General features: G+C 34.1%; 2 protein-coding genes and 1 non-coding gene across 3 annotated transcripts in view; 1 reads left to right on the top strand and 2 right to left on the bottom strand.

Moving 5' to 3' along the window:
- Positions 1–9473: 9473 nt before the first annotated feature.
- Positions 9474–9580, top strand: LOC114757707 (small nucleolar RNA R71). The gene has a single exon (XR_003741597.1). It is a non-coding gene; the product is annotated as a small nucleolar RNA R71 (small nucleolar RNA).
- Positions 9581–12733: 3153 nt separating this feature from the next.
- LOC114757510 (molybdenum cofactor sulfurase) lies at positions 12734–37480 on the bottom strand. Its single transcript, XM_028946586.1, has 22 exons — positions 37276–37480; positions 36639–36737; positions 35293–35351; positions 34737–34897; positions 33919–34070; positions 33709–33835; positions 32799–32907; positions 32669–32714; positions 32460–32498; positions 32229–32385; positions 31197–31299; positions 23809–23925; positions 23577–23654; positions 23372–23473; positions 23016–23088; positions 22651–22752; positions 22032–22096; positions 20720–20871; positions 19517–19749; positions 14088–14224; positions 13211–13321; positions 12734–12861 (listed from the first exon to the last, which is right to left on the bottom strand). The coding sequence occupies exons 1-22, from the start codon at positions 37385–37387 to the stop codon at positions 12751–12753; spliced, it is 2445 nt and encodes an 814-aa protein (XP_028802419.1). The 5' UTR covers positions 37388–37480; the 3' UTR covers positions 12734–12750.
- Positions 37481–48662: 11182 nt separating this feature from the next.
- The window catches only part of LOC114757611 (endoglucanase 9-like), a 12087-nt gene continuing 2737 nt past the window's right edge, over positions 48663–58012 (bottom strand). The window contains exons 4-6 of the mRNA XM_028946696.1: positions 50619–50641; positions 48838–48977; positions 48663–48744 (exon numbers count right to left, since the gene is read on the bottom strand). Coding sequence (XP_028802529.1) covers positions 48663–48744; positions 48838–48977; positions 50619–50641 — 245 coding nt within the window. The remainder of the gene's footprint in view (positions 48745–48837; positions 48978–50618; positions 50642–58012) is intronic.

Here is a 58012-nt window from a genome sequence, read left to right as displayed (position 1 = left end):
AGAAAATTGATTGATTTTTTAAGAAAATAAATTGAGAAAAAATAAAAAGAAAATAACAGTAAGTAAAAGAAAGAAAAAAGAATGAAGACTTTACTCGAATGATGCACTTCCAAGGACGTTGATAAGTGGCTATCACTATTCAAAAGGATGAGGAGTTTGTATAAAAATAATTACTAAGTCAAAAGAAAAAATCCTAGATAACATCTAAGTTGTGATTAATTAATTAATAATTATACCTACAGAACTAGCATATAATCACCTTTCAATTAATTATTTAAAAACCACTTAGCTTGTGAATTCAATTAAACAATTATATCTTGTTCTTTAAAAAGAGTAATCTATCGAAAACCCTAGAGTATGAACTATTTATGCAAATCAAAATAAAGATTTATAAAAATAAACACTCATAGAATCATGAGGAAACTGAAAATATATTTATTGAACTCTTCAAAACATAATTGTTCAACTAAAACACAAATCAAATATCAGTCCACAAAAGAAATAAAAATCCTAACCTAGAAAATTCATAAACACAACATACTAGTGGATTGAAATAAGAAAACTATCAAACTTCCTAATATAAACAGAAACTCAAGCCATGTCATCTTGTCTTCAAGAACAAAGAGGACTAGCCACACATATGGCTAGATGACACCATAATGATAAAAAGAAAATAATGAAAAGAAGACAATGAAACAACTAGACACAACAGGAAACCAAGTATATGCGTGTGCTTGTGTAGTGTAGATGACTTCGTTGCTTCTTCAAGGCTTCCTTGATCTCTTTTTATAGCTTTTGAAACTCTCTTAGTTGGATGAGGAAACCCTTGAATCTTCTAACTAGATCTTTTATCTTCTTTTATCTTGTAATCTTGATAGAACTTTGAATTTGAATTCTCTTGATTGGGTGTGATCTTTATGGCAACCAAAGTAAAAGAGCTTTTGAATTTAAATGATATTGGATAAAGAGATAATATCTCAAATTTGAATAAAGATATAGTGGTAGAATGAATTAGGGTTAGGGTTTAGAAAGAGGATAAAAATGATAACTTGGATATTTAGAAAATTAAATGGATAATGAAATATGAATAAAATATTTATTCAAATGCAAAATATAATAAGGGAATTATCCACAAAAGAAATTAATTATTCAAACTCTTTAATATATGGTGGAAGATAAGAGATATTTTGACTAGATATTTTTGGATAATTTCCAATTAGATAATTAGAAAATCCTCGTGTAATGTCATGTGGCTGCCACAAATGTAGTTTTCCAAGGGGTCCATGTTTTGCTTGATAGAATATTCCCTGAAATCAAAGCAGAGATACCTTTCAAAAGGGAAATTATAAAAATATAATAAAAATGCATTTTTAAGCAATTTAATTCATATAATTTCCTTAAATCAAAATATGATTATCTATTGCATTTTAAACCTTTCAAACATTATAAAATCCCTTAATTATATGTAAAAATATATTATAAAATAGGGATACATCAAATTCCCTCACACTTAAACCTTTACACTCCTAAGCAAAGCAATAAAATATGAAATCATTCAAATCAACTAAGCAGGCAGAAAGTCAAACAATATTCAAGCATAAAAGTAATAATCTGATTGATTATATCCCTTAGATTAGTAAGAGTCATAGGATAAATTAATACAAATAGATTAAATTGATATTCAGTTAAATTAATGGGAATAAGCATGAGAGAACACTCAAGATATATCTGGATCACTCATCTTTCTTATATAGGGTATTTATTTCACTCAGTTCACTTATTTAGTCACTCTATCATAAGCTTGTAATAATTCTAATTTACTGCCGCCAGTTACATGTGCATTCAGAAATCAAGAGGTTTTTATGGCTTATAATGTTGGAACTATGTTATATGGAATGAAAGATGATAAACAATAAGTAATATGCAGGCAAAAGAAAATAGAGGACATCTTTATTTTATATGTATAGTGCATAAAAAATGAATATGTTGTTAAGTATAAGAAATGAAGGAGTATTTCCTTCTTCTCTTTTTTTTTTCTTTCTTTTTTTCTGCTATTTTTTTTTTGAGCATTATATTTTTCTTTTTCTTTTTTTTTTTGCTCTTTCTCTCTCTTTTTTTTTTTCTTTTTCCCCCCCTTTTTTTTGCACCCCACAATATATAAGAGTAATAGCAACAGGCTTTTCCCCCCTAAAAGTGCACTTTAATGACTTGCAGAAAAAGATGTCACAAGAACGAGTTATATACACACATATAGACTTACTATAAGATGGAATTTAATAAAAGTGTTGGGCTCAAAAAGGGATAACTATGGATAAAATATAAATTTAGTTTATGTTTGAGATAAAAGGGCTTAGAATATGAATTCTTCAATTATTTTAAAGAATTGCACATGAATTGGGTAGCTATAAAAAGAATTAAGACAAGTTCTGAAGAATAAACTAAAACAAGTGAAAACGCACAAGAAAGAAAACAATTAGGCTCAAAATACCTTTCAACAAGGGTTTATCTCTCATGAAGTAATTCGCATTAATAAACTGAATAGCATATTAATTACAAAACATTAATTCACCTATTTCAATCACTGACCTTAAGAATAATAATTAAACAAATTATTATAGTTAACAATGAATATGTAGGATTTCTTAGTTGCATAAAGTATAATTTGAAATATCTATTTTCTTTTATTTATGAAAACAAGTAGTGCATTAGCTTAATTATAAGGTAATTGAAAAAAAAATCAGGGCATATTTTTAGAAAATCCAGATTTAACTCATTAATCCCTCCCCTATACGTAAATCGGGTATTATCCTCAATGCAAAGCTAAAATATGGCAAGAAAAATTTAGTAGCTAAAGGATGTGCGCACGCGCGTGTGTGTTAGGGAGTCTATGAAACCAAAAAAAAAAAAAACTAAGCAAAACTAGTTAATATTGCTGAAACTAATTCCTAATTAATAATGAAAAGCTAAATTATTGACTAATTAAACACTAAATACTACTATTTTTTTCTACTGAAATTGTCTCTTCCCCCACACTTATCCTAAGCAATAAAGCTCAAAATATATCAAAACTAGGTAAGGAAAGGAAAGAGACAACCTGGTGCATTTATGCCTCTTGAGTGTCTTGAAGTTGAAATTCTCATCTATGAGGAAACATGCTTTTTCTCAAGTAGATCTTCTCTTTATAACCCTCTCTAGTGGTTTGGGGTGGTGGCTTAGGGTCAATTTGTGGAGGTACCAAAATGTAGGATATGGAGTAAGCACCATAAAAGTCTCCCAAGTGAGGTCCCTATAAAAAATTTAACAAATCCAAAGCAATACCTTTTCCAACACCAAGTATAGGGCTAGAATCAAAATACTTAAACCCATGAAAAAAAATTTAAGCATTCTACGTTACTTATCAAAGTTAAAGATGTGAGATGTTTATGATAAGCAAAGATAATTTTCACATCCAAGCTTCGATTAGAAGATGACAGCTCTGTAGAATTATGTCCTCACCCAAGAAGCCTGGTGACAAGAGTTCTTTGATCCTTTGATGTCGGCTTTGGCTACACAGTTTAGGATTCCTCTACCTCCCAGGTTTGAGGGAGCATTTAGCAGTCACTTTCCTGCTTATAGAGGGCCTTTCAAACTATTTGCTGGACCCTCTAGCTCCCAACTGTTGAACATGGATCCACCTACAGAGGAGAGGAGGGAGAACGATGAGGACTAGAGATTTCTTTTGCCCCTGCTTGTTTCCCATATGCTGTGTTTTCTTTCTGCTTGCTGATGATGTTGGATGTTAACTGGATTTTGTGATGATGTTGAACTTAAAATCAATAAGACTCCCTTCAATAAGAGCCTTGGCTTCCAAAGATGTAATTATATTAAAACCAATAACAAGCATGCTTATATCCGATGGCAAATCATAGGAAAGAATTTGCTAGAAAGATTCATTAGCATCTGGAAATTGATCCCAAAAAAATTGTAGAATCTTCCCTTCTTTTGTCACTAGGGTCAAGTAATTTCATAGAATAAGTAGGAGTATGGTCTTCAGGGCTATGAGTATTCTCATCTTTATTATCAATATTAGCATTCAAGCAAGGCTCAATCTTCTCAACATAATCATGCTTATAACTAACAACATTACTAGTGCAAGAGGATGCATCTTGATCAAGAGTGTAAGTATCTTCTTTATCAAATTCACATGTGAAAATAGTTTCTTTAACTTCACCATTATTATCATTTGTAGCACTGGAAAAAGAAGCATAGTGGACGTTTGGATAGTCACACAGGGATATGGAGGTAACATGTTCACCACTAGAAGCAATAGGTATAGCGTTTTCAAACATATGAGGTAACTCAACAATTATTTCCTCATCAACCTCATCTTCACATGGTTCATTAATCAAAGTAGTAATTAAAGAAGGATCAACTTCTTCAAGGATAGGGGATACATTATCGAAAGGAGAAGGAGATTCTATTGGAATTTAAAGGGGATTCACTTGCAATTAGATTATCTACCCACTCCTTCAAATCTGTAAAATTCAAAACAAAATCTTCCTCGAAATCATGACTTGTAAAAGGAAATGAAAGAGACAAAAATATAGATGAATCACATGAGGAAAGAAAATTATCAATTTCTAAACAAGCAGCACATATAATCTCATCATCACAAGAACAAGAAATAGATGAAGATAGTGGGGAACAAATTTCCAGCCATTTATTCAAATTAGAATCATATTTATCAACTGCTTCATTAGTAGATAAATCAATTGCATTTACTCTTAATAGTGAATAATCCTCATAAGGGTGTTTTATAGCCTCATACATGTTAAAACTGATTTTGTTATCTCCCATTTCCATGGTGATTGACCCACCTTTCATATTAATCATAGTACATGCAATGCATAAGAAAGGTCTATCAAGTATTAATGTGCCATCATGTGATGTTTCTCTAGACATATCTAACATATAAAAATCAGCAGGAAATACCAAACCCTTAACTTGTACAAGAATATCTTCTAAAATGTCATCAGGATGCCTAATAGTTCTATCAGCAAGTTGTAACACCACACTAGTTGATTTTATATTCTTAATTCCAAGTGATGTCCATATAGATTTAGGCATAACGTTGATTGCAGGCCCTAAATCTAACAAAGCCTAGTTAATATTTATTTTACCAATAGTACAAGGTATAGTGAAAGATCTGGGTTCTTGGCATTTAACAGGTAGCTGAAGTTTAAATAGTGCAGAAACATTAGAGCTAATTTGTACTCTTTCAGCAGGCTTAAATTTTTCTTTATGCATACATAAATCCTTAAAGAATTTAGCATATTTAGGCATAATTTGAATTAACTCTAATAAGGAAATATTAACCTCAGCCTTTTTAAACAATTCAAACACCTCCTTTTCTTGCTCTTTTTCAGAAATCCTTTTATGTGAAAGGTAAGAATTAGGAAAAAGGATGTTTTGAATACTTACCTCATTAGGTGTAGTAGAGGGGGTTTGTTTCATGAGCACCTTTTCCTTCAAGCTTTCAGATTGCACAGCAAAAGTAGTAGTGACTTCCTCAGTGGTGTCATTTCTCAACTCAATCATATCATTAGTGGCATCAATTTGGAAACCTTCAGTAGTGTCCTTTTTGTCATCTCCTTCATCAAAGTGTACTTGCTTTTCACTCCTCAATGTGATAGCATTTAAAGGCTTGGGATTAATGACAGTATTAGAGGGAATAGATCCTCCTTCCCTTGCTTGCTACTCATTCTGACTATTAGACAACTTTGTCACAAATTCACTAATATTGCCAACCTTCGTTTCTAGAGCAATTTGGTTTTTAGTAAGATCTTGCACAACCTTCAAGAGAACAGTAAGTTGATCATCTGTCTTGAGAGCTTGTTCACGAAGAATTTGATGAAAGTTCCCATATGGTTGTGTTTGTCTCAGAGGAGGTTGATGTAAGAATGGCTGATCACCCAAGAGGGGGGTGAATTGGGTGTTAATTAAAATTAAAAACCTTTTCACAATGTAATAAAATTCATAAGAAATTCTCAGTATAAAAACAATGAATCGACTTAAGCATAATCACAATAGTAAAATAGTTTAGCTGGAAATATAAGAAGTAAGGGAAGAGAAGATGCAAACTGTGATTTATCTTGGTTCGGTCCTCACCGACCTACGTCCAGTCCCTAGGCTCCCCTTGAGATTTTCAATCCACTGTCTCCCTCAAGTTTAACATGGGTACTTGAGAACCACTACAACCACAAGTTTGATCCGGACACTTGTGTCACCACTTACAATTCTTAGACTAACCAGTCTAATTCAACAACAACCTCTCACTGAGGTAATACTCCCCCTTACACACCGTAAGGATACAATCTAATAATGATAACGAAGATTGAATATTTCTTCTCTCAAAGAAGTGATAGATGAATCTTAAGCACGTCTGGGAAACTCTCCTCTCTATCTTACGAATACATAAGTTTTAATCTATGAAGTACAGAGACAGGGAGTTTTCTTTCGGAGCTCTAAATGAGAATATGTTGATACGGCATTTTAGCATTTGATGTTGTAAGCTCAGACTCTTCCTTTTTTTTGTTTTGAATGCTCTTCTATTTATAGATGATATTGGGTACTTGACCATTAAGCATTTTCTTCCCGTTTGACTTGAAGAATATGACCATTGAAACTAGCCGTTGGAAGCTTCTGACAAAAGTTGATTCTTTACATCATAAATTCGTTGTGGCTCTTTACCTGAAATAATCTTCCTCAGATCAAGTGATAAGTATCTGATAATCTTAGAAACAATAAGTTGGAAAACATGGAATCAATCATCAGATATTCAGATATTCAGAGAGTAAGATGAACTTACTTAATCGATGCCTTGATCGATAATCCTTTGATCGATCATATTATCGATTAATTACATGAAAAAAAGATATAGCAGATATATGCAATTATCGAATAGATTATGGATCATATGATGATCAAACAAATGATCGATAAATGATGAAACATGTATGCAGCGAGCTTTAAATGGATTATGCAAGGATAATCTTTTTCAAGTTATGTTTGCCTTCGTATTCTTTCAATAGAGAGTTATGTGTAAAAAGAAGGTTGAGAAAAGCTTAAAGATAAAAAGATAAAATATTTCGAAATCATTGTGAAATGCTGTTATGAAATGAACTTGTACAATGATCGAACAAGTGATCGAACACTTGTTGATCGATCAGGTTATCGATAAACAAAGTGTGGTATTACAGAATTTAAAGCAATAATTTTCGAACACATTATCGATAAATAGATGATGGATAATCTTATCGATAAACAATAAGAAAAAGTATATTCAGTGAAAACACAGGCTATGTAGGTTAATCGAATAGGTGATCGATTAAATAATGATCGATCAAGTAATCGATAAAGAGGTTTAATCCTGTATAGTCAAAGAACTGATTTATCGATCACGTTATGTGAAAACAAGGTAAACATGAAGCGCGGTGATTGATCATATTATCGATAATGAGATTATCGATCCCGTGATCTAAGAATCATGGTTTAAAAGTGATGTGCTAATTATCAATCATGTAATCGATAATTTGCTGATCGATCAGGTGATCGATAAGCTACTGAAATAATTACCTGCATGCAGAGTTATGAAGCAATGTTTCGATCATATTATCGATAAATGACTGATCGATAAGGTGATCGATAAATGGAGACTAAAGCAAAATATAGAATGAGTAGAACGCATTACCATTTATCTGTCTTCTCATATGATCTATTTATCGATAAATGCCTATTTATCCATAACGTTAACCTTATTTATCGATCAAGTGATCGATAAATACATTTATCCATAACGTTATCCGAAAACCATTTATCCAACAAGTTATTGATAAAACCTTAATAATGCATGTGAAGATAAAAGAGAAGAATTGAAGAGATAGTACTAGGAACTCAATAAAGTGATCGAGTATGTAGTTGCTTGATTAGGCTCGAGTAACATCTGATAATGGCTTTTCATTTCCTCAATTCTTCTAGTGCTTTTACTCAATAACATGTTTGAGTAGCATGTTGCTCAAGAGCTTAATCAATCAATGTAGAACTTCTGGTCTTTGCCTCAATAAATTCGAATTCTGATTCAAGTAGAACGAAGGTCAACTTTGAGTGATCATAACTCTTCCAATTCAACTCCAAATTTTTCAAATGACCTATCTCCAGAAAGATCTTTGAGTCTACTTTCTAATGCAATAAGAATCACCCCAAAATTCGTTGTGTTTGCAAAGTTATCTTCATCACAGTGACTGAAGGTCGGAATCAAGGCGTTAATCCTTACTGCAATGTTTCGAACAACATATCTCCCTCATATGAAACTCTTTGAGGCTGATTTTGGTGTCCATGAACCGTGTTCTAAGTCTAGTTTCATATGAATCAAGTTTTACTTCAAACTGATTTTTGGTTTAAGAGATATTAGAGAAATACCGAACCTATATCAGAGCTGAACAAAGAACAGAGCATAACAGAGTATGTATTTTATCGATAACTTGATCGATAAGTGGATGATCGATCAAGTGATCGATAAATGCCCATGAAAATCACCTCTGAAGCTTATTTTCCATGTTTATATGAAGGGTGACTCAATATATGATTATATAACTTCCGGTTTGTACATTTTAGCTTCCGATTGAGCCATTCAAACTTTTGATTGAGCATAGCAACCTTTAACATCAAATCTATGAACTTAAATCTTGATATTTCCATTTGGTCTTGCAAGTTCTTCTTTTCTCAATCTCTCTTCTTCTTCTTCCTCTTGATCATTCTTCACAACTCAAAGTTCAACATAATAACTCCTTTCTTTTCTTGAGGAAACTACACAGGATATCAAGTATGATAGTTAGTCAAAATATGAGGTAAATAATTTATGCAAATTTTTTGCTCTATTATTTGATATGATCAAAACTAATCATATCTAACAGTTGATACTTTTCATGATATTTCTATTGTCTCCTCCACCATACCTAAGGTTTGGGTTCATCTTCCGCCCCTCATTGTAACTATTAGAAAAGAGGTCTCATTTTTTATTAGGTCTCCCTTGGTACATAACAGAAACCTCTTGAACATTACAGGGGCATGTGGTAGTAACATGTGTAAAAGAGTTGCATATTTCACAGCTAATAGGCACAAGTTCACGTGTTGTAGCATGAGAAGGGGAGACCATATTAGCTTTAATACCATTTACTGTTGTGGTTAAAACAGCCAATTGCGCAGCTACATTTTTCATCTCATGATTAGATGTAAAAGAAGCAAGTTGACTTGTTGTTCGAGTACTTCGGTCTCTAGTACCATATTGTTGACTGTTTATTGCTCTTTTCTTAAGCATCTCCCATGCATCTTGTACTATAACATCTAATAAAGATCCTCTCGAGGTAGCATCAATAGTAGCTTACTCATGCCCTAATAATACCTCATAAAAGTATTGAATAAGGTGTTTTTTGGGGATTTGATGATGAGGGCACTTGCTTAGTAGCTCTTGAAAGCGGCTCTAAAACTCATAGAATGTCTCTTATGGGTCTTGTTTGACTGAATAAATTTCTTTTCTCAAGCTGGCCATGTGTGATGTGGGAAAGAATCTCTCTAGGAAGGCTTTCTTCAAGTTATTCCATGAATTGAATGTACTAGCAAGGTGTTTTTGTAGCCTAAGATACCATTCTCTTGCTCTTCCTTCTAAGGTTAAGTGGAACACTCTCCATTAAATCTCATCAATATTGGCCCTAGTAGGTTTCGTGGTTACACAATTCATTTGTAGGCTCATCAAGTGTTCATGTGGATCCTCACCTGCAAGACCATGAAATTTGGACAAGTTAGCTAGTACATGACCTTTGATTTCAAAATTAGAATTAAAAGTAGGATAGGCAGCATGTCTAGAATTATAATTAGCAACTGAAGATGTTAATTCTCTTGTGGTCCTAGTAGGCCTATCCTTAGAATCACGTTCACCATCCATGAGGTTATTATAAATAATTTTATAATTTTGCACAGAGCCAACAGATTCAAAATCAAAGTTACTAGGTGAACTAAACTCACTAGTTTTTTTTTTTTTTTAACTAGAAGTATTAACTTGGTTGATTTTATGCAAAATTTATTTTCTACGCAACCTAAATATTCTTTTAGGCTCAGAATCACAAAGGACTAAAGTAGTATCCCTAGGCATGCACAGAAATTCGTAGCACAGTAAAATCACGTTTAAAAAATAAAAAATGAGTCAAAATAAATTTGGCTCCACGGCAACGGTGCCAAAATTTGATTGCCTTATCGTGTAAGCTCTCAAATTACTTAACTAAATTAATCCTATATAGTATAAAGGTCAACTTAGATCGTCTCTCTTTATACAGAGCTTTGTTAAAATTTTGAAAACCTTTTTAATTAAGAAAAACATGATGTAGAGAAGGAAAGAGTAGGAAAGAAAATTGATTGATTTTTTAAGAAAATAAATTGAGAAAAATAAAAAGAAAATAACAATAAGTAAAAGAAAGAAAAAGGAACAAAGACTTTACCAGAATGATGCACTTTCCAAGGACGTTGATGAGTGGCTATCACGGTTCAAAAGGATGAGAAGTTTGTATAAAAACAATCACTAAGTCAAAAGGAAAAACCCTAAATAACATCTAAGTTGTGATTAATTAATAATTATAACTATAGAACTAGCATATAATCACCTTTGAATTAATCATTTAAAAACTAATTAGCTTATGAATTCAATTAAACAATTATATCTTGTTCCTTAAAAAGAATAATCTATCGAAAACCCTAGAGCATGAACTACTTATGCAAATCAAAATAGAAATCTATAAAGATAAACACTCATAGAATCATGAGGAAACTGAAAATATATTTATTGAAAACTTCAAAACATAATTGTTCAACTAAAACACAAATCAAATATCAGTCCAAAAAAGAAATAAAAATCCTAACCTAGGAAATTTATAAACGCAACATACTAGTGGATTGAAATAAGAAAACTATCAAACTCCATAATATAAACAGGAACTCAAGCCACGTTATCTTGTCCTCAGGAAAAAAGAGGACTAGCCGCACATATGATTAGATGACACCATAATGATAAAAAGAAAATAATGATAAGAAGACAATGAAATAACTAGATACAAGAGGAAGCCAAGTGTATGCTTGTGCTTGTGTAGTGTAGATGGCTTCATTGCTTCTTCAAGGCCCTCTTGATCTCTTTTTATAGCTTTTGAATCTGTTCTAGTTGGATGAAGAAACCCTTGAGTCTTCTAACTTGATCTTTTATCTTCTTTTATCTTGTAATCTTGATAGAACTTTGAATTTGAATTCTCTTGATTTGGTGTGATCTTCATGGCAATCAAAGTAAAAGAGCTTTTGGATTTAAATGATATTGGATAAAGGGATAATATCTCAAATTTGAATAAAAATATGGTGGTAGGATGAATTAGGGTTAGGGTTTAGAAAGAAGATAAAAATGATAATGTGGATATTTGGAAAATTAAATGGATAAAGAAATATGAATAAAATATTTATTCAAATTCAAAATATGATAATAGAATTATCCACAAAAGAAATTAATTATTCAAGCTCTTTAGTATATGATGGAAAATAAGAGATATTCTGACTAGATATTTTGGATAATTTCCAATTAGATAATTAGAAAATCCTTTTGTAATACCACGTGATTGCCACAAATGTAGTTTTCTAGGGGTCCATGTTTTGCTTGATAGAATATTTCCTGGAATCAAAACAGAGATACCTCTCAGAAGGGAAATTATAAAAATATAATAAAAAATGCACTTTTAAGCAATTAATTCATATAGTTTTGTTAAATCAAAATATGAGTATCTATTGCATTTTAAACCCTTCAAACATTATAAAATCCCTTAATTATACATAAAAACATATTATAAAATAGGGACCCATCAGGATCATTCTTCTAATAGCTCTCAGAATCAATTCATAAAGATGAAGAGCCAGAGACCAACTCTGCGCCTTTGGAACGAATTGGGAGCAATTAGCAAAGAGTCAAACGGTGATCTAGGCCTTTGAAACAAGTTTTAACTAAGTAGCTGGATGCTAGCTATGAGCTTTTGGAGCAAGTTGCAAGTGAAGAGCCCATGACCATTTCTCCAATGGCTCCCAAAATCAATTCTCTAAAGATTAATGGACGGAGGGCAAACCCCGTGCCTTTAGATAAGAGTCGAATCCGCATGCAAAGCTAAGAATATACTCCGGCTTGATGCAGCAACTCTTCCCATCTCCTTTTCACAATGATTTGTAATGACACAATTTAACTTAATTGTGATAAATAAGGCATCATGGTTGGTGGATAAAGGGGAAAAAAACGCCGTAGGACTTACAATTATGAATAATTTATTTGTCGCACAAGCATAAATACTAATTAAATTTAAAACACGTAAACAAAAAATATTTTTAAAATGAAAATTACAAGTAATATTTGAAGCCAAACCGACATCATGAACAGCTTCTTCTGATTTCTATATATAGTAATAATTGAAATAGTCTCCTACAGTGGAAAGGATCCGTGTTTATAGTCTCCTACATTGGAAAGGATCCGTGTTTATATACTCGTACCCTTATTGTCAATAATATACAACACAGAGTACCCCAGCCACTGGGATCTTCCAGTCACTTTTCTCTCATGGTGTTGTTATTGGATTATTGTGTGTATAGGCTTCATACTCAAATATTTCCTTCTTTTGATCAAAAGTCAAAACTGCTGACCAACTAAACAGGATCTGGATAAACATGCTGTCCCACATGAAGCCATGGATCACATTGTTGTTCCCCTTCATCAATAGGTTCATATCTAAGCAAAATTCCAAACAAGATCTTCCCCTGTTTCATTGTGTAAAATCAGAATTAGAGTGAAGCCATATAAGGGAAGGGGAACCGGACCAAATGCTCCGTTTGTCCAAGTTAATAGGCTCATTACAATGCAAAGGAGGTTCAGTAAAAACAAAAAATTGCACATCAGAGGTTTGAGCATTCCTACTCTAGTGTGTTTAATTTCACGTTAAAGCCCACCAAAAACATAATTTTGGTGAAAGCAGGTAGTTACCTGCTTCTATCAAAACAATAGTTCCTATAGTTTCCAATGGAAAACCAAACATGCTTAACCATTGAGTATAGAATTGAAATAAAGTTGCAAGATAGTAAGCAATATATTATGATATCATTGGCTAACCTTTGCTCTCCTGTATGATGCTAAGGTTGCTAAGGGATCGTTTGACTTGTGAACTTGTCCATCTATCTGTGAAAAATTGATCATCTGGCAACGGTTGCATCCCCCTAATGACTGGAGAGCGGAGGAAGAAAATATCAGAACCAGAGAAAGCAGTCACGTCCTTATTAAGCATTCACAATGCAAGCGAATCCAAAAGAATACCGAAGAAAATAAAATGGAAAAAGTGATTTTAAGGAGGGAAATATTCTTCGCGTCTTTGAATAGAATAATAATAATAAAAAGGTAAATGTAAAGTGATGATATGCAGAATACAGTCAGGATTACATATCTCGTCTCCTGTATAAAGGATAGAGAATCTCTGAGTATGATGGATCCCAAGAGGCCAAGTAAAATGTTTTGTAAAAAAGAAGTCCAGACAAAAATGTATACTAGTTTTTTTATAGCAATGTTATCAGATTCTCCAATCATAACATGACCCAAAAAGGGTTATCTTGTAATCATTATGATTCTTCACGACCGGTTGCGTAAGATCCTTGTTATATGTAATTACAGTACCTCATACCAAAGATGTTAAGTTGTATTTAAATCCTAACAGTTATCATTCTTTATAGCCTGTAGTTAGGACAGTTTTCATACAATATGATGACTGATAATCTTCTGCAAAAGATAAAATTAAAATAAATTTGGAACGGAATGGAACCAGGGCACACAAAAATAGCTCAAAAATCAACTCAATGATAATGTAAAACCCTACTATCATTTTAAGTTCATCATATCATTGGAAATAACTCATACGGAAGTTTTTCCAATGTGCACCAAGAGTTTCAAATGGCACTGCAAACAAGTCTTAAAAGGAATTCAAGGTTAGAGAACTTACTCTGAAATAATGGTTCCCAATTCTAAGGCTTCTCCATCCATCTTCATCATATGGCCTGCCCCCAGATACCACAAGGTTTGGTCGAAATCCACTTCGAGTGACTTGCATGTCTTCTCCACATGGGCTCTTCTGTACATCTAGTGACATCAATTATAATTGGTCCAGATTCTATATTGAAAAATAGTGGAAATTTTGAAACGGAAAGTTGTTGTATCCGAAAGGATTTCATCACAATTGACCAAGCCATTGTTTGATACATGAAATCCCCTTTGCAACCCAATAAATAGCTTAATCAATGATCAAATAAGCCATTACTTGTCATGAACTAGTTTATGATCTCCCTTCATATAATGGACACAGAATATTTAAGGTTCCCTAGAAAGAGTGGAAGTAACTATTGCATATTTAGAAGTGTGGGAAAAAATACTGTATGCTTCTATTTTATTTATACTTCGAATACTAAGCTGTACAGAGATTTATAGGAGCTGTGGGCGACTATCCTAGGAAAGGAATTAAAGGATAATAAAGTATAATAAAAACCTATAAGTCTATGATTACAACGGTAAAAGAATCAATTAAATAAGGAATGAAATAATAGCAAGTAATATCTGTTTATTTGCATCCCATAATCTCCGGGATTTCCACACTCCCTCTCAAGTTGGATCATAGATGTCAATCATGTCCAACTTGCGAACTAATTCTTCAAATACTTCTTTATATAGCCCCTTTGTAAATATATCTGCATTTTGATTCCAAGTGGGCACGTGTATGAGTTTGACTAGCCCTTCATCAATCTTTTCTCTAATGAAGTGTCTGTCAACTTCGACATGCTTAGTCCTGTCATGTTGGACTGGGTTGTGAGACAGGTTGATGGCTGCCATGTTGTCTGTGTATAGCTTCATTGGGAGTTCTATTTCAACTTTTAAATCTTTCAAGACTCTCTTCACCCAAATTAGCTCACATATACCTTGAGCTACTGCTCTATACTCTGATTCTGTACTACTTCTTGATACCACATTCTGTTTCTTGCTTCTCCATGTTACTAGGTTTCCAAATACGTATGTGCAATAGCCGGAAGTAGATCTCCTATCCCCATAATCACCGGCATAGTCTGCATCAGTAAAGATTTCTATGTTTTTCTTCTGGGATTTTCTATACAGGATACCTTTGCCTGGAGTGCCTTTCAGGTATTTTAGGATTTTATATACTGCCTTGAGGTGTTTCTCTTTTGGAGCTTGCGAATGCGGACTAGCTACACTTACTGCGAATGCAATATCAGGTCTAGTATGAGAAAGGTAGATGAGTTTCCCGACTAGTCTTTGATATCTGCCTTGGTCAACATCCTCACCTTCATTTTCCTCTTCTTCTTCTTCCTCTTCTTCTTCGCTTTCTTCTTCATCCTTCCCCTTGCTTTCATTCTTCTTCTTCTTTCTCCTCTTTGTTACTTCAATTGGGGTTGAGCTCGATTTACAGCCCAACATTCCTGTTTCCTTCAAGAGATCAAGTACATATTTTCTCTGAGAGATGTAGATTCCTTTCTTGGATCGGGCTACTTCCATTCCTAGGAAGTACTTCATCTCCCCTAGGTCTTTTACTTGGAATTCCTTGGTCATTGCAAATTTTATTCTCTCCATTTCTTCATGGTCATCTCTTGTGAGGACTATGTCGTCTACATAGACACTTAAGATGGTTTTCCTAGTTTCTCGATGTTTGAAGAACAATGTGTGGTCACTTTGCCCCTGAGTGTAGCCCTCAATCTTGAGGACCTGTGTGAATCGTTCAAACCATGCACGCGGTGACTGTTTTAGGCCATAAAGGGATTTCTTTAATTTACATACCATGTTTGGTTTCCTAGTTGCGAATCCGGGAGGTGGCACCATGTAAACTTCTTCTTTTAGGTCTCCGTTTAAGAATGCATTCTTTACATCGAGTTGGTAGATAGGCTAGTCTAGATTTGCTGCCAAGGACATCAAGATCCTCACCGTATTAAGTTTGGCCACTGGAGCAAAGGTTTCTGTATAATCCGTGCCATATATCTGAGAGAATCCTTTTGCCACCAGTCTCGCTTTGAATTTATCCACCGTTCCATCAGCTTTGTATTTCACCGTGGACACCCATTTACACCCTACTGCCGTCTTTCCTTGTGGTAAGGTTACTTCTTCCCAAGTTCCATTTTTGTTGAGTGCATCCATTTCTTCCATAACAACCTTTTTCCAGTTTGGAGACTCAAGAGCTTCCTCAATTCGAGTTGGCGTCTTTATGCTGTCTAGGTTACTGGTGAATGCTAGATGCCGAGGGGAGAGAGCTTTATAGGATATGTGTTTCTTGATTGGGTGTTGTGTGCAGCTTCGCGTTTTTTTCCTTTGTGCTATTGGGAGATCCAGGTCGGATATTGTTTCACCTGTAGGGTCAGCATCACCTGTTTGCTCATCAACAATAGTAGTGTTAAGTTCATCAGTTTCAGGAACTGTTACCTGTTCGTATTCATGGTGTGCTACAGGAGTTACTGGCCTATTTGTGCTTCTCTGCCTTCTTGTGTATACCTTTTTATAGCCCTTTTTAGTTTGTTTCTCCCCCTCACTAAGATGTTTGTCGAGGGTAAGAGTGAATGGGGGTTCATATTCCATAAAGAGTTCAGGCGACATTTCGTTTTGAGTGTTTGTAGAGTTTTCTAAAGTTTTCAATTCATCCCAACTCTCCCCTTGAATTGAAGACTGGGGGTAGAAAGGTTCAGATTCATGAAAGGTGACATCACAACTAATATAAAGGCGTTTGGTACAAGGGTTATAACATTTGTACCCTTTGTAAGAGGCAGAATATCCTAGAAAAACACATTTAACAGCACGCGGATCAAGCTTTCCTTGGTTATGTAGGTGAACAAAAACAGAACATCCAAAAATCTTTAAAGGAAGATTGTTGTGAAGGTAAGGTACATGGTGAGTTGAGTGAAGAACCTCTAGAGGGGTTTTAAAGGAGAGAATTCTGCTTGGCATTCTGTTGATGAGAAAAGTGGTAGTGAGAATTGCATCACCCCAATAAAACTTTGGCACATTATGAGTAAGGAGAAGGGCACGAGTGACTTCTAAAATGTGTCGGTTTTTTCGTTCTGCAATCCCATTTTGTTGGGGGCTGTGAGGGCAAGAGCTTTTATGAATGATGCCATTTTCTTGGAAAAATTTTGAAAAAGTGTTATTAATGTACTCGGTGCCATTATCTGTATGGAAAATCTTGATGGAGGTATTAAATTGATTTTTGATCATTTGATAGAAATTTGTAAAAACAGAATAAACTTCAGATTTTTCTTTCAGTAGATAAGTCCAACAAACTCGAGTATGATCATCGATAAAAGTAATAAACCATTTGTGTTGAGTTCGGTTTGCAATCCAACTAGGGCCCCATAAATCACTATGAATGGTAGTAAAAGGAGATGAGAGTTGATAAATATTTCTAGAAAAAGTAGTACGATGATGCTTTGCAAGTTCACACACATCACAAGAGAGTTCTAAAACATTTTTATTAGAAAAACTTGAAGGAAACATTTGAGTTAAATATTGAAAGTTAGGATGCCCAAGGCGTTTATGCCAAAGAAATATATCATTGTCCCTAGGTAGAGAAGTTTTATTGCAAACACTAGTGTTTGTGATAGAGGCGTCATCAAAGTAATACAGGCCATCAAATTCCTTAGCACTCCCAATCATCTTCCCTGTTGACAGGTCCTGGAATAAACAGTGAGTGTCATAAAAATCAGCATGACATTTGTCAGTCTTTGTAAGTTTGTGCACAGATATTAAGTTGCACTTTAATTTGGGAACATGCAGAACAGCGTGAAGGGTGATGTGTTCAGAAATTCGAATATCCCCAATCCCAGCTACAATAAATAAAGAGGCATCAGCAATTTTTACTTTAAGAGAGCCATCACAAGGAGTATAAGAAATGAATAAGTTACGATTATCAGTCATGTGATCTGATGCACCAGAGTCAATTATCCAACACCTACCTATGCATAGGCTTTGAATTGTGGTCAAAGCATGCAAGAAATTACCTTTGTGCACCACAGTAGCTGTTGGTTGTGTACGAGATGACTGACCAGGAGCTTGTAGGTTGCTAAGCAATTCTACTAATTTGGTAAGTTGTTCGTTGATACCAGCAGAGGATGTGGTAGATGTATCTGCACTACGTTCTGTGCCAGCAATATAGCCACGCCCTCTGCCTTTCTTTGGTTTCCAATCAGCGGGTTTACCATGTATATCCCAACACGTTTCTTTTGTATGTCCAGTCTTTTTGCAGTGCTCACATATGAGTTTAGGTCTCAGGCCTTTATTGTCTGAGTTGCGAGAAAGCAGGGCAGAGGATTCTGTATTGGTGACAGGGCCAGGGATAGGCATCATTATTCTGCGGCGAGAATCCTCCCTCCGTACCTCTGCAAAGGCTTCTCGGACTGTTGGTAAGGGAACCCGACTTAAGAGGCGTCCTCGAACAGCATCAAGGTCAGGGTTCACACCTGCAAGAAATTCAAAAAGGCGCTCTTTGTCGACTTTCTTTTTGTATAGTGCAGCGTCTTCTGAGCATTTCCAAGTGTCTTCGCTATGGAGATCAAGTTCCTGCCATAGAGCCGACATGGTCAAATAATAATCATTCAAGTTTCCTGTACCTTGCTTTAATTGCCACAGTTTCGTTTTGATTTCGAAGACTTGGGAGACATTTTCATCATCAGAGTAGGCCTCCCGTACTGCTTCCCATATCTCACGTGCTGTGGGAAGGAACATGAAACTCCGCTTGATGGCCGGTATCATGGCGTTAATAAGCCAGGAAGAAACCATCGAGTTTTCAGTCTTCCACTGTCGCATGGCTTGCTGATCAGACGCAGACGGATAGGAGGTGTCACCGGTGAGGTAGCCCAATTTACCTCGTCCTTCAATTGCGAGCCGAACAGACTGGGCCCACTCACGGTAGTTATCTCCTGTGAGTTTTTCTGGGACGATCAGAACAGCAGCCCCTTCAAAGACCGGTGTCGCACCTTGGCGGGAAGAACTGGAGCCATCGTGCTCCAGAGTTGACTTGGTCGACTCACTCTTTTGAGGAGACGATGTCATTGGAAGTGATCAGCAGCGGAGAATGACCCACAAAAGCTCTAATACCATGTGGGGAAAAATACTGTATGCTTCTATTTTATTTATACTTCGAATGCTAAGCTGTACAGAGATTTATAGGAGCTGTGGGCGACTATCCTAGGAAAGGAATTAAAGTATAATAAAAACCTATAAGTCTATGATTACAACGGTAAAAGAATCAATTAAATAAGGAATGAAATAATAGCAAGTAATATCTGTTTATTTGCATCCCATAATCTCCGGGATTTCCACAAGAAGAAATTAACTATTCCCGTAGAAGGAATTGCATATCATGAGAAAATGAATACAAGGGCATACAGGGACTCAATCTGTTGTTGAGGTCAAGTACACTTTCCTCCGACACAAGCAAGAACTGTGGTTCATTGGCGAAGTTGAGCTTGCTCTTTGCATCTCTACATGTAACTGCGTCTTTGGACTCGTTCAATATTAAATCGTGGTCAGAACTGGAATTGCGTAACAGAACACATGATCTACCAATGGCTTTGCTAAACCAAGCATTGACGTCTTCATCGTAACTATGGACTATGTACCTGACGGACACAACAATTATTCCAGGCGTGAAGTAAAAAAATAAAAGGGCATGTCTACTGCTTACTAATTAGCGCATTTGCGATTTAATTTTGAATGATTCGTTTACACAAAAGTAAAATCTCATATAGTGACAAGCCAGAAAGGAAAAAAATTTAATTCAGAAGAAACAATAATAACTGAACCATAATAATTAAACAGAATAACGAATTAAGGAGAAAGGTCAATTTCACATGTAAGATAATTCCATGTGTTAGGGACAGACCGAGAGATTCAATTAAACTCCATGCATCGCAAGAGGAATTTTTGGTTCTACCAACAGGAAAGTTATTCATAAAAAGGAGCTTTTTTTTTTTTGGTTTTTTTTGGGGGGGGGGGGGGGGCTCTGATCAATTATCACTCAAATAATGTGACTGGTTTACATGATTCCATGGTGCTCCAATATTTATAAAGCATTTAGTTGGCCAACCGAAATAGAATTCTGCTATACTTGCTCAAAAAATAAAACTATCAGATCATTTTCTTTTTATATTCCAATGTAGAGGTGACCACATCAAAATACTAAGAAGGCGTATTGTAATATCATAATCACATTTTGTAAGAGATAGGAATAGAAATACATGTATCTACTGACGAAAACACCCTTACACATAACAAGAATACCCCAAAGCTCATGCTGCTAACAAAGATCCCCAAAAAAACAAAAAAGTGCAAAAAACAGAAAAGAAGAAAGGATTCCTGTGAATGCCCCTTGACAAGCGCAACAGAGCAACAAAATAGGATTCATTTCACAATGCTCTTTGTTTCAACCATCTGCCGACTCCATCCCTAAATGAAAGTTAGTCTACAATTTTCAGGTTTTCCCCATATAATTGCCAACTAAAATCACCCAATACCATCCACAAGAACTCGGTGTATATCAAGGAAACATAAAGATAAAATTACAGTGGACACAAATATGCAACCGTATACCTCTGACCATACAAACCAACATCTTCTCTGCCACCGATGTCCACATCAGAATCAAGCTTGATCTGTAGCCTTTCTTTGCAGTGTGGGGACTCCACAAACAAGATTCCTCGACTGAGGTCAACATAGGTGCTTATAAAGCACATTTGAGGAACCTACAAAATCAACACATAACAAATCAAAATCTCACTATAAAGTACCACGAACAAGATAGACAGATAGCTAGAATTGGCTAGCACCTGTGACAACATATGACTTGCGCAAACAACAATACTCAATCTTGCCTTAAAAGCCGAATCTAATCAATAGGAGATATGTACAATACAACATGGAATACAACTTTCTATAAAAAACAGGACAAGGATGCAGCAAAATATTGTAAACAGATTATTCAATTTACATTTTAAATAGACCAGAATTACTGACAAATATCGGGCATTAAAATGTATCATAATATATACTTACCCTTGACAATTCTAAAATATTTTGACAATTTTCAGATATTTCTTATTGTGTTTAATGCATTTTGTAACATTTCAATGCATTTCAAGAATATTTCTTCACATTCTTTTATGCATTTTAATTTTTCTCTTCTGAAGCATTTAGAGGCGGGTTAGAACTTGGAAAAAAAACATTCGTAAGAGGCATTATATCATTGCCTGGAACGATTCTGCCAGGAAACATCGGATCTTCTTAGAACACTGCTTATTACAAGAGTGAAAAGACAAGACCAGTCAAATTAGATACATATAAATAGAGACAAGAGCATTTAATGTGAAGCATCGTAGGTTTATTAGATTCTCTCTAGCTTTTCTCCAATCCATCTATTTTCTTGGCAGGGTATCAAGCCTCATCAACCACCACTGCCCTGGTTTTTTTTTTTTTTAAAAAAAGGACAACAGTTATATTTGGTCCCAGAAAAATTCCCTGCTTTCAGTTTTGTTGTCATTCCCTTTAATAGATAGGTGAAACATGGTTCAGTGGATCAGAAATTAAATTGCAAACTTATCAGAAATTAAAATGATCATATTGTGTATCATCTTGTGGGCTTGTCACGTAAACAATACAATCAACATCACAAGATAAAAACTGAAAAGGATGAAGAAATCCATAAAATAGGAGAGTTCACCGATGAGAATTCTTTTCATCACGTCGAAATGAGAAAGAAGAAAATGATAATTGTTTTACTAGGAAAAAAAAATTAATCAAAATCCACCACCGTAAGCAACAACAAAACCAAGTCCAATCTCTGAAATGGGCATCCATACATTAAATTACACACATTGAAGATTCAAGCATCAAATAATAGTTTTACCTTCTTCTGTGTAAGAATTTCACCACTAAGGCTTTTAAGAATCCACTCCCGATCATATTTCAGGCCTGCTCAAAATTTTCAGAAATGAGTATCTAACTTTCTTCAGATCAGGCAATAAATACCTGTAATTATAATAATTGCAGGTGAGAATGTACACTGATGACATTTTTTAGTTTAAAGGATAAATCTTGATTGATTATTTGTGATAAATTAGAATATTCGAAGTAGAAAGTGAGAAATTTTATAGAATAAAGAAGACCACAGAAATGGAGAAGCGGGAAATATGAGAAAATTCCCATCTAAACAGAAACAGAATTGTGACCGATGATATGATAAAAAGAACAAATCCTTCCCAAAGGATAAGTTATTATATAACCAGGCTTCAAATCCATAACGATGAACTCACCACATGGTAGGGAAAAGATCAGAAGAAAGTTTGGTACAATAAAGTGAACTTTCCCAATGAGAGATAAGTTTTCCACTCGTGTTTCTGGTTGAGCTAAAAGCAGGAATTGCAACCCACTGTTTTCCCTGTTCTTAAACCTTATTATAAAAGTTGACAATAACTAGATATGACTCAAACTAATAAGACGATAATGTGTGAAAAGCAAATGATTACCATTGTTGCAACTTCCCGAGCTGAAACCACCACAGGATTTTATTGGATATATAGTAATAGATTGAAGAGAAAAACCAGAAGACAAGGAACACTGGTCAAAGCCTGCATGAAGTAAATGTTTGTGCATAAGTTCAAATCACTGGCTGAAAAATCTATCTTGGTTGGCATATGCAAGCCTACAAATTAGCTTCATATATGTGTGCACTTTTATTTTGCATCTAATGCAAGTTTATTCCTGTCTTTTAGGGCCAAAGCATATGAGCAGCAATTCGAGAGGGAAAAAAAAAAAATTTAAAACCCTAAGCCCTCTAGATGGAAGGATGTCTATAATTTAACTTAAAATTCATTGATTAAAGAGCACAGACCTTTCAATTGTTTTGTATGGCCAAAGTGACTTTCAGGTGAAATAAACGAACCTGCTACAAAATCAATAAATTTCTGAAAAAAAGGAACACAAGAATTAGATTACAAAGAATGGTGACCTAAAATTGTTGGAAATGCATTCAAGAATAATCAAATATTGACACATGAACCAAGAAGCCAAGCCAAACTACAAGTTCATGAAAATGAGATTTCTCTCACTTCATTTTAACTTGTCATGAGCATGACATGGTTAGTAAATGTTAGCTATCCTAACAAGACTCGATTAACTCAGAATCCTGAATCAAAGGATCCTCTTCGTACGCTGAATAAAAGATAAGATGACAAGAAGAGTTCAAACCTTGGCATCTTCATATGTTGACATGTAACCAAAGGATACTCTTACAGCTCCAGTAGGCTTTCCATTAATTATATCATGATCGTCCCAGCAAACATGGCCTGCCTGTATTTGTAAGTCTAACCATCATTCCAGGGATATAAACAAATGAAACTTAGACAAACCAATCATGTCAGTAGCTGAAAAATAACGATTAACAAGCAGCAACCTCAGTATTAGAAAGTAGATCCAAGTGAGACAACCCAAGATATTTTGCACAAGCACCTGGGTTGCAGAAGCATCCTGTCTAAACAGATAGCAGATACAGATATACAATCAGCATTGTAGCAATATGCTAGATCAGGAAGCGAATAGAAAAAGCTTGGTCTTATCATGATAGATGGAAAAGATGATCTTTGAAAAAGACAGGTTAGCAACATGAAGAAAATCCTCATTTGTACCCGTAGCTGAATTCCTGATAGAGATGCCAGCTTTTCCACTTCTCGATATCCATACCAAGAACCATCAGGTCTCTTCAAGTTGAATGAGACAATTGGACCCACTTCATCACACAATTCCTGGATTAGAAAAAAATAACGGGATCAAGCTAGCTCCACTTATAGAGAAAAACCAACAATGATGACGACACCAACAACAATAATAACAAAAGGAATACAAGATCTTGTACAGCTTTCCACAGCACTGATTCTAACAGTACTAATTTCAAGAAAATTAAGATAAATAAAAGTAACAAGATAGGAGAATTCTGCATGCGGCCTGTTTATTTTCTTTTGTCATAGTAAGAAAATCAATCATTGCCTATTGTTTGAAAAGCTTTACAACTTAAAGTTACAGGAAATTATGATCTAAATCTAAAGCCAATCAGCTACATAAGTTATGGTTTCTACCCGCTAAAATGACAATCAAGTGCACAGATAACACTTATTAATGGATCAAAAGGAACTATGAGGGAACAGCTGCTTATATTGTGAGATACAGAACCAAAAAGAGAAAAACAACCTTGATAAATTTCTTGGCGAATTATCCAGCTTCTATGTTGAAAGTATAAAAATTAATACAGGTACAGGAAACACCAATCTTTGAAAATATAAGGCATGGGAACTGCAAAATATTTATATGAAGCAATAAATATATAGAGTATAATATTTTTATAATTAATAAAAATTAATATTTTATAATACATTACCAACACATATAATAAGTGAAACTCACTAAAACAATTTTAATGTTTACTTATTTCAAAAGAATACAAGTCAACATATTAATTTTTTAGTTCCAACTTACAAGACTTTATTTTTAGAATAAACTAAATATAATGATAATCAAGAAAACAAAAAACAACTCACCAACTTCGCCATCATGGCAATAATAACTATTAATAAAGAAAACATTATAAAATTCAAATAACAAAGAGGCAGGAACACAAGCATCAAGTGCCATTTTTATGCTTATCCAGACCAACTTTTGAGAAGTCAAGATGCCATCTTGCCAAAGGTCAAAGACACAAAGCCCAATGAGCAGACTTTAAGGAGAAAGGGAGCAGTGAAACCATTGAAACAAGCTGTCTTTTTTATGTTTGTTTACTATGCTGGTCCCGTACATTCACAAAAATAGATACATATAATGCTTTTGGTCGAAGATAGAACAAAAAGTGATCATGGATGTAAAAAAGGGAGGTGCACCTTGAACATAGTAACATTCTTAGCGGCCCTTCCCCCCCCCCCCCCACAAAAAAAAAAATGAAATTCATAAATATAGAGGATCCAACCTGTATCCTTACATCCATTATCCATTCTCTTTATCTCTTTTTATATGCATTCACTCCCATGACTGTAGAAGACCTAGAATGATGGTCAGAAGGGTAACAACAACCTAGGAAATAATCAAAGGTTTTGCTTGGGGGGAAAACAGAAGAGAAGAAAAACTGTAGAAGCATTAGCATTTGAATAGTCCGATATATTATTCTTGTGCGTACTGTACAGTATATATAGCATTTTGGGTATACAAATCATAAATGGTTATGATTGTGGAGATATTCACTCCATATTATTCTCTTCTAATCTACCCGAGATATGCGCCCCAATATATGCTTCTGAATCAATCTCAATATACAATATTTATTTTGCATAATTACCACACTCCCCCTCAAGTTGGATCATAGATATTAATCATGTCCAACTTGCTCATGAATTTCTCAAAGGCATCTTCCGACAGTCCTTTGGTGAAAATGTCTACCAATTGTTGTTTAGTTGGAACATAGGACAAGCACACAATGCCTTCTTCCACTTTTTCTGGGATAAAATGTCTATCAACTTCAATATGTTTGGTTCTGCTATGCTGTACTGGATTCGATGCCATGCTCAGTGCTGCCTTGTTGTCGCAGTAAAACTTTAGTGGTAATTCAATCTTCACTTGGACTTCCTCTGTTACTCTTTGAAGCCATAGTCCTTCCATAATCCCCTGAGCCAATGCTCGTAGTTCAGATTCTGCACTGCTCTTAGCTAAAACTCTCTGTTTTTGGCTTTGCCAAGTTACCAGATTTCCCCATACAAAAGTACAGTACCTTGAAGTCGATTGACTATCTTCTTGTACACTTGCCCAATCAGCATCAGTGTATATTTCTATTGTTCTAAGACCAGTTTTTTTGAAAAACAGTCCTCTGCCTAGCGTACCCTTTAGGTATCTGAGAATTTTGTATGCTGCATCCATATGCTTCTTTTTCGGAGCATGCATATGCTGACTTGCTACACTCACGGCAAACACAATATCTGGTCTTGTGTGTGATAGGTAGATTAGTTTACCAACCAGCCTCTGGTACTGTCCTTTGTCTACTGCCACTTCCTCTTTGTCTTGTTTCTTTCTTCTTGCAGCCTCTTTTTCTGTTTTAGCTGGTTTGGTACTCTTCCTAACTTCCTTCTTAATGTTGGTGGGCACTTTGCTAGGCCTGCACCCTAGCATGCCGGTCTCTTTGAGAAGGTCAAGGATGTATTTTCGTTGAGAAATGTATATTCCATCTTTTTCCATCTTTGGACCTAGCTACCTCTATTCCCAAAAAATATTTTAGCTTTCCAAGATCCTTGACTTCAAATTCTTTGTTTAAAGCTGCCTTAATTCGGTCCATTTCCTGTACATCGTTCCCAGTGAGTATTATATCATCCACGTAAACAATAAGAATAGTGGTCATAGTGTCCCGTTTCAGTATGAACATAGTGTGATCAGATAGACTTTGCTTGTAACCCTTAGATTTGAGAACTTTGGAGAATCTGTCAAACCACGCTCGAGGTGATTGTTTTAGACCATACAAAGATTTTTTAAGTCTACAAACCTGGTTGCTGCTGCCTTTATCAAAACCGGGAGGAAGAGTCATGTAGACTTCCTCTCTTAGTTCTCCATTAAGAAATGCATTCTTAATATCCAACTGCTGTAGTGGCCAGTCTAGATTTGCTGCAATAGAAAGAAGGACTCTGATGGTATTGAGTTTGACCACAGGAGCAAACGTCTCGTTGTAGTCAAGGCCATAGGTTTGAGTAAACCCTTTTGCAACCAACCGAGCTTTAAATTTGTTGAGAGTTCCATCAGCATTATATTTAGGTGTGAATACCGATTTACACTCTACTGGTTTCTTACCTTTGGGTAATTCAACAACGTCCCAAGTATTCTTCTTCTCTAAAGCCTTTATTTCATCAAGTACGACACTCTTCCATTCAGGAGTCTCAAGTGCTTCATACACATTACTCTGAATTTTGACCTTGTCAAGGTTGGTGACAAAATTGTAATGGTTCTGTGAAAGGGTAGTATAGGATACATACTTCTGAATGGGATGCATGGTGCAAGAGCGCGTTTCCTTCCTCACGACAATGGGCAGGTCTAACTCATTGATCATCTCATTTCCATGTTGATTCAAACCAGAATCTGTCATCGATTCAGGAACTAGCATCTCTTCAGATATGATAGGCTCTAAAGTCTGTTTGTTTCTTCGTGAATAAACCTTGTGCTATTTCTTATTAAGTTCGTCTCCCCCTGCGTCTGGCAACTTGGAAGTTGATGGTTCATCCTGGACACTTGGAGGGTGTGTTGGTGGTATTGGCGATGGTATATCCCCTAAAGGCTGGAATTCACTCACTCTCTCCCCCTGAATGAAAGACTTGGGGTAGAAGGGTTCATTTGCGACAAAGGTGACATCACGACTCACAAAAAGGTGTTTAGAGGCAGGGTCAAAGCACTTGTAACCTTTTTAGGAGTTGGAGTAACCAAGAAAGATACATTTTATAGCACGCGTGTCAAACTTAGAAGGAGGGTGGTGAAGGTGAATGAACACTGAACAACCGAAGACCCGAAGTGGGAGGGAATAATCAAGATGGCTAACAAAATGTGACTCACGGAATTTGTTGAGAGGTGAGGTAAATGAGAGTGTACGACTGGGCATACGATTAATGAGGTGGGTGGCTGTGAGAATGGCATCACCCCAGAAAAACTTGGAAACATGACAGGTGTACATGAGAGCACGGGCAACTTCAAGGAGGTGACGATTTTTACGTTCCGCAATACCATTTTGTTGGGGACTATTAGGGCAGGAACTTTTATGCACAATACCATGAGATTTGAGAAGAGTCCAGAGAATTATTGAAATATTCAGTCCCGTTATTAGAAAAAGGAACTTGGATGGTGGTGTGGAATTGGGTCTGGATATAGTGAAAGAATTCAATAAATACTGAGGACACATCAGATTTCTGTTTTAACAAATAGGCCCAGCTCATACGTGTGTGGTCGTCAATGAATGTGACAAAATAATGTGTGCGGGTGCGAATTGGTATGCGGGAAGGACCCCAGACATCGCAATGTATAATTGAAAACGGCCGAGAGGATTTATAAATAGAAGAAGAAAAAGTAGTACAGTGGTGTTTAGCAAGCTCACAAACATCACAATGAAAAATGGAATCTTTATTCGATGAAAATTGGGGAAACAACTTTTGCAAATATGAAAAACTAAGATGACCCAGCCTTTTATGCCATAAAGAAATACTAGTGTCTTCAGGGACTAAGACCAAACCACTTATTCTTGAGCACAACACACGCACGGTAGAAACATCTAGATAGTAAAGGCCATCACATTCCTCAGCTGTGCCAATCATCTTCCCCGATGAGAGATCTTGAAAAATACAGTGAATGGAGAAGAAATGAACAGAGCAATTAGTCTACTTAGTCAGCTTGCTGATGGAGAGAAGATTACAAGCTAGATGAGGAACATGTAAGACAGAGTCAAGAAGTAATGATTTAGATAACCTCATAGAGCCAGTGCCAGTGATAGTGGCAGAAGAACCAGTGGCAGTCTTAATCTTTTCATTCCCCGCAGAGGGAAGGTAAGAAATAAACATTTGAGCTTCCGAGGTCATATGGTCAGATGCACCAGTATCAACAATCCACTTGGAAGGCAGAAAAGTGGTATGTAAAGCTATAGACTGATTACCTTTGTGAGCAACAGAAGCACTGGCAGCAGGTTTCTACGAGAGTTGTAAGACTTTGAGGGCATCAATCAATTGAGCCATTTGTTCCTGGCTTACTGAGAGGGGAACATCAGCCGGGGAAGAAGAGGGGACCTCCTGAGACACTTGGTAGCCACGAGGTTTATTCTTACGATTCTTCCAATCAGCTGGTTTACCATGAAGATCCCAGCGACGATCACGGGAGTGTCCTGTTTTTTTGCAGTGGTCACAGGTGACTCTATTCTTGTAGGCAAATGATGAATCAGGAGCCTTACTAACAAAGGCAGAAGAGTCAGCCGAAGCAGAGATGGGTGCGGGTAACATCACATGTCGACGCGATTCTTCATGGCAGACCTCAGGGAATACTTCACGGGTGGAGGGCAGAGAGGTGCGACTAAGGATGCGACTGTGGAGATCATCAAACTCACCATTTAAACCAGCAAGAAATTGCAAGACACGTTCAGCCTCAACGTTCTGTTTATGACGCGCAGCATCAATCGCAGAGGTTCATTCCTCGTCAGTCAACAAATCAAACTCCTGCAGAAGGGCAACAAGCTCAAGCCAATACTCATTAACACCACGTGAGCCTTGCTTGGCCCTCCAAATACGACACATGAGGTCATACAAGCGAGATAAGTCCTTCCCATTAGAATAGGAGTCTCGAACAGCGTCCCAAATATCCCGTGCAGTAGGGAGGTACATGAAGCTACGTTTGAGTTGAGGACTCATCACGTTGATCAACCATGAGGAGACCAACGAATTATCAATTAACCATCGCTACATGGCAGGAAAGGCAGAGTCGGTAGGAGCCCTGTCTTCACCGATAAGGATCCCCAGTTTGCCACGACCACCCACAGCAAGGCAGACAGCTTGAGCCCATTCAACTTTCCTGAGATGATGGACACAGGAGACCCTTCAATGCTAGAGCTCGACCCACAGGGAGCTCCAGCCTTCAACGGGTCAAACGTTGAGGACCCATCGTGGGAAGACCCCATCAGGAGATGGTCGTCCTGAGGGTGCGACTCGGTTGAGATAGTAGTGGACTGAGGTGAGGATGCTGGTTCAGAGTCGCCGTGCTCTGATACCATGTAGAAGCATTAGCATTTGAATAGTCCGATATATTATTCTTGTGCGTATTGTACAGTATATATAGTGTTTTGGGTATACAAATCATAAATGGTTATGATTATGGAGATATTCACTCCAAATTATTCTCTTCTAATCTACCCGAGACATGCGCCCCAATATATGCTTCTAAATCAATCTCAATATACAATATTTATTTTGCATAATTACCACAAAAACCTTAGGAAGATGTCAACATTGGAAAGTCAAATGGAAAAGTAAGGAGCCGTGTAGGTACAAAAAATAGAAAGTTGAATGAAAAAGGTAATTTCAAGTACAGAAAATGACTCATGCGCTATTTAAAGGAAGTAAGAAAAAAGGGGATAGATAATATTGAGTAATGATTACAAGGAATAACAGACATTGGACTAAAAGGATGAAGATGCCCAGGGAGAAATGACAGCTGAAACATGGTTATGAATTAATTTTGAAATCATGCTTTTACCCTCAAAGCTATGGATCCTCTACATTGCACTTTATGCCCGTTTGGCGCATGGGTAATGGGAAGGGTGGAAATGGAACTCAGGATCAAAGTAAAAACCAAAAAAAAAAAAGGAAAAAAAAAAAAAGACGCTTGTCTAGTGTGCTGCAAGTCAACTTCCAAGGAACCAGACTTCCATCAAAATTCATTAAACTTGGTTCCATCCCATACCCCATGGAAGTCTCCTAACTTCCGTGGAAGCCAAACCTTAGATCATTTTACCCTTGGCAGATCAGCAGAGAGTGAGGGAGGTATAGAGGGCAGCAAGGACAATGGCGAGGCAGAGGTGAAGACAGAACATGCTAATGGGGATGTATTTAAGAAGCAATGGACAATTCCAACGAAGCAACCATAAGTAAATCACATTGATAAAAAGAAATGCAACGACGGGTTTTCCAACACTGGTTGAATACGGGAGTGTAGCTTCACCATCAGCTATGCATGGCAATTTATTATTCAAAGCCAAAGTTGTTAAAGTACTCCAAAAATTGAATTAGATTCATAATGTTGTACAATGTTTACAGAAATGCACTGGGAGGTTGCAACCACCTAAACAGATGCATTGAGAGGTTGGTAACTTCCAACTGTGAAATTCACAACCTCCATAAGTCACAAGACTTTCAAACCACCAAAAGAAGAAACTAAAAACATATCAAGTCACAGAACTTTCAAACCACAAGAAAAAAACTATCATATAAAACCATGCATTGGGCAACAACCAAATTGTATAGTAACATACCCTCGATTTATGGGATCCATAGACCATGCACACTCTGGATCCATTCCCATGCCTGAGGGCCAAAAGCTTTTTCCTTGTATACAAGGCCAGAGACATTGTATGCCTACAAGGCAAAAAGGCTTCGTATTACTCAGAACGTACACATATTTTTTTTTGGGTAACAGAACATACAGAATTTTAATCATGCAGATGGGTCGTGGGCCTTCACCTAGCACCTTAAGCTTTTTACTTGAAATAGTATTTGGCATGAAATGAATGCCTCTAGATCCAAAAAGGTCAGGTGTTTAACACTCGGTACCCCTTACTTTCTTAATCAAAATAGAGTTTCAGCACATGGTGTAAAAAGCCTTCACTTTTTCCAAAATTCATGCCATAGAGCTTTCATGTGAAGGCCATGTTCTGGAGGTATGTTAGATATTATAATCAAATTATTCATGTAACTTTTACTTAACAGCTTAAAATTTGGAGTGGAATGATCTTTGGCAATAACCTTCAGCCAATTTGGCTAGCAGAGTATTTTGGATCACCTTTGCTATTTCCTATCTTAACAGTCAATCAGGCTTCACAACAAAAATTTCTGCGCGAACAGAGGTGTAGTTTGGTATTGCAGAATGCTGTCTCTAAAGTTAGTATTAGAAGTTGAAGCAAGTAAATGATTCAATGGCATTTCATTGTATTTTGTTTGAATTTTCAATATTGTCTTATGTGTTTGAACATTAAAAATTACAAGCATGTTATATACTAATTGTGCTTGTCTTTCAAACAGAAGAAACGATGCATAAACACCTTCACAAAGCTACAAATGTCATCAGCATAATTCCTTCTTGTAACTTCTATTAATACTTTAAAAAAGCAGATTTTGCAAATTATAAGCAATACCAAACTGAGAAAAAATGCCGAAAAAATTCAAATAGACAGAGATAAGACACCAGAAGACAATATCATATCTGTGCTTCTAAGAGTTAAGTAGGAACATAGGCTTGTTTATATCTTTATACACACACATGTATGTATGCATGCTCTTCTGCATACCGTGATATTGCTGATACTGTTAGAGAACTCAGGATCTTGAAGCCATGGTGAATAGATGCTATGCCCAAGAACGAAACAGTGCCATCCTCAAACAGATCCTCAATAGCTTCCCTTCTCTTAACAAAATCAATGTCGGCAATTGATGCAGCAACTGTACCTACAATGGGGACAGGATAAATGACTGATTTGAGCATTAACCACAGATAGACATCAAGCCACCATGCCACAAACCTCCACTGAAGTAAGATTTCTTCAGTAACTTGGCCGCATCTGTGATTAAAAACGGAATAATGAAGACAATCATTACAAGACAAACATTCGTAAAATTAGTCTAATATAGCAAGTATGAAATTTCCATCAATATCATGACTAATTTAGCATCTTGTTTAATTTAAACCAAAATTAAAGTATATAATTTTTTTTTTATTTAAGTTTCTTACCATTCTGAACAATGAGAGCTCCAAGCCCAGTGGGACAGCCAAACATCTTAATAAAAATCCACAAGGTAAAACGTCAATTTTTCGTAGTCATTGATGATCAATCAAAATGAGTTCAACTTTCACAAACTACCTTGTAAAAGGAGATAACAACAAAATCTGCAGGATACTTGGATAAATCAGGAGGTCTAGTAGAACATCCTTTTGCAGCATCAATCAAGACAATCCCCTGGCCACCATTTCTACAAAAACAATATACAAACAAATGTCTACCATCAATGCTCTGAAGATGTCACACAGAATAACGTAGCCGCCAATGATGTAAGACCAGTAGGACTAGAGAAAAAGAGAGAACAGCAAAATAGGATGATCTCATCCAATGTAAAATTAACGTGTCTGTCTATATGGAATCTTTTCATAGGCAAACAAAATGTTCAAAACCAGCAGCAATTCCCTAAAGATAAATCAAATATATCAGCTTTACTTCCACCAAAGCCAAGATATTTCTATTCCTTGCAGGAATCACCCATTGCATTACAAGCCAAATAAAATATTGCAAGAAAGCAAAAGCAAATACAATAAACAATAAATAAAACAAAAGGCAAAAACAAAGATAAGTGTAAAGGACTCTTTGGTGATATATCCCGGTAATCCAGATAAAAGTAATATCAAAATCCTAAAAGATGATCAATACATATATAACAGGCAAGTGTTCTGGATACAAGAATCCAAAAACAAGTCAAGCTTCTAAATAAGAGAATAAACCATGGATTGACATAGGAAAAGTTTCCTTGGTCTCTTTTTATCATACATTTCATTTAAACATGAAGAAAAAACTCAGTTAGGACACCAGAAGCAAGAGGAAACTTGCATAACAACATGAATTTGACAATCAGTTTTATTGTCCTAATACGTTCTACATGATGGACACTGTAGCACAAAATATAAACAGCACCATGTCATTTTACATGTTATTTAAATGACAGATGTAAAGCAATACATAGACATAAGGAGTGAATAAGACAAACAATGTAGCATATTACTTGCAAGCTGAAGAACCTCCCAGAATCCTTCTTGAATCTTCCTTGATAATCTTAACCAAGTCAAGGCTATATCTCAACCCTGAGAAATTGCACTCTGAGGGGAAGGCAAACAAATTATACACATCACCTGCATTGGGGGGAAAAATGAATAACCAGATATCATAAAGAAAGTTCAAAACCCCAAGAATAACATATGACTTCAAAAGTTACCATTAGGCTTTTGATCTTGCAATCCCGCTGCTTTTCTCCTTTGTACTTGGCGTGGTGATATCCTTATGGAAATTGTCTCTCCAGATATACATGGATGCATGTCCTCTTCAATATCAACTGCAGTGGCTACAGCTCCTTGATTCAGAGCATATCTAACACTAGTTAAGTGCATGGGATGTTGATAATCATCATCAAAATAAAAACAAAAAAATTGCAGCATCAATATGGTTCATTAGATGTTGATAAAGTCAAATTAACCTACAACTACCTTAAGAGGAAAACAAAAAATCTCCGATGACATTTAATCACTAGATACCAAGTCTTATACATTATGCAATCTAAAATGCTACACATAACATACTTCTTTTTCTTTTTTTTTTTCCTCCTTTTCATGATTCCATTTCTTTCCCTTACAACATAGTGTGAGTCAACATTACATGCTCGAGTACCAAGTGTGTGTCCTTGTGTTAAAGACAATTCAATTTAAGGTACAATAAGCCAACAATCTCCTCTTCAAAGCAGGAAAGAAATGAGAACAACAAAGAATTAATGCTGAATAAATATTTGACCAGATCTCACAAGATCTGTTCTCGGATCCACAACTCATAAAGGAGTAAGTACGAACAGGATTAACTATATATGACCTAATTGGTCATTTAACAACTGATTAACTGGTATTAAACATGGTTAATTGCAAATAGATATAATTACAGTAAAAATGGCATCAATACCATATGAAGTGCCAATGTGTTATAGTTTGGTATTCATAATGTCACCATATCTGTAGTCTTGAATAATTTACTTATCAGAAAGGATACTCTCTTATTCCAAGAACACTATTGTGATTCTCCATTGTATACATGAAATGGCCCTTACAACTCCACGGAAAAGCCTCACCAACCAGCTTCAACGCTGCTGTGGCCCCAGAGGTAAATATACATTTATAGTCTTTTGGAGATGCTTTGCAGTAGTCAAGGACCTGTATGGCACACAGTACAATAATAATTCAAGCCGAATATAAATTTTTTAGATATGCTGATTCTCTCTACAAATAATGAAAAAATGAAAAACATTAATAGTAATAGCCTGGTTAGCAACTAGTGGTAACATGGCCCACCCTACAAGGTTTGTTAACAAAGGCAAAAGGACAAGGCCATCCACAGTAGCATGTTGCTCATGAAAAATGAAGAAAATCCAGTCATCCATCAGACAATCTAACTTAGTATTTCATTCACCATCTCCTAGATAGGCAGGACTGAATTTAAGATATAATATTCACTGATCCTAAAGACCTCTTAGCACAAAAGCTGTTTTTAAATTAAGCTTATTGACTTTTACAACAGGTAGCTCATGTGTCAAGACAACTCAATCTACCTGCTGACGACCTTCTTTCACAATCTCCAATGTAGCAGAACTGGAGTCACTTTGGCTATCTAGTGTGGAGATTAAGGAATTTTACTTAATAAAGAAGACGCAAACTACCAATAAAATAAGTAACTCCCACAGGTAAGAATACAATTTATATGAAGAGGAATTCTTTTCAGGTAGAAGATTTACTGAATTGAATACAAAAAGAAAAGGAAAATAACGAGGATGATTACTCAAAAGACATTAATCTAAAACACCAAGTATTATACTAATGCCCCAAAAAAAAAAAAAAAGAACTCCAATTTAATCTGAATATATATCAAGAAAAACCCTTTGAGTCCCAAAAGCAATATTCCTTGATGAAAGCATAAATGAGATAGCATCACATGAAATGAGGATTTAGGACGTGGTACTTAGACATTGTTTCATTCCTCTTCAGTTTCTACTACCACCTCAGTTACAACAAACACCGGATAGATGCAATTTGCTCATCATACGCAAGACCCTAATACGAGTGATCATCAGAAAATTGGCAGGAGTTCCTACTTTAGTTCTTCCACAAGCCAGATGCAATTACCTTAATTGCTAAAATAGTCGCTACAGACAGAATAGTGCTTGCAGCATCCGGAGGAACAAGTTATGCTTTTAAATTCAAATTTTTGGGTTTTAACTTCAAGATAAAAATACTGAACAGGCATTTGAATTATAAGTAACTGGTAATATTGAAAGGCAAACAGAGGCCTTTCTGAACGAAACCATTCAAAGTATAATAGTTGCTACAGACAGAAGAGTGCCTGCAACATCCTGAAGAACACATATGCTTTTAAATTCAAATTTTTCGACTTTCATTTCAAGCTAAAAATGCTGAACATGCATTTGAATTACAAGTGGCGTGACTGGTAACATTGAAAGGCAAACAAAGGCCTTTCCCGATGAAACTATTGAAAGTAACATCACATGAAATAGCACTAATTCTCTTAAAAATCTGTCATTTAGCAATCCGGGGCAAGCAGATCTTTTTTGAAGACAAACCAAACTGCTAGTGCTGAAACATCCAACAAAGTACAGACTGGTCGCAACTGGCAAGCAAATGGCACGCAGGACCTAAGTCCTTGATTCCTGTGTAGAAGATCGGACAAAACTAGATATTTCTTCAACATAAGCACCGTAAACTGAATATATATACACATTTACACGTGTGTGAAAGGAAAAGGAAAATCATACAAGCTGCAAATAGAATTATGTCAAGGATAACAAGCTCAAACGAAATACTTGAAGTTATTTACATGGCCCAAAATAAGCCAGTATAAAGCTGCACCTATCTTAATGTTATCACTGTCATATCAGGATACGAGGGTTTCCATATACGTTGCCTGTAAGGTCTTTGAAAACCAATTCCATCTGCTCATCGGAGTATAAAGTTGTTCCAGCATGATCCAAGTATACGAGATCTAAAAATTAAAATTGCAACGGAATAATTTGCACAACGAAAAAAAAAAAAAAACTGTTAAATCGTGAGCATTACAGGAAACCCTCTACCTGATACAGACATCACACCTTTTGCCGCTTACACAGTTTAAGCGCATATTTCATTGGTAATTAAAGTCATCTTAATACAAACTGTTCAGAATAACAATTCTACATGTATCGGACATGAAGAATAGCTTCCTTCAAACTCAATATAGTCTTGCAATGAATAGGAAAGAGGCTTGTTGAATTTTAGTCTATCGCCATTGTTAGAAATGTTTCACAGAATATGTTTCAGTTACTTTTTCATTTGTTCTTCTATTTTTCGACTGGGAAACCTCAGTAAACACCGCTTCTACCATCAACCCTGTTCAACTAATAATAACTTCCACTTAACAAACTCCATACCTTGATCAGAACCAGACTAAACCCAAAGTCGAAAAGGTCAAAGAAAAATGAATTCCTTTCCCACTTTCCTATCTTTTTTAAATTGAAATTGTCTACTGAGATAAACTTATTGACCTTGTAATCTCTTGAATTCAGTGGCTCGAAGTTCATCAATGCTCTTGGGACCATTGGGATACCCGTAATCCTGGCCAAATTCCTTGAGAAATTCTTCCTTCGTGGTCTCCATGTTCAGTCACAGACAAAACTGCAGACAACGAAAGAAGATGATGAAACTTGGGAAGCCAATGAAGCCCGTTGCCCCGTTTGGTGGGAACGCAGAACGCTGCAATCTAGCTCTGGCTTTCTTGTTTATGTGTGTCCGTTTCATTAAGAAGTTTTTGAATAACTCTTTTTTATTTCTTTCAATCGCCTGTTAATTCATAAAATGAAGAAATATAACTAATAGTACCATGTTAAATTTTTTATCAATATTACCTGAAAATTTTAATATTAATGAAAGATAAGTGTATAGTTAATTAAGAAGTACCGTTTCCTCTCTATTTCTTTTTATAAGAAACAATATCTATTATAATGATATCCATAAATATAAAAAATAAATTCTCTTTGTCTGAAATTTTCTGCTCATTTTTTCACTTATATCTTAATTAAACATATGTTATTTCTTATCTTTCTATAATAAATTTTTATTTATTATTTTTTATGTATTCTTTTTACAAACAAAAATATAGTTAAAAATATATATCTTATACATTTAATATTTTTAAGTTCTAACTAAATTTAACTAACAGTTTAAATCATGTAATTTTGATAGTTGTTTTTTATTACAAAAGATGAGAGAAGTAATAATTAATTTCTTGGCAAGAAAATAACAATTAATATTATGTTGTACTTTTACAGGTAACCGTTAAAGTTAAAGAGAGACAAAAGGGGTTCTAAATGGAGGACATATGGTTACAGATGAGTTATAAAGGATAAAGATAGTAGCTGGATATGCAGTTCTAGCTGCAAAATTACCCAAGGTTTGTTGGAATATTTTTAAAATGAAGAGATGTGTTTTTAGAAAAGTCATGTCCTTATATAAATTTATTAGATTAATAAATTTATATGAGGGGTTATGTCTTCATATAAATTAATAAATTTATTTGAAAGGTTGTGTCTTTATATAAATTAATATATTTATATGAAGGGTTATGTAGAGTTAAAATATTAAATGAACCTACATACTAAATACATTGTATTTAACAAAAGGTCATGTAGGAAGTTAAAACACTAAATGAACCTACATACTAAATTCATTGTATTTATTTAAATTATGTTGGTTCATGAACCAACATATGGTTGTGACTTTTTATTTAGTAAGTTTTTATTCTAAAAGGTATCTCTTCAAGGCATCATTCCATGCTCTATATAAACCCTTCACCATCACTTCATTTGGGGATATACAACACAATCACTAAGATCAAACTCATTGCCTTTGTCTTTGAGTGCACGCAGAGATAGAGTCAAATTTTCACTTTATAAAAACCATTGTTGTCTTTGCTTGAATTTTGGAAGTTCAATCCACATTCAAGGGTCTCCATTGTATCCTGAAGGAAATTCGCCGGTCAACCCAACTTGCACCCTAAAAGATAGGAATAGGTGGGGGCGAATTAAGCCTAAAGGAAAGTGCTATCCACACCTTGAAGACATAGTGCACCACTTTCTTCATATCTTCTTCTTGTACTCTTCAGAGAACCATTCCTGCCAACAGTTTTTAGGTTTAATTCGCAAGTACAAATGGCTTCTTTGAAGGAGTTGACTACAAATTTTGTGAAGTTGGAGAGATTTGAAGGAGGAAACTTTCTGAGACGAAATTTCTTCTCACAACTTTAAACGTGGTCTATGTTCTCAACACTCCAAAGCCTCAAGAGAAGGAGGATGAAACTATTGCTGAAATCAAAGAGAGACAGAAGTGGGAGAATGATGACTACATTTGCATTGGATATATCCTCAATGGCCCCTGTAATGCTCTCTTTGATATTTATCAAGATACAATCTCTGCAAAGGATCTTTGGGACAAACTTGAGGCAAGGTACAGGCAAGAGGATGCTACAAGTAAAAAATTTCTTGTCACTCGTTTCAATAGTTATAAAATGGTTGATGAAAAGTCTATCATAGAGCAAATGTATGAAATTGAACATATTTTGAATAATTTCAATCAACATAAAATGCATATGGATGAGTCCATTATTGTCTCCTCAATCATAGACAAACATCCTCCTTCATGGAAAGACTTCAAAAAGAGTCTCAAACATAAAAAGGAAGATATCTCTCTTGAACAATTAGGAAATTATCTTCGTTTAGAAGAGGAGTATAGAAAGCAAGACGCTGAAAAGGAAGCCAATACTCAAGAGAAGGTACATGTGGTGGAGGAAGGACAGTCCAACAGGACCTCAAAGAAAAGAGGGAAGGATAAAGACAAACCCCAAGTATAGGATGATCACAAGAATAAGAAAAGGAAAGGTAATTGCTTCTTTTGTGGAAAAGGTGGTCATTTCAAGAAAGACTGTTGTTTTTTCAAAAAGAAGAAAGAGAAAGAAAACAAGTCATCTGCAAAAGAAGACAATTTTGTGGCAGTAATTTCTGAAATCCACCCAGTTGATAATGATGAATCCTGGTGGGTGGACTCTGGTGCCACACGTCATGTGTGCAAAAACAAAAACTTCTTCAAAACATTAAAGGAGGAAGATGGGGATGTACTTTATATGGGAAATGCATCAACTGTCCAAGTCAAGGGCAAAGGGACCGTGGAAGTTGAATTCACTTCTGGAAAAACTCTTACTTTAAGAGATGTCTATTATGTACCAGAAGTTAGGAAGAATTTAATTTCTGTACCTTTACTTAATAAGTTTGGGTTTAAGTCTGTATTTGAGGGAGATAAGTTTGTTCTCACTAAGGGTGGAACATTTGTGGGCCAAGGTTATTTTTGTGACAACATGTTTAAATGTAATATTGTTAAAGTTAATAACAGTATTTATAGTTCTGCTTATATTGTTGACTCTTGTGATTTATGACATTTTCGTTTGGGTCATGTTAATTTTGGCAAAATGAATGATATGATGAAACTTGAATTGATTCCAAAAGCTGCTATTAATCATGACTCTTGCACTACTTGCATGTTGACTAAAATAACAAGAAAACCTTTTCCTAGAGTAGAAAGAAGTTCTAAAATATTAGAATTGATTCATTCTAACATTTGTGATTTGCATGGTTGGCCTACTTTTGGTGGTAAAAGGTATTTTGTGACTTTTATTGATGATTGCACTAGATATTGCTATGTCTATTTAATGCATTCAAAGGATGAAGTCTTGGACAAATTTAAAATCTTTAAAACTAAAGTAGAACTTCAATGTGAAACCTTTATAAAATGTTTAAGGACTGATAGAAGGGGAGAATATTTTGATCCAAAATATTGAGTCTACTGGCATAATACATCAAGTAACTACTCCTTATTCCCCACAACAAAACGGTATAGCTGAAAGAAAAAATAAAGTTTTAGTTGAGATGGTGAATGCCATGTTATCTTACTTTGGTTTGTCTAATGGATATTGGGGTGAAGCATTGCTAACTGCATGTCGTATATTAAATAGAATTCCTAATAAAAGGAACAAGATAACCCCATATGAGTTATGGAAGAAACGAAAATCCAATCTCAATTATTTTCGAGTTTGGGAATGCAGAGCAATAGTTAAAGTTCCAGAACCTAAAAGGAAGAAATTGGGTGAAAGAGGAGTTGAATGCATCTTTTTGGGATATGCTGAGAATAGTAAAGCATATCGATTCTTGGTTATTAAACCAAATGATTCATACCCTGTTAGCAAAGTCATTGAATCAAGGGATGCAATGTTTCAAAAAGAAAGGTTCAACTCAATTCTTAAATCCAATGGTATTTCTTATTCCAATGAGAAAACAAATCAAGAGGAGAATGTATCTGCTGGCAATGACTTAGAAGAAATAGAACTTAGAAGAAGTAAAAGGGCTAGAAAAGCAAAAACTTATGGTTCAGATTTCTTCATGTTTCTTATTGAGGGGTCAAGGGAAGAAATTGAAAATTGTTCATCTGTTTGTTTTAATTTAGAAAATGAACTTGAAACATTTGAGGAGGCTATGAAGTCTCAAGATGCAGCTTTTTGGAAAGAGGCTGTACAAGATGAAATGGATTCAATAATGGGAAATAAAACTTAGAAATTAATAGACCTCCCGCCTGGTTCTAAACCTATTGGTTGTAAATGGATTTTCAAAAAGAAATTAAAAGTAGATGGATCTATAGATAAGTTTAAAGCTAGGTTGGTTGCTAAGGCCTTTACACAAAAGGAAGGAATAGACTATTTTGATACATATGCACCGGTTGCAAGGATTTCTACAATCAGAGTGCTAACAGCATTTGCTTCCACATACAATCTTGTTATCCATCAAATGGATGTTAAAACAGCTTTTCTTAATGGAGAGTTGAAAGAAGAAGTGTATATGACACAACCAGAAGGATTTGTGGTTCCTGGTCAGGAACACAAGGTGTGTAAGTTAATTAAGTCTCTTTATGGACTTAAGCAAGCCCCTAAGCAATGGCATAAAAAATTTGATGAGGTAGTTCTAGCAAATGGATACAAAATCAATGAATCTGACAAATGTGTTTATAGTAAATTTCATAATGGGAAAGGTTTCATGATTTGTTTGTATGTAGATGACATGTTAATTATTGGCACTGATTTGAATGAAGTAAGTCAAACAAAGAAGTTTTTGTCTAAAAATTTTTATGAAAGATATGGGAGAAGCAGATGTCATACTAGGAATCAAGGTTGTTAGGGATAATAATTGTCTTGGTACTTCACAATCTCATTATATTGAGAAAATTTTAAAGAAGTTTAATTGTTTTGATTGTTGTCTTGTTTCTACTCCATTTGATTCCAGTATGAAATTAGCACCAAATAAAGGTTGTCCTGTGAGACAACATGATTATTCAAAGGTAATTGGATGCTTGATGTATGCTATGACATGTAAAAGACCAGATATAGCATATGCTGTGAGAAGGTTAAGTAGATACATAAGCAATCCAAGTCAAAATCACTGGCATGCTGTGGATAGAGTGCTAAGATACTTGAAAGGAATAGTCAACTATAGTTTGACCTATAGTGGTAATCCTTCAATTTTACAAGGATATACAGATGCCAGTTAGATAAGTTACTCAGAGGATCATGCTTCCACAAGTGGATGGGTCTTCACTTTAGGTGGGGGTGCTATTTCTTGGGGATCTAAGAAACAAACCTGCATTGCAAACTCTACCACAGATTCTGAGTTTATAGCATTGGCTGCAAGTAGTAAGGAAGCGGAATGGCTTAGAAACTTGTTACTTGGAATTCCTATATGGCCGAAGCCAATGGCACCAATATCTATCTATTGTGATAGTCAGTCTACTCTTTCAAGGGCTTATAATAAAGTCTATAATGGGAAATCACGACATATTGGATTGAGACATAGTTCTGTGAAGGATCTGATTATAAATGGAGTAATCTCTATAAGTTATATAAGATCTGAATTAAATCTTGCAGATCCTTTGACGAAAGGTTTAGCAAGGGAAATGATGTTGAAAACATCAAAGGGGATGGGATTGAAGCCCTATAAACCTTGATCACCGATAGCGGAAACCCAACTCACACTTGACTATCATATCAAGTCTTGAGTTCAATTGTGAAAGTATGCTATTAGAGTGATTGCAAGCACTTGACATATTTATACATCCCAAGGTTGAAAAGTACTTGGTAACCATGAGATTTAAAGGGGGAAAAGGTTGAGCTTTAATTTGGCTCTTAATGGACCTGTAAGCATATATTTTGCTGGAACATTAACCATGGTAGTGCTCTTGACGGAGTCTACCTATATAAGAGTGAAGTGGGGCCGCTTCTAGGAGTCTAAGAGCTTGACTCTGAAAACTCTTCATGAAAAGGATACATACACAAGGCCATAAACGTGTCATTTTAAGTGGGATACAATGGTCCGAGATCCCATGCGTGAGTCATGCACACCTGTTCATATGGGATAATTGATTCAAAGCTTAGTCTACCATATTATTTCGGATGGGTGAAACCATATCTTGCTTAGGTAAAGGTTCAAATCTTTGAGATACCTTTACTGAAAACATGAGATTTCCGAAGTGAATAAGAGTTTGGGTTCATTTTAAAAATGATGGGGGATAAATGAATAATTTTCAATTTCTTCCCTTGACCCCTCAACAAGAAACATGAAAAAATCTGAACCATAAGTTTTTGCTTTTCTAACAAAAGGTCATGTAGGAAGTTAAAACACTAAATGAACTTACATACTAAATTCATTGTATTTATTTAAATTATGTTGGTTCATGAACCAACATATGGTTGACTTTTTATTTAGTAAGTTTTTATTTTAAAAAGTATCTCTTCAAGGCATCATTCCATGCTCTATATAAACCCTTCACCATCACTTCACTTGGGGATATACAACACAATCACTAAGATCAAACTCATTGCCTTTGTCTTTGAGTGCACGCAGAGATAGAGTCAAATTATCACTTTGTAAAAACCATTGTTGTCTTTGCTTGAATTTTAGAAGTGCAATCCACATTCAAGGGTCTCCATTGTATCCTGAAGAAAATTCGCCGGTCAACCCAACTTGCACCCTAAAAGATAGGAATAGGTGGTGGTGAATTAAGCCTAAAGGAAAGTGCTATCCACACCTTGAAGACATAGTGCACCACTTTCTTCATATCTTCTTCTTGTACTCTTCAGAGAACCATTCCTGCCAACAGTTTTTAGGTTTAATTCGCAAGTACAAATGGCTTCTTTGAAGGAGTTGACTACACTTATGTTGGTCTAAGAATTGTAGGCAGGTTTTTATTTTCTCCAATTGTGTTGAAGTTATTAACTTGTTGGATAGGGATTGTGACTCAGCACATTTGTTTAGAACCTTATAAATGAAGTTAGAAATTTATTTTATAGAGATTAGCAGGTTGTTTTAAATTATACCCTTGGAGTTGACAACTCTATTGCGGACCATCTTGCCAACATATCCCATAGCTTCATCTTTCTTCTAGCTGAGATGAATGGTGATAAAAGAAGCTAATCCTTATTTGTTATAGTCTTGTAGTTTTTTTTCCACTTGTTGCGTTAGTGGTATTCGGTTTTTACTCAAAAGAAGAAAAAACAAAAGAAACATAGGGGTACATTTTAGCTACGAATTACTCTTTTTTGGCTAACACAAATGATCCATGCTTCCTCTAGTTCTCAATATAAGAGTTACTTGATTATTTTAAATAAATTTAAAAAATTGATTAATATGAATTGATTTTCCTAAAATACCATCTTTTATTATGACTATTCTTGGATTGAAATCCTTTTAATATATGTAATCAATAAAAGTACTTTAGAGAATATATTATAAATTTAAGAGATAAAGTTGATTGAGTCATTATATTTAACACTAAATTCAAATCTCGGTTTTATATTAAGAATTGGATGTAGGATTAATCAAAATTATTTTTTAAGTAAAATTATTGTCACTTATTCATGCGGATCTATTAAGATTAGGTATTAACAACCCTATAATAATGAGGTCCCTAAATATAAGAAACAAATTTTCTTTGTATGAAATTTTAACATTGTCTTTTAATTTTTACCCACATTAAATATATGTCATTTATTAGCTCTTTGCATTCTTTACTTATCATCTCTCATATACTATCTTTACAAACAATGATATAATTAGAAAAATATATATCACCTCCTGTTCTTAATATGTAAATTTATGGACTAATTTGAGTAAATTAAAAAAATTAGTTAAATTATTTATTTCTAATAAATAGGTTTTATCTTTTTTAAAATGTCTCTGCTAATTATATGTATTAGGTAGAATTACCATTTAATGAAACATTTAATATATGCAACCACTACAAAGATTATCTTGAAAAAATATAGATAAATATGAGAGATAAAGTAGATTGAAATACTATATTTAGATTAAATTGAGTGTCAAACTAGTTTCTATATTAAGGATGGGAGATAATATATATGTTACACATTTAATGCTTTTAACTAAATTTAACTAAACCACATAATTTTGATAGTTATTTCTTATGATAAGAGATGGAGGAAGTAATAATTAATACCCTGAAAAAATAATAATTAATATTATGTTGTACTCTTTTTTTTTTGCCAATATTATGTTGTACTTTTACAAGTGACGGTTAAACAAAGGGATACATTTCAGCTTACAAATTGCTCATATTTTTTTACCAAAACAAATTATTCATAAAATATTTATTTTTTATTATGACTATTTTTGGATAAAAATCCTATTAATATATGTAATAAATAAGGATACTATGAAAATGTATTACAAATTTAAGAGATAAAATTGATTGAAGTATTATATTTAGTATCAAAATCATATCCACTCTTATATTAAGGATTGAATGTAGAATTAATCATAAATTTTTTTTACGTCAAATTGTTGCCACTTATTCATATGGATATAATAAAATAAGTATTAATAATCCGCATTTTTTTAATCTCCTGGGCCAATTTTAGATGATTCATTTCACTCTTATTACTAATTAGTTTATTACCTCACAATGAAAAGAGGATATGTCCATGACAATGAATATTTTAATATTTTTACATAAGAAATTTTCACAAGCTTGAGCTAATTATGAGTAAATAATTCGATTAATATATCCGGTCCATTCAATAAAATAATATATTAAATAATCATAAAATTCTATACACAGACACAAACTTTTAAAAGAAAAAGAGTTAAAAGCTTTTAGAACGCACAAACACGTTTATGTAATGTAACTTTGAAAAAAATGAAAATTGTATTAAAATATTTAAAGTGTCAAACAAGTTTTTTAAACAAATTGAAGAAAGGTTCCTTTTTCTTATTTTACTGAATATAGAACAATTTTTCTGGCTTTTTCATTCTGGCATTTTTATTATCTTTGAATAATTTAGAGAATTATTGAGATGGGTGGAACGGCATACGTACACGCAAGCTTAGATTGTCCTCACTGAATTATTGTAAATGAATTTGTTGAGGGTATTTCGATAAGAGATGGAGACAAAATTCTAAAGTATTTTCAAATTCTAAAATATTGTCATTGACCGACGTACGACATTTCTTATAAATAAATTTAGTTAATTAATCACTAATAACCGGAAATAATTATATTCATCGGCAAATATATATGTATTTATTCTTTTTCTTGCCAACCATATATATTGCCAAACCTTGTTCAGGAGTAACTTTTACTTATACTATACGTATAAATGTCCTCCCAAGGTTTTTTATTTAAATTACATAAAATAAAAAAATTAGTTGATACTTTTAAAGTTCTATTTTTTTTTTCATAAATATCCTTCAATAAGTATTTTTTTCCTCTCATCTTCTGACCTAATTAATTAAAAAGCACTGATTTTCAGGTACATTTTATTAAAAAAAATAGTTTTTTGGCCACTATAAAAAATAAAAATGAGAATATTGTCATTTCATATGCACCTCTAGGCTTGCGGGATTTTTTTTGTTTTTTAACAACAACCAGAAACACCTCGTCAACCACCCCATGTTTTAATTTGAATAGTAGTGGCTGCAACTAGGGCTATTTACAGACGGGACAAGACAGAAAATCTGTCTCGTGTCTCATCCTATCTTGATATTATTCTAGCCCTTATAAGGACAGGATAGGACGGGATCGGGACGTCTCTTTTTTTTAAAAAAAATATTTTTTGTTTTGTGATTAGACATATTACAGTAGATTTTAATCATTTTTTTCTTTCTATCTTTAGTTTTTGGGCCTTAGCCCATTTGAAAGTATGTTTTTTCTCTTCTTTTTTTTGAGCTTAGCTCTCTTAAAGAAAAGTCCAAATAAATAATAATCAGTAACATAATAATTCTAAAATTCATTTTCACCATTTCAAAAATCATAAGTAACTATAAAAACTCTAAACAAATTATAATAAACATTTTGTATTACACATGACTTAAAAATATTGTATTTTTAACATTTAATAATTATAATATGATAAAAAATAAAAAATATTACTATTGGGACAGGATGACCCCGTCTTGTGTCCTGTACCGTCCCTGTCCTATTTTTTGTCCTGTCTGATTTGTCATGTCTCGAAAAAATTTCAGGATGGGATGGTGATCAGGACCCAAACAGGCCTATTTCAACACCCTTTTTTTTTTTTGCCAAAATTTGAACACCCCTTGTTGCAACAGTCCATTCTCTTCTCAAGAAGAGTCTTGAGCTTCCCTGATAGTCCCATAGTCAGATTGTATTTTATAAGTATAAAATAAAAGTATACTTGAATCCTTTAATTTATTTGAAATTTTAATTTGGTTCCTTAATTCTAAATATATATATATTCTTAGTCTTTTGACTCTTAATTATTAACAAATAAAGGTGACATTGAGATTTTGATTATCAATGAAACATTCTTAAATGCAAATGTATTAAGTTTAATTTTTAAAATAACCATCATTATTACAAAAAATTATCATTTAAGATTAATAATTTTAGTGTTAAGGAACTAAAAATATATTTTTTAAAATTTAAGAGATCAAATTAAAGCTTTATATAAAACTAAAAGACTAAATATATACTTTAGCGTAACTAATAATATGAAAATAAAAATATTCTAATTTTTCTAATATTTTACCTTAATTATAAATACTTCTTTTCTCTTTTTCAAACCTATAAAAGACTATATGCTTCATTTGGATGGTAAGAAAAGTTGAGAAAAAAAGAAATGAGAAGAAAAAAAATGAAATGAAAAGAAAACTGAAGGAAAAAGAAATATTATCATTACTCTTGTTTGGACAGAGAGAAAATAGGAATGAAAGAAAATAAGCAAATATTTAACTCACTAAATACTCTTATTTCAATCACTAAAAAATACCCTTATTCCTATGTCGAAAAATTAAGTATCACAATGAAAAAACCATATTAATATTAATATCATTAAATAATTAAAATTAAATTATTTGGTAAAGATATATTATCATGTGATTATATTTTAAATTAAACCAAATAATTTAGCACAAAATATTATTTTTCAAGGTAAAAATAAAAAAAAGTGGATAAATTTTTTAAATTAAACATAATGAAAAGAAAGGAAAAAATTAAATATTATTTAAAGTTATTAATAAATGATAAAAGTTGAAAGAGATTATGACAATATACATATGTATGTTAATGGGAAAATCCAACCCAAAAAAAAGCTGTTGAATTTCAAAATTTCAAATCAGTATTAGTTACTGCACTTGTAAAGAAAATAACTACATTCGAAAAGCAAATGACAATATATTTTTGTAGTAATTCCTAATTTGGAATTGAAAAATTCAACAATCATTTTTTTTTGGAATTTTTCCTATGTTAATTTGTGCAAATTCCAAATGTGAAAGAATGGAGTTCATGTGCTGCTTTTGAATCTTGGTCACAATATAGTGAGATAATTTTGTTGAATTGTAGACCCCGCATATTGAAGATTGCTCTGAGGAAGCTTGATATTAGCCCCTCTACACAACACCAAATGTATCTTTAATTAATTAGAATTTCACTAAGGTACAAAATAAATAAAGGAGGATTTAAGTCATTTATTTTTCAAATACATCTTCTTGTCGTAAATGTTGCCCCCGCCTTTTGTATATTGGGTGGTTGAATTGGGAGAGTTGGGCAAAATCTTGCACACAAAATTCTCAGCTTCTTGCCGGTATTGATCAAAGTTCTCATCGTGATTTAACAATGCTCTCTGCATGAACATTTAAAACTAGTAACTCACGTAAACCAAGGCATAAATGGAATACAAATACATTCATCATTGAAAAATTACTCCCTTGTACGATACAAATTAAATAACCAAATTATATATATTTCCTCCAGTCTTATTTATAAGATCCTAAAATTTGAATTGGTTTGGTTCTTTTTATGAAATCTTACTAAGGATTGTTTGAACATTAATAGCCCGTTTGGTTCAATTCCATTAAAGTTCATTACATGTAATCCCAATATAATGTGCTGATTCAATTGTTTGGTTGGGCTTTTGTAATATAAAAAGAATTACATATTGTAATCCTAATTACCTTAAGTAGATGCATGGGGATTACATAGCTAAGACCCATGAATGAGGATGCAGAGCTCTTGTAATCAAGTGAAAAATATTTTATTACCCTTATAATCTTTAAAATTGACTAGATTGACCTTAATGAAAGACTCATAAACCCTATCAATTGCTACCAATTATGTTCACACTGCAACTACCGTCTTCCTTACTACTGCTAACGATCATCATCGTGTTGGAAAGGTAATTACTCCTTGCCTCTTTCGTGTGGTTTTCTTTTGCAACATTTTTCATTAATTTTTGTGTGCGCTATATTCCTTTTCTATTTGTGGGGATAATAAAATAATATTAAATAGATTGGGTGTATGTGAAGAGTATGCTTTTCTTTCTTGAAAATACTAATGGACCTATACCCATTAAACATGAAACTTTATCAAACCATCTATTTAGCATTTTATGATTTTTTTTTTGCTATCAGGTGACTCTTCAAATCAACTTTAATTTTTTAACAGACCTTTTCAATTAATATTTTCTATTTGAAAGAAAAAGATTAACTCATTTTTTTTCCAAGATTGTAATTCTACATACTTATCAAGAAGTTGGAGCTCATTCTTTCAAAAGAACTTTTCAAGAAAAAAGAATAATATTTTATACAGATGTATGGAATGAATTTAAATAAGAACTCTAGCTTTATCAAATGTCTTAAATATATTTAATATGACACCAATTTCATTAGCATTTTTCCTAATACAAAATCTGAACCTATTCTTTATATTAATCTATTCTTTATATTTCCTAATCATCACAATTTATGTAAAGAATTTGCAGAGATGCGAAAAGATTCCAGAAGATTTGGTCCTGTTGATGTGGGTAGGGCAGAGGAAATATACAGGCAACTCATGAGAATACCAAGTCTTACATGGGGAGAGATTAACAAGGCTCATTCTAAGATTACCGAGTCTTCATCATTGGCAGTTGGATTCTCACTAGTCCCTGAAAACCACATGGCCGCTTGGGTGTACAGCCTTCTTAAATAAATAATTTGATATGTAGCACCTTTAAATATTTATTTTGTTGGTATTTTGAAATTTGCAGACATTATCTCAACATCTTTTTATTTGAATTGATAATTACGAACATGATTTAATTTATTAGTTTTTATGCTTAAATTTATATGTTGACTTATTGACTTAATTTTAGATTTATATACAAATTATAGTTCTTGTTATAATATGGGGGTACATTAAAAAAATATATGCATTTACGTTATATATAGATACAATTTTAATTATCAAACTTGCATTATACTTTAATTAATATATATACATGGACACGAGCCAATTTTATAGTTTTTCCTATTATATATAAAAATTTATATTTTGATATGTTATAGTGGATACGGTTATTATATATTTGGACCAAAAAATAAACAATTCTAATTATACATATATGAGTATGTACATAAGGGTAATTTTGTCTTTTGGTATATTATTTTTACCTATTCCCATGTCCTTTGTAATCCAACCAAATATTTTTATGCCTATGCATCATCTTAATGATGTACCAAACAAGCTCATGTAATTATTATTACATTACATTCTATTACATTGCATTACATTCTATATCATTCAATGAACCAAACGGGCACTAAATGTTAGTTTACTGATTTTGCCTATAATTAATTTTCTATTCTCTCTCCTAACCTTTTTCTCATACTTCATTCTCTTTCATCTTTTATCTCATTACTAATATTTCTCTCTCTTATTTGTTTCCTCATTAAATAAGGACATAATTGGGGGAAAAAAGCGAGGATTAATTTTTTACATATATGTTACTTTTAACTAATTTTAACACTTTTATAAACAGCATAATTTAATTAATAAGATCTTATGAAAAGGACTAGAGGACGCAGTAAAATGTTGGTTAAAATTGTTTTAAAACAATAAGCATATAAAAAAGTATAAATTATTTTTTTTAAAAAAAACTTATTCATGGGGAGAGAGTCAGTAAGAGAAAGAATGAGCAAACCCATAATTAATACGCTAAGATTACCCCTAATTAATAAAAGGTAAAAAAAAATGATAGTCTGTCCAATACTAAATATAAAGACTAGTTAACAAATTTATAGGGATTAAGAAAATTAATTAAATTAGTCATTTATAAATAAAATGTGTGTTAGTTTTCTTAAAGTATCACTTCTGATCATTTGCATGGAAATTGCTACTCCCTTGATGAAAATTCTCCTTAATATGTGCAATTAATGAGGAGAGTTTAGGAGAAAAAATTGCAATTTAGGAGATAAAATGAATTGGGATTTTACAGTTATGATCAAAATAAATCCATCTACTAACTCTTATATTTAGTATTCAAGGAAGTATTTTAAAAAAATCCAAACAAGCTATTAATTAATGTCTTTTCAATTATAAATAGAAACATGTTATTCCTAAAAAAAATTCTTACATATTTTACAGGAAGGAGTATACTCTATTACTTATATTGCTTTAATTTCCAAAACAAACTCTCCTAAATGTTTAGATGAATTTCGGCCAATTAGTCTGTGTAGTGTGCTATATAAGATTTTGGCTAAAACCCTTTGCAATAGGTTGCGGCTGATTTTGAATGATCTAATTTTGCCTTTCCAAAATGCTTTTGTTAAGGGGCGTCTCATTAATGATAACATTTTGGTGGTTGCGGAAGCAATAGCAAAGCTGAAATCAATAAGACGAACTAAGAAAGGCTGGTGTGCTAGTAAGCTTGATATAAAGAAAGCTTATGATAGTATGTCTTGGTCTTTCTTACATGCTTTATTGATCTACAAGGGTTTTCCTATGATTTGGGTGCTCATGTTGATGACTTGCATTTCAACAGTATCTCATCAGATTCTATTTAATGATTCTTTATCTCAATCTTTTTCTCCCTCTTATGGATTGCGCCAAGGGGACCCTCTTTCTCCATATTTGTTTATCTTGGGTGCTAATGTACTTTCCGCTATTGAATCCCCAATTTGAAAAGGAATTAAGAAAACTGCTCATATTATTACAGATCGGTTATATTGGAATGTTAGGGATGGGAAGTCAATTAATTTGTTTAGCTATCTTTGGTGGCCAACACAAATGATTTCTCCTATTTCACTATTGACTGTGAGGGATCTTACTCTACAGAGTGGTTCTTGGAACTTGACTCTTTTGAATTTGTTGTACACTCAAAATGTGAGAGACGAAATTGCTTCCCTTCCTATATCGACTTGTCATGGTAGAGATACTATTTGTTGGAATGGTAATGTTAAGGGTGTCTATAGTGTTGCTGATAGGTGCAAGCTATGTCTTCAGAACTGCCATTTGGATCTTCCCTTGAGAGGAACTATAAATTTTGCTTTGAATAAATTACCCCTTATACCTTGGGAAAAACTCTTTTGCTCGAAGTTTTTCCTTCATGCTTTACCAGTGAAAACCTTGTTAGTGGCAAGAAATATGCATGTGGATAAGGGATGTATTTTCTATGGGGAAGATGAGACTATGGTACATTTGTTTTTCAATTGCTCTTGGGCTCGTGCTGTTTGGTTTGGTTCATCACTTAGCTTTCGTTCTTCTCAACAAGATCTCTCTGATTCACCTAGATGGTTCATTCAAGTTCTCACTAATGTCCCTATACAAGTACAAGTATTGACTTGTCTTCTTCTTTATAGTATTTGGTTTTTTCGGAATCTAAAATTACATGAAAATAAACCATCTATGCCTTAAGAAGTTTTCAATTACATGTGAGATATTTATTATTATTATAACTATTTAGATATTATTAGGATAATTAATAAATATTCTGAGCGTGGCCTGTAGTCATTTTGGGCCCGGCCCAAGGTGGGTAATTGACTCAGTTAATTAAAGTTAATTTTTTGATAGTGAAAAATAACATACGGTATACTGAGTCTAGAGCGAAACCCTAATCTCTTCTCTGCTCACTCTCTAAGGGTTCCCCACTAGTGACGGCTGCATTCCAATTGTCATCACTGTACCCAATCACCAGTTAGAAGATTCCCTATATTGCTTTCTCCAAGGTGTTCTTGGATTTAGAGCCTCTTATCGTTCAAATCAAGTTCTACATCAAATCAACTGAGCTAATGGCGAGAGGTATTTATAAGTCTTCCGCTGTAACTCTTTCAAGTATCATATACATATATATAACCTGGATTTGATTAAATAATAATAATATATATATGTTGTTTTGCTTACATGTGGCATTAGAGCCTGGTTTCCCGATTTACCTCGTCTTACTCCTTTCTGATGCTCATTTGGATTTGTTCAATTTTCTATTTAGAAAATTATTTTAATCATTTTAAGAGCATCCATTTTGATTCTCCCATGAACCATCACCATATTCGAATAAATTTGAAGGTCCGATCAAAATTTGCTTTCATTGAGGTTTGCGGTGAGTTTGAATTTTTACTGAATCTGTGACAATTTTGAGCTTTGAATGGGAAAGAAATAAACTTACATATTGCTTAAGAATCATTGTCGCCGTCGTGTTGTTTATATTTCTTATTGTGGGAGCTTCAGTTTTGGGTTAATGCGACAGAAGGAGATGAAATTTTATCTCTCTGATGAATTCATCACCAACTTCATTGTTCTTGGAGGTCCCGAATCTGCAGTCACCCTTATTTCCTTCAAATTTAATGTCTTGCTTTGATTTTGGCTCAAAATTTTGATTAAGATGTGTTCAAATTCTGTTTGTTACTGTTAGGTGAAAATTACGCCGTCAGAAACTCCATAAAATGGCATCCTTATCATCAAAATATTGCAACTGGTCATCGAAAAAAAATGGTAGAACAATGACAGCGCCAACAGCTTTAGAGGACCAGCGAATCGGGTCATACACGGGTTCAGAGTCGAGTTGACCTAACCTGATTCCATGTGGAAGATGACTCCAACTATAAAACGGCATTGTTTTGGCCTTAGTGAAACACACCATTTCACTTATTCAAGATCTAGGCCGGACGCCTTTTGGGTTTCCAAATTAGGTCGAGAGCTTTGGGCTTTACTTTTCTGGAACCTTTTTTTTCCTTTTCTTCTCTCTCGGTCAAGGCTTTTATTTTGGGCCACCTTTGCAAAAAAAAACTGTTTTTTTGCACATTATCGTAATAGTAACGCTTTTGGGCCTTGTATTGGACTTTTTTGCACAGAAATTTAAGTTTTTGTCTCTATTTATTTCCTGGATTTTTGTTTTGCGTCTAAATATTTTTGTTATATTTTTGGATTGCTTATTTTGGGCTCTGTTTGGACTTTTAAGTATGGGCCATTTGGTTTTATTTCTAGAAAATTATTTTGGGCCATTTAATTTTATTTTTCAAAATATGTTTGCACAAAATAAATTAATTCTGTTTTGCAATGTGTTTCTTTGAATGTTATTTTATGCACTATAATTGTTTAAATTGAGGATAATTTATTTCTTTAACATTTTGACATTAGGAAAATGTTTACAAAATTTAATTTGATTTGCTATTTAATTGCCTATTTTGGATAATGTTTTTGGGCAATTAAATTAACTCTTTAAATTTTGTAAAACTCTTTTGGGTTGAAATATATTGAAATTAATTTATTAAACAATTTTTTGGGTGCATGAAATAGTGGGAAAATTTAAATTAAATCATTTAGTCATTTTTATTGATTAAATTAATTTGTTAAATTTTCCATTAAGTAGTGCATATTTGGAATTTAAATGCACATTAGTGACATTTGTGATTAGCATGCATTTTCTAAGGAGTAGCCACAGCATCCTTAATTGTGTTGCATGCACTAATTAATCACATATAGATTTGAAATATCAATTGTAACTAAATGTGTGATTATGATTTATCTTTGCCCATAGGTAGATATCTCATAATTGCATATTTAAGTAAGGTGGGATAGAATGTCTTTATTATTTTATAAGTAGCCCACAGGTACTAGAAGAGCAAATGCATTCTAGTTTCATTAATTTGAGAAAATACATGCTATGCTAATGTCTTTGCCCACAGGTAGATATTAGTGATACGTATTTATTACTTGTATGATTTATTCATTTAAATATGCATACATGGCACAGTGAATTGTGATTGTCTCAAATGCTAACTTGTGAGCTTGTTTGTTTTGATTTGCAGTTCCAATTGCTACCCCTAAATTTGTTCCTGATATAGGTAACATAGGACTCTTGGATGGTTCTAACTATCTAACTTGGAAGAAAGATGTCTTTTTCTAGCTCATAAGCATGGATCTCGATTATGCTTTGAGGGCTAACGAACCCCCAAAACCTGAAAATGATCCAAATGACCGAGAAGCTAGAGACATCTATGATCACTAGCATAAATCTAATAGCTTAGCGCTCTTACTGATTAAGACAAGGATCTATAAAAGCATTTAGGGAGTCATTCCTGGATGTCGCACTACTAATGAATATTTGCAAGAATTGGACAGACAATTTAATCCCTCAAATGAGAAGGATGGAGAAACAGTCATGTCTAAATTGTGCACCATGAAACTTGCAAGTATTGGTGGAATTAGGAAATATGAAAAACCTAGCCTCCTAGTTTGAGTCCTTCACTGAGCCATTCTTAGTACAATTGATTCTGAATTCGCTTCCCCATTAGTATGAAGCTCTCAAAATCTCCTTTTACACACATAAAGATAAATGGACAATAGATGAACTTCTAGCCAAGTGTGTTCAAGAGGAGGCTAGACTGCTAACAAAGGGGAAGTTTCCAATATGACCAAATAAAGATTATATGGCTAATAGTTCTAAGGCTAGCAACAAAAGGGAAGAAAAGGAAAATGATCAAGTCCCTATTACTTTAGCTGTTAGAAAGAAGGACTCCAAGTCCTTCTTTTGTAAGAAAAAGGGACACATAAAGAGGGAATGCCTTAAAAGAAAGGCATAGCAAGAAAAGAGATAGAGGATATTCCTAGTCAGTAGCCTAAATCAAACCAAGAGGTTGAATTAAGAAGGTCAATTAGAGAAAGAAGATTGGCATTACCTAATGACTACATATTGTACTTTGATGAAGTTGACTGTGATGTAAGTGTTGAAAATGATCCATTAACGTTTACTTAGGCCATGAAGAGTACGAACTCTAAATTGTGGCATGATGCTATGATTGATTAAATGAATTTCATGGCAAACAATCATGTTTGGGAACTTGTAGAGTTGCTTAGGGGATCTAAGGCCATTGGCTGTAAATGGGTTTATAAAACCAAAAGGGACTCACAAGGTAATATTGATAGATACAAGGCTAGGTTGGTTGCTAAGGGTTTCACACAAGTAGAAGGAATTGACTACAAGGAAATATTTTCACTTGTATCTGAGAAAGATTTATTCCGTATCATCATGGCATTGGTTGCTCATTTTGATCTAGAGTTGCACCAAATGGATGTGAAGACTGCATTTCTCAATAGTGAACTAGAGGAAGAAGTCTACATGAAACAACCTGAGGGATTCATTACAACAGGAAAAGAATAGTTGGTATGCAAGCTAAAGAAGTCAATATATGGTTTGAAACAAGCTTCACGGAAGTGGTACTTAAAGTTTCATGAAGTGATCACATCATTTAGTTTTGTTGAGAACATCACGGATGACTGTATATACCATAAGGCTAGTGGGAGTAAGATCATATTCTTGATTTTGTATGTGGATGATATTTTGCTTGGTACAAATGATCTGGGACTATTGTGTGAGGTGAAACAGTTTCTATTCAAGGCTTTTGACATGAAAGAAATGGGTGAGGCATCTTATGTTATTGGCATAAAGATCCATAGAGATAGAGCTCAAGGTCTTGTAAGCTTATCTCAAGAAGCGTACATTGGCAAGATTCTTGAACGATTCAAAATGAAAAACTGTTCATCTAACGTAGCTCCTATTGAAAAGGGAGATAAATTTAGTTCAAATCAGTGTCCCAAAACTGAGCTTAAAAGAAAACAGATAGAAAATGTCCCATATGCCTTAGTGGTAGGAAGCTTGATGTATGCAAAGGTTTGTACAAGACTTGACATCGCTTTTGTTGTGGGCATGCTGGGGAGATATCAAAGTGATCCTAGGGAAGCATATTGGATAGCTGCAAAGGTGTTCAGATACCTACAAGGTACAAAACATTATATGCTCACATATAGAAGAACAAACAATTTGGAAGTAATTGGGTACTCATATTCAGATCTTGGAGGATGTTTAGATACAAATAAATCTACAACTGGTTACATCTTCCTATTAGTAGAAGGAGCTATATCATGAAAAAGTACAAAGCAAACACTAACAGCTCCTTCTACTAGTGATGCTGAGTACATTGCATGTTTTGAGGCAAGTTCACAAGTAATCTGGATAAAGAATTTCATTGTTAGGCTCAAGATTGTGGACTCAATCTCTAAGCCAATCAGAATGTACTGTGATAAGCAGCTGTGGTGGCCATAGCAAATAACAAAAAGAATAAAAGTCAAAGCAAATTTGTTGAACTTAAATTCCTATGCCTGAGAGAAAGAGTTTAGGATGGCCAAATTTCTATTGAACGCATCAGTACAAATGATAAGCTAACTGATCCTTTGACAAAAGGGTTGAAATTGAACATTTTCGTTTCACATATACCTCCCATGAGACTTCATCCTTCATTTGATTAGTTGAGGTATGAGCAATGAAAGCAAATTTATGGTTTATCATTTCTAATTTATGATTGTATACATTTGTGATATTGAAATTGATAAACATTGAGACCAGAA

Source organism: Neltuma alba, unplaced genomic scaffold (assembly GCF_004799145.2).
Source record: "Neltuma alba isolate B1F8T4 unplaced genomic scaffold, ASM479914v2 tig00001496_pilon, whole genome shotgun sequence".
Classification (NCBI taxonomy): domain Eukaryota; kingdom Viridiplantae; phylum Streptophyta; class Magnoliopsida; order Fabales; family Fabaceae; genus Neltuma; species Neltuma alba.
Note: the sequence above shows the minus strand (reverse complement) of the source record. Positions and strands in the feature narration are given on the sequence as shown.

What these genes read in the sequence shown, in the direction of transcription:
- LOC114757510 (XM_028946586.1), bottom strand. Translation starts at nt 37,387, where the DNA reads ATGGAGACCACGAAGGAAGAATTTCTCAAGGAATTTGGCCAGGATTAC. An exon ending in ATCTACTTTCTAATACTGAG is followed by an intron (nt 23,474 to 23,576) that starts GTTGCTGCTTGT and finishes TTACAAATACAG; the next exon opens with GCAGGCCATGTTTGCTGGGA. An exon ending in CTCGGGAAGTTGCAACAATG is followed by an intron (nt 22,097 to 22,650) that starts GTAATCATTTGC and finishes AATTTTGAGCAG; the next exon opens with GCCTGAAATATGATCGGGAG.